This window comes from Loxodonta africana, chromosome 25 (genome assembly GCF_030014295.1).
Source record: "Loxodonta africana isolate mLoxAfr1 chromosome 25, mLoxAfr1.hap2, whole genome shotgun sequence".
In the NCBI taxonomy this organism is placed as follows: domain Eukaryota; kingdom Metazoa; phylum Chordata; class Mammalia; order Proboscidea; family Elephantidae; genus Loxodonta; species Loxodonta africana.
The window spans coordinates 57,211,891-57,283,979 of NC_087366.1; the positions used below are offsets into that span (position 1 = coordinate 57,211,891).

Consider the following 72,089-nt stretch of genomic DNA (forward strand, 5'->3'; position numbering starts at 1 on the left):
CATAATAGAAAAAAAAAAACACAAGTGCTCATGGCTTGGAAGATTTAATGTTGCTAAGATGTCAATTCTACCTAAAGTTATTTAAAGATGCAACATGAGTCCTATTAAAATTCAAATAGCCATTTTGTTTGTTTCAGAAATGGAAGAGCAGATCCTCAAATTCGTATGAATTCCCAAGGGACCCAAATTGTCAAAACAATCTTGAGAAAAAGAACCAATTAGGAAGACTCACCGTTTCATGATTCCAAAATATGTTACAAGCTACAGTAATAAAAAGTGTGGCACTTGCTTAATGACAGGCATATAGTAAATGAATTGAGAGTCAAGAAATAAGCCCATGTAATTGATTTTCAGTTAGGGTGCCTGTGGGGTGTACATTAACTTTACCCAAAGAATTTAGTCTTTGCCCTTGGTTCCTAAGAAATAACCTCTCATGCTTTGGGATTTCCTGAGTAGCTGAGGGGTTTCTGTTATCTAAGAGAGTTCAAGTTCTAACAAACTATGCTAACGAGGTGACTCAGGTCCGGGCTGGCCAGGGGAGGTAGGCTGATTCAATCAATCGTGACTACCTAATGAAGTCCTAATAAAGGCTCTGGACAGGGGAGCTCCATGGGCTTCCTCAATGGCGAAAGACATGGATGAATGCGGGAGGGTGGCACATTCCCTTCTGGAACATGGAAGCTCTATGTTGGGAACCCTCCCACACCTTGGTCTATGTCTCTCTTTGTTTGAATCTTTTTTGTTATAATAAAGCTGTAATCATAAGTATAACATTTTCTCTGAGTTCTGTGAATCGTTTCAGCAAATTATTGAACTTTAGGGAGTAGTGGGAGCCAGCATAACAGAAGTGAGGAGTGTGTGGACTGAGCTTATGGCCGGTATTCTGAGGGCGTAGAGGAAACCCCTGAATTTGTAGCCAGCAGGTCAAAAGTGAGGGGGAGATGCCCTGGGGACTCCAAGCTTACCACTGGTATCCTGAAAGATTAGTGGGAAAATCCCAAATTTGAAGTCAGCAGGTCAGAAGTGAGGGTGTCCTGGGGACTTGAGGCTGGCATCTGAGGTCTTGGGCCAATTTGCAGTCTGGAGGACTATGTCCTTTAACTACTGCAATCTGACCTAGCTTCGGGTGGTTAGGGTCAGAAGTTCTGTAAGTGCACCTGGTGTCAGAACAGAAGTGGCAGAGAAGTTGGATTTTGATATTTTCTACTCAGTGTCAAATCTATCCGATAGAGAAAGAATAACCTCTTCAACAAATGGTGCTAGGATAACTGGATCTCCACAGGCAGAATAATGAAGTTGGCCCACATCACACCGTACGGAAACATTAATTCTAAATGGATCAGTGTCATGGGTTGAATTATGTCCCCCAACAAATGTGTATATTAACTTGGTTAGGCCATGATTCCCAGTATTCTGTGGTTGTCCTTCTTTTCGTGGTTGTAATTTTATGTTAAAAAAGATTAGAGTGGGATTGGAACACCCTTACCAGGTCATGTCCCTGATCCAATGTAAAGGGAGTTTCCCTGGGGCATGGCATGCACCACCTTTTATCGCTCAAGAAATAAAAGGAAAGGGAAGCAAGCAGAGAGTCGGGTACCTCACACCACCAAGAAAGCCATGCCAGGAGCAGAGTGCATCCTTTAGACCCAGGGTCCCTGCGCAAGGAAACTCGTAGTCTGGGGGAAGATTGATGAAAAGGCCGACAGAGAGAGAAAGCCTTCCTCTGGAGCTGACACCCTGAATTTGGAATTTTAGCCTACTTTACTGCGAGAAATGAAACTTCTCTTTGTTTTAAGCCATCCACTTGTGGTATTTCTGTTATAGCAGCACTAGATAACTAAGACAATCATGTGACCAAACAGACTTATGTACACTAATGTTCATTGTAGCATTATTCACAACAGTCAAAAGGTAGAAACAACCCAAGTACCCATCAACAGATGAATGGATAAACAAAATGTGCTATATGCATATAACAAAATATTATACCGCCATGAAGAGAAATGAAGTTCTGATGCATGTCACGACATAGGTGAACCTTGAAAATTTTATGCTAAGTGAAGTAAGCCAGACACAAAAGGACAAATACAATGAGATTCCACTTACATGAAATACCGAGAATAGACTAATTCATAGAGACTAAAAACAGATTAGACGTAACCAGGGGTTAGAGGAGGAGGGAACTGGGGTGGAAAAAACGTACTGCCTCAGTAGTGAAGCAAAATTAATCCTAAACATTGCTCTGGTACCACCTAACAAAGCTTAAAAGGAAGCCTCGAAAGTATTTTCTAAGTAATTTAATTGCATCCCATGAGAAAAAGCAAGAATATTTATAGAACTACAAAAACCCCAGCAACTAAGAAGCTAGAATTTACGAAGTCTTTCATCTGATCAAAAATCACTATGCGTGCAAAGGAAGCTAGAACATATTAACCTGAATAAAGATAAAAAATAATCTATAAAAACAACTAGAAAATGACGCAGATGATGAACTCAGCAGACGAGGATACTGAAGTCGCTCTTATACTGAAGTCACTTCAAGATATTCAAGACAGAGAAAAGATTAAGCATATCAAATAGAAAACTTCAGGAAATAATTGAATTTCTAGAGATGAACATGTCTGAGATTAAAAATAAAGTAAATAAGATTAACAATAGATTAAACACAGCAATGAAAATTATCTAAAATGAAAAGCACAGTGAGAAAAAGAATAAAAAAAAAGGACTGAGAACCCAAAGGTTGTGGGACAACTTCAGAGAGTAACATATGTACATTTGAAGTCCTCAAAAACAAAAGAGGCAGAGACAAAAAAATTGGAAAAACAGTGGATAATTTTTTCCAAATTTTATGAAAACCATAAATCTATAGGCCCAAGAAATTCAATGAATTCCAAGAACGAGAAAAGTGGAGAAAATGACATCAAAGCGCATCATAATCAAATTGTTTAAAACCAGTAACAGGAAAAAAAAAAAAAAGTACTCAGAGAATAAGACACAACACATATAAAGGAAAACAAAAACAGATAAGAACAGCAGTACATAAATGAAATCTAGAAGACAGTGGAACAAGACTTTTAAAGTGCTTTTAAAGACTTTTAAAGTGGCAAAGTACAAGGTCAGCAGAAAAGAGGAGGACCCTCGACGAGATGGACTGACACAGTGGCTCCAACAGTGGGCTCAAGCATAACGATTGTGAGCATGGCACAGGAGCAGGTGGTGTTTCGTTCTGTGGTACGTGGGGTCACTACGAGTCGGAAGCGACTCGACGGCACCTGACAACAACAACAAAAGAAAAAAAAATTCCTGTCAGCCTAGAATTCTATGTAGCTTTCAAAAACAAAGGCAAAGCAAGCCTTTTCCAGGCACAGGAAAGTTGAGGCGTTTATTAGCAGCAGATCTGCAGTCTCATAAATGTTAAATCAAGTCTTTCACGCAGCAGGAAAATGACACCAGACAGAAATCTGCATCCATATTAAGGAATGTAGAGTGTTGGAAAAAGTAAATATATGGGCAAACCTAAAAGGTTTTTTTAGCTTTAAAAATCTCTTTCAATATTAAAAACCAAACCTGTTGCTGTCGAGTCGATTCTGACTCCTAACAACCCTATAGGACAGAGTAGAACTGCCCCATAGGGTTTCCAAGGAGTGCCTGGTAGATTAAAACTGCCAGCCTTTTGGTTGGCAGCCAAACTCTTAACCACTACGGCACCGGGATTATTGAGTTTAACTTCTGTTTCCAGTCATGACGGAGTAAGAGAGACAGGATTTCTCTTTCACTTGAAACAACCAGAAGAACCAAGCAAACTATTGAAACAAGGTTTTTTAAAACACTGGGCATCAGGCAGTGAAGGACAGGGATCCCTGAGAGGGAAATGAGGTAATTTCTCAAGCTTACTGCCTTGAGAAAGTCCCCAGGCCATGGTGCAGGGAGGGGGAACCCACGTGGAGCCTGGTGGACTCTGAGTTGAGAAGCAGAGCTAAACGTCTGAGCAGATCAAGTGGGCAAGAGTTCACAGGGCAGAGCACCACAGAGGAGTGAGCTGTACAGAGAGAGACTCAAGAGATACACAGGTGGTCTCTGTTGCACATGCGTCAGGGGACCGATCAATGCATACATGTGAGGAAGCTATCAGAGGCCAGGGAACAAATCACCCAAAACATCCAGAGAAAAAAAACACATTAGGTAGAGAAGAACAAAAATAAGGAAGACATAAGATTTACAGTCCAGAACAATGCAAGCAAGATATTGGAGCAACATTTTTAAAGTACTGAAAGAAAAAAAAAAAAAGGTATCAATATAGAATTCTATACTGAGTGCAAATATCTTTCAAAAACAAATGTTAAATACAGACTTTTTCCGACAGACAGAAGCTGAAAGAATTCACCACCAGCAGATCCGCACCACAAGAAATATTTAAGGAAGTCCTTTAAAGCAGAACAAAATCATGCCAGAAATATAGATCTACACCAAAAACTAATGTGCACCAGGAATGGTAATTACGTGCGTAAATATATTCACTGTTTTTCTTAGTATTTAAATCCCTTTAACGGATAATTGACTGTTGAATATGCTAGGGAATGTTGCAGAAAGACCCTTGGATACTGGCACCAAAGTGTTCATTCTACTAGGTCACATGGCATAAGGGTGTTCCCAAATTCAACTGATGGGGTTTGGGCAGAGTTCAAAGAGGGGGAGGGAAGTTGACATGAACTGTGGGTAGAGGCCTTTGTATTGATTCAATGTACTGTGTTGTGACTTCCACTGCTGACTGAATACTCGGTATTTATGTTTTTTTTTTTTTTATGCTCTACCATGATGCTTGTAAGTACCAAAGGTGATTCTTTTGGTTGGGAAGAGCCAGATGTATAGAAGTGCTAATATAGCAAGAGTGCAAAGGCAATTCAGTGGAGAAATGAGTCTTTACAACAGATGAGGATGGGGTAATCGGATAAACATACACAGAAAAAGAACCTTGATTCCATATTCTAAACATATACAAAGTTTACCTTGAAACTGATCATAGACCTAAATATAAGATCTAATACTATAAAACTTCTAGAAAAAAATACAGGAGAAAATCCTAGTCACCTTGGCTTTCTTATGATTTCTTAATTAAAACATCTCAAACACAAATTGTAAATAATAAAAAAAATGGACTTCATAAATATATAAAATTTCTTCTCTTTAAACAATACTGTGAAAAGAATAAAAAGGCAAGGAACAGACTGGGAGAAAAAGTTTTAGAAAACGTATGTCTAACAAAGGATTTGTATCTAGAATATAAACCCTTACAATGAAAGTGGAAGAAATAACCTAATTAAACAATGGGCAAAAGATTTCAACAGATACATAATCAAAGAATTTTTATAGATGACAAACAATCACATGAAAAAATGCTAACACAATTAACCATTAAGAAAATAAAAATTAAAACCACAAGAAGATACCAGTATACTTACTAGAACGGATACAATTAAAAAGATTGACTAAAATATAGAGTATTGGCAAAGATGTGGAGCAACTGGAACTCTCATACTGCTGGCAGGAATGTAAGATCATAGCATGTTAGAAAACGTTTTGGCAGTTTCTTATAAAGTTAAATATACACCTACCATATATCTCACTTTCACTTATTTATTGAAGAGAAATGACAACGCATGCTTACACAAGGACTAATGAGAATATACACAGCAGCTTTATTTATAATATCCCCATACTGGAAACGACCTATGTCTATCACAGGTGAATGGATAAACAAAATGTGGTATTATCCATACAATGGAATACTATTCGACAACAAGATAAATGATTATTAATACATGCAAGAAACAACATGGATGAATCTCAAAATAATTTTGAGTGAAATTAGTCAGACAAAAAAAATGCACATATTAAAAAGGGGGTGGTGTATATTTAGGAAACTTACAGAGTAGTTAGATCAAATGACAGTAAATGAGATTATGTATGCAAGAGAGATTATCAACCATAACCAAACCAAACCGAACTCATTGCTGTTGAGTCGATTCCGACCCACAGTGACCCTATAGGACAGAGTAGAACTGCCCCATGGGGTTTCCAAGGAGTGCCTGATGGATTCAAACTGCCCATCTTTTGGTTAGCAGCCAAGCTCTCAACCACTGTGCCACCAGGGCATGAGAGATTATCAACCAGAGACTACACAAACATAAACTCTGTTGTTGAACACATTTTTAGTGAAGTAATATAATTTCACTTTTCCATCATCTGTCAAAGCACTATCTGAAACAGAATGTGACCATCTTACAGTTAATGTTTATTGAGTGCTTATTCTGGACTGGCTCCTGACCACTTATTTGTTTTATTTCAATGCCAAGAACAACTCCATGGGATACGCGCTGTTACCATCATTTTACAGTTGAAAATGAGGCTTAGAGCAGATCAGGAATTTGGCCTAATGCTGGGAAGTCAACTTCCACTTCTCATTTCTTTGACACCTATATATGTTGATAAATCCAAATCAATTTATTATCACTTCTGGTCCCCCCGTTCCACTTCTGTTCCGACATCAGCTACACGTGCAGCACTTCTTCCTCTGACTGTGACCACTGGAGCTAAGTCAGACCTCACAAGTTCAAGGGCACAGTTCTCAAGACTGCCAATTCTGCCCAAGACCTAAGATGCAAGCTGCTCAAGCTTGGAGGTCCCCCCATGATAAGCTCACTTCTGACCTGCTAACTACAGGGTTTTCCTACTAATCCTTCAGGATGCCAGTGACAAGCTCAGGGGTTCCCAGGCCTCCCTCTGCTTCTGATCTGCTGGCTCCCACTGCTTCCTCAGGTTTGATAATTCCCTAGAATGACTCAGAACTCACGGAAGGCACTGTGCTTTTATACACTTTTTTATTATATTATTTTCATTACAGTTTTATTATAGCAAAGGGATACAAATGAAGAGATGCATACACCAAGGTCCGGGAGGGTTACCAGTGTGAAGCTGCCATGTCCCAAAAAGGGATGTGCTAAGCTCAGGCATGCGTCAAAGTCTCATCAACCAGGAAGCCCATGGACCTTCCCTGTCCGCTCTGTACTGGAGCCTTTGTATGTAGGCAAGATTGATTCAGCTCAACCTTCTGCCTCCTCCCCTGAGGTTGGGCTGATATCAAGTGGTGGTTCTTTCTGGCCTGGCCAACCCCCACCCTATAAGTACCTCAGTACCTCACTAGCATAAACCTTCAGGTGTGGTGTGGAGGCCTCATCAGAGATGTTTCAAATACTGGGAAAATTTCAAGGTTTTAGAGGTTATCTCTCAGGAGTCTAGGACAAAGATCCAATTCTTTGGGTAAATTCTTTACCTACCCCTAAAAAAAAGAGAACTTAACTGAGAATCAGAAGGTCTTGATTCTAATCTTTGCTCTTCAGGGTTTGGGAAGGTCTTTAGCTATTCTACCCCTATTATCTAAAAGCAATTGTAACTGTTGTTGTTGTTGTTAGGTGTCATTAAGTTGGTTCTGACTCATAGCGACCCTATGTATGAAAGAAGGAAACACTCGCTGGTCCAGCACCATCCTCATAATCCTTGTTATGCTTTAGCCCATTGTTCCAGTCACTGTGTCAATCTATCTGGTTGCTGATGAGTCTTCCTCCAATCCTGATGACACATTCTTTAGGGAAGCTTGGACTTCTTCCTTTAGTACCATTGGTTCCTGATCATATGTTACCTCCTAAAATGGCTGAACATCAAATAATTCTTTTTGGTATAGTGATTGTGTATTCTTTCCATCTTCTTTTGATGCTTCCTGTGTCATTTAATATTTTCCCTGTAGAATTCTTCAATATTGCAACTCAAGGCTTGAATTTTTTCTTAAGTTCTTTCAGTTTGAGAAATGCCAAGTGTGTTCTTCCCTTTTGGTTTTCTACCTCCAAGTCTTTGCACATGTCATTACAATACTTTACTTTGTCTTCTTCAGCCACCCTTTGAAGTCTTCTGTTCAGCTCTTTTACTTTATCATTTCTTCCTTTTGCTTTAGCTTTTTACTTAATATTCAAGAGCAAGTTCCGGAGTCTCTTCTGACATCCATTTTGGTCTTTTCTTTCTTTCCTGTCTTTTTAATGACCTAATGGTTTCTTCATGTATGATGTCCTTGGTGTCATTGCACAATTCGTCTGGTCTTCAGTGGAGTATTGATATTATTCTGTCTAAAATTACATAAACATGGATATCTACATAAACGAGTATTTACATGAACTCAAAAATACGTAAGCACAAATAAAGGTAATTTAAAGAAAGTGGCAGGAAAAGTAAAATAACACTATGCTTTTGCATCATCTTTATTTAAGCATATTACATTTAAAACAATTTTTTCTCTTTTGTTTATTGTGCTTTAAGTGAAAGTTTACCATTCAAGTCAGTTACCCATACAAAAACTTATACACACATTGTTATGTGACCCCAGTTGCTCTATAATGTGACAGCACACTTCTCCTCTCCACCTTGTATTCCCTATGTTCATTCAACCTGCTCCTGTCCCCCTCTGCCTTCTCATCTCATCTCCAGACAGGAGCTGACCACATAGTCTCATGTGCGTACTTGAGCATCATTTTGTCTTATAGTCCAGTCTAATATTTGTCTGAAGAGTTGGCTTTGGAAATCGTTTTAGTTTTGGGTTAACAAGAGAGTCCAGGGGCTATGTCCTCTGGGGTTCCTCCAGTCTCAGTCAGACCAATAAGTCTTGTGTTTTTACTGGAATTTGAGTTCTGCAACCCACTTTTCTCCTGCTCCTTCAGGGATTCTCTGTTGTGCTCCCTGTCAGGGCAGTCATTGGTGGTAACTGGCACCACCTAGATCTTCCAGTCTTAGGCTGATAGAATCTATTTTATGTGGCCCTTTCTGTCTCTTGGGCTCATAATTACCTAGTATCTTCGGTGTTCTTCATTCTTCTTTGCTCCAGGTGGCTTGAGACCAATTGATGCATCTTAAATGGCCGCTTGCTAGCCTTTAAGACACCAGACGCCACTCATCAAAGTGGTAAGCAGAATGTTTTCTTAATACACTTTGTTATGCCAATTGACCTAGATGTCCCCTGAAACCATGGTCCCCAGACCCCTGCCCCTACTTCTCTGTCCCTTGAAGTGTTTGGTTGTATTCAGGAAACTTCGCAGCTTTTCGTTTAGTTCAGTTGTGCTGACTTCCCCTGTATTATCTGTTGCCCTTCCCTTCACCTGAAATAATTTTTGTCTACTATCTAATTAGCTTTTTTATCTAATTAGTGAATACCCCTCTCCCTCCCTCCCCACCCTCATAACCGTCAAAGAACATTTTCTTCTGTGTTTAAACCTTTTTTTTTTTGAGTTCCAATAGTGGTCTCATATAATATTTGTCCTTTTGTGACTAATTTCACTCAGTATAATGCCTTCCTGATTCATCCATGTTATGTTTCATGGATTCATCGTTCTTTATCATTGCATAGTATTCCGTTGTGTGACGATACCATAATTTGTTTATCCATTCATCCACTGACAGGCACCTTGGTTTTTTCCATCTTTTTGCTATTGTAAACAGTGCTGCGATGAACATAGGTGTCCATATATCTATTCGTGTGAGGGCTTTTATTTCTTTAGGATATATTCAAAGGAGTGGGACTGCTGGATAGTATGGTAGTTCTAGCTTTTTAAGGAAGTGCCAAATCGATTTCCAAAGTGGCTGTACCATTTTATATTCCTACCAGCAGTATATAAGTGTTCCAGTCTCTCCACAACCTCTCCAACATTTACTGTGTTTTTTTTGATTAATGCTTGCCTTGTTGGAGTGAGATGGCATCTCACTGTAGTTTTTTTTTTTTTTTTTAATAATTTTTATTGTGCTTTAAGTGAAAGTTACAAATCAAGTCAGTCTGTCACATATAAGCTTATATACACCTTACTCCATACTCCCATTTACTCTCCCCCAATGAGTCAGTCTGCTCCCTTCTTCCAGTCTCTCCTTTCATGACTGTTTTGCCAGTTTCTAACCCTCTCTACCCTCCCATCTCCCCTCCAGACAGGAGATGCCAATACAGTCTCAAGTAGCTCGCTCTTCATCAGCATCTCTCTCCAAAATATTGTTCAGTCCCTTCCATGTCTGATGAGTAGTCTTCAGGAATGGTTCCTGTCCTGTGCCAACAGAAGGTTTGGGGACCATGACCGCCAGGATTCTTCTAGTCTCAGTCAGACCATTAAGTCTGGTCCTTTTATGAGAATTTGGGGTCTGCATCCCACTGTTCTCCTGCTCCCTCAGGGATTCTCTGTTGTGCTCCCTGTCAGGGCAGTCATCGGCTGTGGCTGGGCACCATCTAGTTCTTCTGGTCTCAGGATGATGCAAGTCTCTAGTTCATGTGGCCCTTTCTATCTCGGGCTCATAGTTATTGGGTGACCTTGGTGTTCTTCATTCTCCTTTGCTCCAGGTGGGTTGAGACCAATTGATGCATCTTAGATGGCCGCTTGTTAGCATTTAAGACACCAGATGCCAAACTTCAAAGTGGGATGCAGAATGTTTTTATAATAGAGTTTATTATGCCAATTGACTTAGAAGTCCCCTTAAGCCATAGTCCCCAAATCCCCGCCCTTGCTCTGCGGTCCTTCGAAGCATTCAGTTTATCCTAGAAACTTCTTTGCTTTTGGTCCAGTCCAGTTGAGCTGACCTTCCCTGTATTGAGTATTGTCCTTCCCTTCACCTAAAGTAGTTCTTATCTACTAACTAATCAGTAAATAACCCTCTCCCACCCTCCCTCCCTCCCCACTCTCGTAACCACAAACGAATGTGTTCTTCTCAGTTTATACTATTTCTCAAGAACTTATAATAGTGTTCTTATACAGTAGTGTCCTTTTGCATCTGACTAATTTCACTCAGCATAATGCCTCCCAGGTTCCTCCATGTTATGAAATGTTTCACAGATTTGTCACTGTTCTTTATCGATGTGTAGTATTCCATTGTGTGGATGTACCATAATTAATTTAACCATTCATCTATTGATGGACACCTTGGTTGCTTCCAGCTTTTTGCTATTGTAAACAGCTGCAATAAACATGGGTGTGCATATATCTGTTCGTGTAAAGGCTCTTATTTCTCTAGGGAATATTCCGAGGAGTGGGATTTCTGGGTTGTATGGTAGTTCTATTTCTAACTTTTTAAGAAAATGCCAGATGGATTTCCAAAGTGGTTGTACCATTTTACATTCCCACCAGCAGTGTATAAGAGTTCCAATCTCTCTGCAGCCCCTCCAACATTTATTATTTTGTGTTTTTTGGATTAATGCCAGCCTTGTTGTTTGTTGGAGTGAGATGGAATCTCATCGTACTTTTAATCTGCATTAATCTAATGGCTAATGATTGAGAGCATTTTCTCATGTGTCTTTTAGCTGCCTGAATATCTTCTTTAGTGAAGTGTGTGTTCATATCCTTTGCCCACTTTTTGATTGGGTTGTTTGTCTTTTTGTGGTTGAGTTTTAACAGAATCATATAGATTTTAGAGATCAGGTGCTGGTCAGAGATGGCATAGCTGAAAATTTTTTCCCAATCCTACTCTTTTGGTGAAGTCTTTAGATGAGCATAGGTGTTTAATTTTTAGGAGCTCCCAGTTATCTGGTTTCTCTTCATCATTTTTGGTAATGTTTTGTATTCCGTTTATGCCTTGTATTAGGGCTCCTAACGTTGTCCCTATTTTTTCTTCCATGATCTTTATCGTTTTAGTCTTTATGTTTAGGTCTTTGATCCACTTGGAGTTAGTTTTTGTGCATGGTGTGAGGTATGGGTCCTGTTTCATTTTTTTTGCAAATGGATATCCAGTTATGCCAGCACCATTTGTTAAAAAGACTATCTTTTCCCCAATTAACTGACTCTGAGCCTTTGTCAAATATCAGCTGCTCATATGTGGATGGATTTATATCTGGGTTCTCAATTCTGTTCCACTGGTCTATGTGCCTGTTGTTGTACGAATACCAGGCTGTTTTGACTACTGTGGCTGTATAATAGGTTCTAAAATCAGGTAGAGTGAGGACTCCCATTTTCTTCTTCTTTTTCAGTAATGCTTTACTTATTCAGGGCTTCTTTCCCTTCCATATGAAGTTGGTGATTTGTTTCTCCATCACTTTAAAAAATGTCATTGGAATTTGGATCGGAAGTGCATTGTATGTATAGATGGCTTTTGGTAGAATAGACATTTTTACTATGTTAAGTCTTCCTATCCATGAGCAAGGTATGTTTTTCCACTTATGTGGGTCCTTTTTAGTTTCTTGCACTAGTACTTTGTAGTTTTCTTTGTATAGGTCTTTTACATCTCTGGTAAGATTTATTCCCAAGTATTTTATCTTCTTGGGGGCTACTGTGAATGGTCTTGATTTGGTGATTTCCTCTTCGATGTTCTTATTGTTGATGTAGAGGAATCCATGTGATTTTTGTATGTTTATCCTGTAACCTGAGACTCTGCCAAACTCTTCTATTAGTTTCAGTAGTTTTCTGGAGGATTCCTTAGGGTTTTCCGTGTATAAGATCATGTCATCTGCAAATAGAGATAATTTTACTTCCTCCTTGCCTATCTGGATGCCCTTTATTTCTTTGTCTAGCCTAATTGCTCTGGCTAGGACCTCTAGGACAATGTTGAATAAGAGCGGTGATAAAGGGCATCCTTGTCTGGTTCCCGTTCTCAAGGGAAATGCTTTCAGGCTCTCTCCATTTAGAATGATGTTGGCTGTTGGCTTTGTATACATGCCCTTTATTGTGTTGAGGAATTTTCCTTCTATTCCTATTTTGCTGAGAGTTTTTATCATGAATGGGTGTTGCACTTTGTCAAATGCCTTTTGTGCATCAATTGAGAAGATCGTGTGGTTTTTGTTTTTTATTTATATGGTAGATTACATTAATGGTTTTTCTAGTGTTAAACCAAACTTGCATACCTGGTATAAATCCCACTTGGTCGTGGTGGATTATTTTTTTTGATATGTTGTTGAATTCTATTGGCTAGAATTTTGTTGAGGATTTTTGCATCTATGTTCATGAGGGATATAGGTCTGTAATTTTCTTTTTTTGTGGTGTCTTTACCTGGTTTTGGTATCAGGGATATGGTGGGTTCATAGAATGAGTTAGGTAGTATTCCGTCATTTTCTATGCTTTGAAATACCTTTAGTAGTAGTGGTGTTAACTCTTCTCTGAAAGTTTGGTAGAACTCTGCAGTGAAGCCGTCTGGGCCAGGGCTTTTTTTGGGGGGAGTTTTTTGATTACCTTTTCAATCTCTTTTTTTGTTATGGGTCTATTTAGTTGTTCTACTTCTGATTGTGTTAGTTTAGGTTCTACTTCTGATTGTGTTAGTTTAGGTAGGTAGTGTTTTTCTAGGAATTCATCCATTTCTTCTAGGTTTGCAAATTTGTTAGAGTACAATTTTTCATAATAATCTGATATGATTCTTTTAATTTCAGTTGGGTCTGATGTGATATGGTCCATCTCGTCTCTTATTCGGGTTATTTGTTTCCTTTCCTGTATTTCTTTAGTCAGTCTGGCCAATGGTATATCAATTTTGTTAATTTTCTCAAAGAACCAACTTTTGGCTTTGTTAATTCTTTCAGTTGTTTTTCTGTTCTCTAATTCATTTAGTTCAGCTCTAATTTTTATTATTTGTTTTCTTCTGGTGTCCGATGGATTCTTTTGTTGCTCACTTTCTATTTGTTCATGTTGTAGGGACAGTTCTCTGATTTTGGCTCTTTCTTCTTTTTTTATGTGTGCACTTATCGATATAAATTGACCTCTGAGCACTGCTTTTGCTGTGTCCCAGAGGTTTTGATAGGAAGTGTTTTCATTCTCGTTGCATTCTATGAATTTCTTTATTGCCTCCTTAATGTCTTCTATAACCCAGTCTTTTTTGAGCAGGGTGTTGTTTAGTTTCCAAGTATTTGACTTCTTTTCCCTGATTTTTCTGTTATTGATTTTCACTTTTATGGCCTTGTGGTCTGAGAAGATGCTTTGTAATATTTTGATGTTTTGGATTCTGCAAAGGTTTTTTTTTTTATGACCTAATATGTGATCTATTCTACAGAATGTTCCATGTGCACTAGAAAAAAAAGTATACTTTGCAGCTGTTGGGTGGAGAGTTCTGTATAAGTCAATGAGGTCAAGTTGGTTGATTGTTGTAAGTAGGTCTTCCGTGTCTCTATTGAGCTTCTTACTGGAAGTCCTATCCTTTTCCTAAAGTGGTGTGTTGAAGTCTCCTACTATAATTGTGGAGGTGTCTATCTCACTTTTCAGTTCTGTTAAAGTTTGTTTTAGGTATCTTGCAGCCCTGTCATTGGGTGCATAAATATTTAATATAGTTATATCTTCCTGGTCAATTGTCCCTTTAATCATTATGTAGTGTCCTTCTTTATCCTTTGTGGTGGGTTTAACTTTGAAGTCTATTTTGTCAGAAATTAATATTGCTACTCCTGCTCTTTTTTGATTCTTGTTTGCTTGATATATTTTTTCCATCCTTTGAGTTTTAGTTTGTTTGTGTCTCTAGGTCTAAGGTGTGTCTCTTGTAGGCAGCATATGGATGGATCATGTTTCTTTATCCAGTCTGAGACTGTCTCTTTATTGGTGCATTTAGTCCATTTACATTCAGTGTAATTATAGATAAGTATGTGTTTAGTGCTGCCATTTTGATGCCTTTTTGTGTGTGTTGTTGATAATTTCATTTTTCCACTTACTTTTTTGTGCTGAGACGTCTTTGTTTGTAAATTGTGTGTTCCTCATTTTCATAGTAGTCGAATTTATGTTTGCTGAGTCATTATGTTTTTCTTGGTTTTTATTTTGAGTTATGGAATTATTAGACCTTTTTGTGGTTACCTTAATATATACCCCTATTTTTCTAAGTAAAAACCAAACTTGTATCGTCCTATATCGCCTTGTTTTCCTCTTCATATGGCAGTTCTTTGCCTCCTGTATTTAGTCCCTCTTTTTGATTATTGTGATCTTTTACATAATGACTTCAATGATTCCCTGTTTTGAGCATTTTTTTCTTTTTAAAATTAATCTTAATTTGTTTTTGTGATTTCCTTATTTGAGTTGATATCAGGATGTTCTGTTCTGTGACCTTGTGTTGTGTTGTTATCTGATGTTATTGATTTTCTGACCAATTTCCTTTAGTATTTCTTGTAGCTTTGGTTTTTGCAAATTCTCTAAGCTTGTGTTTATCTGTAAATGTTTTAATTTCACCTTCATATTTGAGAGAGAGTTTTGCTGGATAAATGATCCTTGGCTGGCAGTTTTTTTCCTTCAGTGCTCTATATATGTCATCCCATTCCCTTCTTGACTGCATGGTTTCTGCTGAGTAGTCTGAACTTATTCTTATTGATTCTCCTTTGTAGGAGACCTTTCTTTTATCCCTGGCTGCTTTTAAAATTTTCTCTTTATCTTTGGTTTTGGCAAGTTTGATGATAATATGTCTTGGTGACTTTCTTTTTGGATCAGTCTTAAATGGGGTTCGATGAGCATCTTGGATAGACATCCTTTCGTCTTTCATGATGTCAGGGAAGTTTTCTGCCAACAGATCTTCAACTATTCTCTCTGTATTTTCCGTTATCCCTCCTTGTTCTGGAACTCCAATCACATGCAAGTTATTCTTCTTGACGGAGTACCACATGATTCTTAGGGTTTCTTCATTTTTTAAAATTCTTTTATCTGATTTTCTTCAACTATATTGGTGTCAATTGTTTTATCCTCCATCTCCCCCACTCTGCATTCCAATTCCTCCATTCTGCTCCTGTGACTTCCTATTGAGTTGTCTAATTCTGTAATTTTACTGTTAATCTTTTGGATTTCTGAATGCTGTCTCTCTATGGATTTTTGTAGCTTATTAATTTTTCCACTATGTTCTTGAATAATCTTTTTGATTTCTTCAACTGCTTTATCAGTGTCTTCCTTGGCTTTTTCTGTAGATTGCCTTATTTCATTTTGGAGGTCATCCCTGATGTCTTGAAGCATTCTGTAAATTAGTTTTTTATATTCTGCATCTGGCAATTCCAGGATTGTATCTTCATTTGGGAAAGATTTTGGTTCTTTAATTTGGGGAGTTGTAGAAGCAATCATGGTCTGCTTCTTTATGTGGTTTGATATCGACTGCTGTCTCCGAGCCATCTATAAGATATTGTAACGATCTGTTTTATATTTGCTCACCGAGTCTTATCTTGTTTTGCTTTGTTTCAATATACGTAGATGGGCTACTAGATTGTGGTGTCTTGATTGTTGTAGCCTTTGAATCACTTATGTCCTCTTAGCAGCTGGTTTGGGCTGTTCCCAGAAATATACACCTAAGAGTCCATTCACTATTCTTGAGTAGAATCTGATTTTTGGTAACCAAGTGTGTGGGGTAGACTGTCACCTATTCGCTTAGAGGAGTAGTGGTGATAGTTGTGTGCACCAGATTCTCATAGCAGCAGGGGTCACATTCCAGGGAGGCCAGGGTGCTGACAGGCTTCCCCCAAGTGCCAGTGAGGTAGGTGTGTCTCTGTTCCTAAAGTGCTTTGGTGGGTGGGCTCTGCAGCTGTACCTTAGGCACCCAATGCATGTACCTCTACAGATTGGTAGATGTCACTATCCTCAGATCCCTATGGCAGGAGTTTAGGTGGTCTGGGTGGAGCTTAAGCCCTCAGTTCCCTGTTGTGGGTCATCGAGGGGTCTGTTTAATAGGTAGAGATATCAGATCTGGGAAACTTGTCTTTCCAGTAATCTGCTAAAACAATTACAGTGAGATCACTGTCAGAATTGCCTTTGCATTATAATAGCCATCTTGTTCCCTGTAGTAGTGAAAGCCTGAGACTGTGGATCTCATATGCTTGGCTGGAGCTAGTTCTGTATTTTTAGTCCAATTTCAGGAAGTCAGGGAAGGATTTTTGGTCCCTGGGTTTTTTGTAGCTGCTTCTCTCAGGCCAGGAGAATGGGTTAGGAAAAGACAAAACAAACAAACAAACAAAAAACCAAGGAGCATTTCACTCTCTGGCCCAGGAAATTCCAATGTGAATGAAGCCGCCTGGGAAGGGGAGGAGTGATCAGGTAGATAGAAGATAGTAGCACCCAGGAATATAGACAAAGTTACTTATCTTGCTTGGTGAGGGCTGTTTTATCTGAGATTCCCGAGGGGCAGGTAGCCTGTGTGCATTGGCTGGGTTGAAATTGCCCCCGGGGGTCAGGCCCGCGTCCTGTGCGTGTGCTGTCTCAGAAGCCGTGGTCAGTTCCTCTGCTCCTGGTCCAAAGCCCAGCACCATGGTTCCCCGGCTGGGATGCCGCACTCCCGGCTCCAAAACCAGTTGCTGCCTCCCAGTGACTTCTCCTCCTGTCAGCTGCATCACTGCGCTGCCTGCGTGCACTGGCTGGGCTTCCCCCGAGGTCACTTCAGGGGGTTAGGGCTGCGTCCAGTGTTTGCGCCGTCTCAGGATGTGCTCAGCTCCCCTGTGCCCAGTCCAAAACCCGGCGCCAAGGTTTTGTGACTCAGACTCTGGCTCCAGGCTTTGAAAACAGTCGCTGCTTCCCCGTGGTTGCTCGTTCGTTCTCTCGTTAGCCCTGTTAGCGTGCAGCCTGCTTGCACTGGCTGAGTCTCTACGGAGGTTACCCCAGGGGGCTAGGGGTTAGGGCTGTGTCCTGTGCCTGCCCCGCTTCAGCAGGCCTCTATCAACAGCCCTGCCACTTGGCACCAGGGAACCGCGAGGGCTCAAGGCTGTGGAGTGGGTCGCGGGTTCTAGAAGCAGTCACTGGTTCAGGGCCCAGCTTTTTGCTCCCCTGTCACTCAGGTCAACTCTTTAGATCTGTGTTTGATGGTCAGGGTTCGTAGATTGTCATGTATGTGATTGATTCACTTGTTTTTCTGAGTCTTTGTTGCAAGAGTGATCCGAGGTAGCGTCTACCTAGTCAGCCATCTTGGCCCAGCCTCCTCTCACTGTAGTTTTGATTTGCATTTCTTTCTAATGGCTAATGATCATATTTCCTCGTGTATCTGTTAGCTGCCTGAACGTTTTCTTTGGTGAAGAAACTGTTCATATCCTTTGCTCATTTTTTCATAGGGTTATCTGTCTTTTTGTCATTGAGGTTTTGCAGTATCTTATAGATTTTAGAGATCAGATGCTGATCAGATTTGTTGTAGCCAGAAATTCTTTCCCCGTCTGTAGGTTGTCTTTCTACTCTTTTGGTGAAGTCTTTGAATGAGCAAAAGTGTTTGATTTTTAGGAGCTCCCAGTTATCTAGTTTCTCTTCTGGTGTTTGTGCATTGTTAGTAATGCTTTGTATACTGTTTATGCCATGTATTAGGGCCCCTAGTGTTCCTATTTTTTCTTCCATGGTCTTTATCATTTTAGATAAAAAAATTTTTTAAATCCATTTTTTTTTAAAGTTTAAATACTTAAAAGCTCTCCAGTTATTTACAAAAATGTATCAGAAAAATGATGCACAGTGTTTGATTAATGTTTCCCATTAGCAATATTGTACTATTCTCTGTGGTACCAAGCCTTTCAATAATTAAACACATAAGCCAGTAAACTGTTGGTAGTTCTTAATATTTAATGGTCATTTATCAAATTATAACTTGGCAGTAAAAACCACATTTCTCAAAGACATTACATACAGATTAACAAATCAATCTTGATTCATTCATTTTGCCTTTCCATGTCTCCTGGTAGCTTGTTAAGAATCCATGATGTCAGTTTTTCTAGCTCAGCTTTGCTTAGGTCATGGTGAACGCCTGGGAAACTATGAAACTGTGTGCTCACTCCTAGTGACCTTAACACTGAGTTTGTCTCTTCACCCCAAGAATAAGGAACTAACTCATCTGCAGTCCCATGACACTGGAATAATTCAGGAAGCACACCGTCAGCTTTCTGAAGAGCCTAGACCAGAGGATATAAAAACAGAAAACTTTAAGTAGATTCTTTTTGAGAAAATCATTCTGGGAACACAGGGCAGAAATATTTCAATTCTACCAAAAGGCCAATAACTAAAGGGGAAAAGGGGGGCAGGGGCTGTAATCACGTAGGTTTTTTAATATGTAATATTTGTCCTTTATCCTTTTCATTTTGACACTTCGCTTGACGATACTCTTATTCAGAGCATTTCCTCAACACTAATGGCCAGCTGGAATTAATCAATATGACTCATCTGGCCACGAATTCCCAGGAACGCTCTGTGCCTCAATTGTTATTGCTTAATTATGGATTTCGTTTTTAGTTTCAATGTGTGTATGTCTCACAGTTTCTTGTTTTGTTTTGTAAATTTGGTATTTACCTGGTAAACAGCAGATGTTTTATTCAGAAAACTGGACAGAGCAAATACTCCTGCCACGTCTTGATGATTTCTATATGCTAAATGCATTGCCATGCATCCTCCCATAGAAAATCCTCCTAAAGGAAACAAAAGTTTTAACTTACCAGAAAAAGCAGTGATAATGCAATGATAATTTAGAACACTGGCACAAATGGTTAAGCACTTGACTATCAACTGAAAGGTTGGAGGTTCGAACCCACCCAGAGGCACCTCAGAAGAAAGCCTGGCAATCCACTTCCAAAAGGTCACAGCCTCGAAAACCCTATGGAACAGTTTTACTCGGACACACATGACATTGTCATGAGTCAGAATCAACTCAACGGCAACCGATACTGCAATCTATGTCTGTCTTCCATACATATTTTTTAAATGTTTGGAGACCTTTAAAGAGATATGGTGCTAAAAACAACTTCGGTCCATTCTGGGTCTCAGAGAAAATGACTTGCTGTAAGTAAATGACCGTTCTACCCTTCTTACCACTGGTAAAGAGATTTGTGTTAAAAAGAGCTAGAACTGAACAAAGAAATGTTTGTCAAATAAAAAATGCTTATCATAATTCAAAATGTGAGCCCTAGTACAAGTGTTATTTATTTAAACTTCTAATGTCTACTTATGTTTTGTTTATACTTACAGTTCTCACACTGAAACCACAATTAATAACATGAGCTTTTTGTCTTACTTGCCAAGCTGTGAGCTCCTTGAGTTTTTAAAAAATTTATTATATCTCTACTGTCTGCCACATAATAAGTGCTTAGTGATGTTTGAATTAGGAAGGATCATCGAAAATTTGGTCGGCTATTTAAAGTATTTCTGGAACACAGTATTATTTTGCAAACTGATTTACCATGGAGTAATAAAACTCAAAAATATATATCTCTATGTCCTTTTTAAAAATAGAGTTTGGAAAAAAAGATTGTTTATTCATTTGACAAACTTTTATCGCCTTTTCTGTGCCAAGCACCATGCTAGTCACTGAAGGTATGCAGATGAACACGTGGGCCCTCCTGTTAAGGGGGAGTTTTGTAGGAAAACAGAATAAGGAGACAGGTGCACAGTGTGACATCTGAGCCGTGACCAGTGTGACTGACAAAATGGATTTTTAAGTTTACTTAATTTTAATTAGTTTAAATTGAAGCAGCCACAAGTGGCTACTGGCTACCATATTAGACAAAGGTCTACACTTTAAGATGCTCCAATGATTTAAAAAAGCTTCAGATTTGTAAACTGAGCAAAAAGAAAATTTATCTTTCATAAAATGATAATGCTGAAAATAAAACAAAGATCAAAAGATAAAATGTGAATAACAGAAATGATTAATAAGCAAAAATTTACATTAAAAATTATTTTAAAAGCAACCCTATCAAGAAAATTTTATACATTAAGTCCCCTGTCACTCATTTTTTATAGATCAGGATCACCTAATCACCTATGTGGTTTCAGGGTCCCTGATGGTGCCAGCCTAACTCAGAAAAATGGAAAGATTTTCCCACGTTTGAAATGCCATTATGAACACACATAAAAGCATCCTGCAGACACTGAACCTCAAGTTCAATTTCTATAATTCACAGTAAAATGTGCTCATTGAAATCTTATTTTAAGATTTAATCTAAGTCCCTTACCCATTTATAATCTGGCGAGGTACTCTACAATGCATCACCTGCTGTCTTTGACAATCACCTTTACCATAAGACACTACTGTGAAAAGGGACTTGGTGTATTTTTTTCTTTTCTAAAAGAAAAAACTTTAACACAAGGAACTAGTTATTTAATTCAGTCTCCTGTCTAAGCATCTGTTATGGATTGCATTGTGTCCCCCCAAAATATCTGTCAACTTTGCTAGGCCATGATTCCCAGTACTGTGTCATCCGATGTGGTTTTCCTGTGTGATGTTAATGAGGTGGGTTTAGACAAGATTAGGCTGTATCTTGAGTGAATCTCTTTTGAGAGAGAAAAGAGAGAAGTGAGCAGAGAGACAGAAGGGCCTCATACCACCAAGAAAGAAGCACCAGAAGCAGAGTGCATTATTTGGACCCAAGGTCCCTGCACTGAGAAGCTCCCAGACCAGGAGAAGATTGATGACAAAGACCCTCCTTCAAAGCCGACACAGTAGGAGCCTTTCCCTGGAGCTGACACCCTGAATTCAGACTTCTGGCTTCCTAAACTGCGAGAGAATAAATTTCTCTTTGTTACAGCCATCTACTTGTGGTATTTCTGTTATAGTAGCACTAGATAACTAAAACAGCACCTAAAATGTAATAAGAAATACACTGTTCAATAAGTAAATTACCAAATAGTAATTTCATTGTAGGTAATGATTATAATGTAATTTATAGTTGGTAAAGAAATATTAAAAATGTCAAGAGTTAACATTTCAACATACATTTAAGATTAACAAGCTAAATAAATTGTTAAAAAATAATGAATCTGGCTTTGTGAACTCTTTAAATAAAACAGAAACTATATATATATATATATATATATATATATATATATATATATATATATATATATATATAAAGCTATACTAAGAAAACTAAGAAAATGTACCTGAAAGTAAAATCCTAAGAAAAAAGCACAATTCAATTCAACAGGACTTTTAAAATCCTGGAAACCCTGGTGGCATAGTGGTTAAGTGCTACGGCTGCTAACCAAAGGGCCAGCAGTTCAAATCCGCCAGGTGCTCCTTGGGAACTCTATGGGGCAGTTCCAGTTTGTCCTGCAGGGTCGCTATGAGTCAGAGTTGACTCGACAGTACTGGGTTGGGTTTGGTTTTGGTTTTTAAAATCCTATTTTAAGATGTACTGGTTTCCTCTATCTTATCACAAACTTGGTAGCTTAAAATAATAGAAATTTATTCTCTCAGAGTTCTGGAGGCAGGAAGTACAGAATCAAGATATTGGCAGGGCCATGCTCCCTTTGAAGGCTCCAGGGAAGAGCCCTCCCCTGCGTCTCCCTAGCTTCTGGTGGCTCCCAGCCATTCTTGGGGTTCCTGAGCTTGTGGAAGCACCATTCTAATTTCTGCCTCTGTCTTCACAAGGCATCCTTCTCCACGTCTCTGCATCCTCATCTGCCTCTTATAAGGGCATTCTCATTGAATTTAGGGCCACCCTTAATCCAGTATGATCTCTTCTTCTTCTTTTTTTTTTTTTTAATAATTTTCATTGGCTTTAAGTGAAAGTTTACAAATCAAGTCAGTCTCTCACACATAAACTTACATACACCTTACTATATACTCCCATTTACTCTCCCCCTAATGAGTCAGCTTGCTCCCTCCTTCCAGTCTCTCCTTTCGTGACCATTTTGCCAGTTTCTAACCCTCTCTACCCTCCCATCTCCCCTCCAGGCAGGAGATGCCAACACACTCTCAAGTGTCCACCTGATACAAGTAGCTCACTCTTCATCAGCATCTCTCTCCAACCCATTGTCCAGTCCCTTCCATGTCTGATGAGTTGTCTTCGGGAATGGTTCCAGTCCTGGGCCAACAGAAGGTTTGGGGACCATGACCGCCGGGATTCTTCTAGTCTCAGTCAGACCATTAAGTCTGGTCTTTTTATGAGAATTTGGGGTCTGCATCCCACTGTTCTCCTGCTCCCTCAGGGGTTCTCTGTTGTGCTCCCTGTCAGGGCAGTCATCGGTTGTGGCCGGGCACCAACTAGTTCTTCTGGTCTCAGGATGATGTAAGTCTCTAGTTCATGTGGCCCCTTCTGTCTCTTGGGCTCATAATTTATGATCTCTTCTTGATTCTTCCCTTCATTAGATCTGCAAAGATCGTATTTGCAAATAACGTCACGTTCTGAGGTTCTGGGTGGACATGACTTTTGGAGAGACACTATTAAACCCACTGTAGTAATAAAAGTCATTTCCCCCATATTTCAACAATTATTCCATTTAATTTATACACTATTATAATTATTCCTCAGACCTGGTTCAAACTGGTGAACTGGTGATAAACGTTCAAAAGATTTGAGCAGAGAGAAATCATGCCTAACATACTTGTTTGTATATTTTCTCTAATACAAAATGTATGGAACAAACAAAATATTGATTTTCTTCGATGAAAGGCTGTTCCAACAGCAGTCCCAAGTCTTGAAAGTTCTGGTAATTGTTGTTGAAGAAATATAAGTTGTTTAAAATATATATATGCTCAAAGAAAGTAAAGTATCGTTTCCAAGGTTTAGCCCCCCGAAGGCTTCAGAGGAGTCTTGCTTGTATAGGGTCAGGAAGAGGCAGCCAAGTAATTCTGGTGGTAGGCTTCATCTTGGGAATTCTAACTAATCATCTTACTTTTATTTTAAATTTTATTATAAAGTTAATATATTAATATGTACCTACTATGTCAAGTGTAGAAAACAGACACAGGCAAAGTAGGAAGAGTCATCTAAACGCTTTTAAAATGCATTTAACAGTTAAACTCACTGCACATGTACAATTTTATATGTTGTTTTTTCTTTCATGTAATACTTGAAAGTCTTTCCACAATATTACAAAAAAAAATCATAATTATTTTTAATTCACTGAACTCATATTTATTGAGTGCCTTCTATGTATAAAAAAATTTTTTTCTATGTATATATAATATTTAATGGCTGTATAATATTCAGTTTTATTAACCAAAACAAAACAAAAAAACCCAAACCAAAGCCATTGCCGTTGAGTCAATTCTGACTCCTAGCGACCCTATAAGAAAGAGTAGAACTGCCCCACCGGGTTTCCAAGGAGCGGCTAGTGGATTTGAACTGCTGATCTATCCAGCTTAGAAGTCAACCTCTCAACCACTGCGCCACCAGAGTTCCACCAATTCTATTAACAGGCCATAATTCCCTTAACCATCACATTCAAGACGGACATGTAGGTCATTCCTGTGAATGACCCAAGTGCAGTTTCAGAAGCACGTGCTTCTCCCTGCTTCAAAATTCTGAGATCCTGCTCATTTTATCAAAATTCTGAAAACCTGTTCATATACTTTGTTGGGTTCTATACATCCTAGATCAAAGTTAAGCATATAGATTATATCAATATTTTCTCTTAACAACAAATTATTACCACCGCATTGGGTTTGGAGTGGCCAGAGGAAAAAAAAAGGGGATCCCATCACTGTAAAAAGTTCTTGACTAGGTCAAAGGTCCTGGATTCTAGTCCCAACTCTATTTTATATTTGCCAATAATTTCTGAATTTAGTTTCTTCATCTTTGAAATGAGAATAATAATTCTGTTTTTCTAGTACAAGGCTTGTGAGATATGGTATACGAAAGCAACTTGTATAAACACTATAAATGTAAAACACTAAAAACAATTTAAAAACTGCCAAGTGTAATATGTCTGTTAATTTTAGGAGTATTACTACCACTAAGCACAACAGTACACAAGTAAAAAATGATATACTTTTTTCCACTTCGATTTCTCCTGTTATACAGCCTACTAGAAGAAAACGAAGAGTTTGCTTGACTGGATTCCTTTCTTAAAAACAGATATTAACAGAGGGTCAATGTGCTGACGAGGAAATGTGTTTACACAGGCAGTCCCCGGGTTACGAATGAGATCCGTCCCTAAGTGTGTCTTTAAGTTGAATTTGTAGACAAGTCGGAACAGGTGGATACGGTTCTTATTCAGCCTTTCAGCCGTACTTTAGCGCAGAAAGAGGCTCGAAGCCTTTTCAGTGATTTAAAAGCTGTACGTGCAGCAGGTGAAGGTGGCTGGGATAGAGAGCTTGTCGCGAGCAGTGGGGGTTGGTGCAATCATGTCAAACTGAGGGTGAACTTACATAACATTAAAAGGCAAGTAGGACTTTCTTAACTTGGGGACAACCTGTAATATGCACACTGGACACTCACTGGTAACTTTTAATAAAACCGGAAGAAGACAGGATAACTAATGTTAGTATTTTTCTCAGAACACAGGATTTGAATCCTGGTTCTGCCAATGGCTATATTGCCAACTTTAAGAAAGTAATTTAAAAGTCACTATTTGATAGACTGTATTTCCCCTAAGTTTTTTTCCTACTTTCTTTAGAATCATATGTAATATATAAAAATAAATAAACTTCTTATGTTGATTTCTTAATGTTATTTCTCTGATATTCTTGAAGAATGAGGATTCACGAGTGTTTCCAAGGAACACACTTTCACTGAATATCTCCTACCAGATACTGGGAGAAGGAGTGAACCTTTTTCCAGTTCTTCCTACCTTAGCGAAAGTTTGTTATTTTTTTCCATTAAGAAAGCAATACATGCCCATTGCAGAAAACTTAGAAAGCATAGAATCTGTCTTCATAGCTAAACCTCCAGTTGACTCTAATATCCTTAAATATAATCTTACTCGTCCCTATATTCCCAAAATCCTATATATGTTATATTTAGCAGTTTTAGTCTTCCATCATTTTCCCTATCTATTGTATTTGCCTTCGTGGCAGTCTCCTGGACTTCAGGGTAGTCAACCCTCCACAATGTTGCAATATCATCCTTGTAAAATGTACCTCAATCATTTCATTCTCTGTGTGTAATTCAATGACCCTAGAGGCTGAAGTGCATAGCAAATTAATATTTTCTGGGATATTCTAATGTGCCCCTGCTTCCTTTCATGAATATGTTTCCCTTCTTGTTTACCAATTAAATTCTTACTCACTCTTTAAGACTCACTTTGAAGGTCACCTCTTTTAAGAGGCAGTTCCAGAAAGATTTTTCTCTCCTCACTGTTCACATTGCACTTAAACTTTTCACAAACATTTGGAGATCGAACTTAGCACCAGAAGTATCATTTTTGATCTGACCAAGCTGGGTAGGCTACAGAGATCACAGAATTGTTTCTAAAACTGAATTTAATGTAATAAAACACAACTAATCAAAATAAGGAAACCCTGGTAGCATAGTGGTTAAGTGCTATGGCTGCTAACCAAAAGGTTGAGAGTTCAAATCCACCAGGTGCTCCTTGGAAACCTTATGGGACAGTTCTACTCTGTCCTATAGGGTCACTAGGAGTCAGAATTGTCTCAACAGCAATAGGTTTGGTTTTTTTAAAACGAAAATAAAACCACAGAAAAAGAATGAAAGAATGGCTCCCATCTACAACAAATATAGGGTAGTTTTTTTTTTTTTTTTTAACAAAGCTACATAGGCTGAAAATATCTCAGAGACAACAGTCTCATTACTTCCAATTGCCTGATAACAGAAATTTCATTATATATTAAACAAAATGAATAAAGATAACAATCTTATACCCATTATCACTACTTTTCCTTTTTAATCTTACAATTTTTATACTTTTTCTCCTATAACTGTTATTTTTTTAATACCCCAATCAAACTCCAAGAGCTCAGGTGGTGCAGTGGTTAAGTGCTTGGCTGCTAATTGAAATGTTGGTGGTTTGAATCCACCAGCCACTTGCTCCATGGGAGAAAGATGTGGCAGTCTGTTTCCCTAGAGATTTACAGCCTTGGAAACCCTACGGGGCAGTTCTACCCTGTCCTATAAGGTCGCTATGAGTTAGACTAGACCAATGGCAACGGGTTAATCAACCTTACCATGGGGTGTGTGTGTGTGTGTTTAATGAAACTGTCTGGAATCTCAATGCATTTTTCCTTTGATTTCCCCTTGCACATCTTCATTAAAATGTTACGAATAACACTTAAATCTTTTTTAACAAGTTAACTTGCATTGTAATGGATGCTGTACAAAAGCATAAAAACCAGCAGAAAAATATTAAGTAGTAACTTTTGTTAAAAACTTACGAGCAGTGGAGAAGAAAGGGGGAAGCACACCACGTACACCACTGAGAAGAAATAAAAAAAGTGGCTGGTGGGGAAGAAACAAAGAGCTACCTATGAGTCTCCAAGTGGTGGCGCTGGTCCAGCGTAGCCTTTGCTTACTGATTTCTATCAAAATTTTTAAGACTCTAAGGAGTGTGCGGCAAAACTGGCATGCTAATGTAGCTGGTGGAAGTATCAATTGGCACGATATTTTTTGTGGCAGGAATTTGACCACATGTATCAAGAGCCTTAAGAATGTTCAGTTAAATGGAAGAATCATATTTTGGAATAAATTTGGATTCAAAATTCTTATTAGCTTTCTAATCTTAAGAAAATTAGTAGCCTCTCTGGTACTCAAAGATAAATAGGATGAAGTAACTGATGGATCTGGGGAAGGGAAACAGGTGGGGATGGGGCAAGAGGCAAGCGGAAAGTAGTTACAAGTCAATGCGATAACTTCTTGAATATATGCACATTAAGGGTACTAATTAGAGTATCTTCTACTCTTTTTTACTTATGAAGATTTTGTAATTTTATTTTAAAGTTATTTATCCTAATCTTGTTCTCTCTTTCTACTGCCATGACATTACTTCACATGTCATTACCTTCTATTAATAAATTCAGTAACTGGGTTCTCCATGCCTAACTTCTCCTCCCTTCACTTGACCTTTGCCAGATACATTTTCCTGAAGCACAGTTCTAATTAACTATATGACTCAAAGACATCCGTTAAAGATCTCTCCCCAGTTACCTACAGGATAAAGGATAAAAGGGGGACTAGAAAGAATATTCATTGAGAGCCTAGAATGGGCCACGTATTTTACAAGCACTATCTCCCAGTTATTTAGGTATTGTATTATTCCTCTCACCTCAGAGATGAGACAGCAAATACTCAGTGCAGGTCGTTACGGAGCGGGCCAACTAGCAAGTGATAGGCTTAGATTTGACCCCGTTATGGTCACTGTATCACCAGGCTCTTCAGTCTCTTACCGTGGCTATGAAACAAGGCACTTCCCAATCAGACAAGCAGCTTTTTACCAAAGCCATGTTTGATGTCCAGACAAAAACAACCAGCACTACTTTTTCTACTTCTAAATTACTTTTTCTATCATTCCCTATGCCTAGACCCCTACATTACAATAGTTACAATTTTAATAATTTGTGCATCTCAAATGCCACTGCCATTTTCCTAGGCACCCTTCTCTAATAACCCCCAATCCATATGGCCTCTTCTTCCTCTGAATTCTTACAGTACCTAATTACTTAATTCACCCACTCACTGATCAGGTCATGAAATTCATTATACATTTCCGGTACCATGGATTGTGATGTTTCCTGGAAAATAAAAATAAATAGAGCAACAGAAACTCTCATTCACTGCTGGTGAGAATGCAAAAGGGTGCAGCCACTTTGGAAGACAGTCTCATGGTTTCTTTCAAAGCTAAACATAAGCTTACCATACAATCCAGCAATTACACTCGTAACTGTCTACCTGAAGGAGTTGAAAACATGTCCACACAAAAATCTGCACACAAATGTTTATAGCAACTTTATCCTTTACTGTCAAAAATTTGAAGCAACCAAGCTATTTTTCGATAGGTGAATGGGTAAACAAACTGTGGTATATCTATACGATGGAATATTTTTCAGTGATTAAAAAGTAATGAGCTATGAAGCCAGGAAAAGACACAAAAGAATCTTAAATGTGCACTGCTAAGTGAAAGAAGCCAGACTGAAAAGGCTACACAGTGTATGATTCCAACAATCTGACATTCTGGAACAGGGAAAACTTAGAGACAGTGAAAAGGTCAGTGGTTGGAAAGGGGATGGGAAAAAAGGGAGAGAGACGAATAGGTGAGGCACAGGACCTTTTTAGGGCAGTGAAACTATTCTGCATGAAAATGTAATGGTGGACACATGACATTAAGGATGTGTCAAAACTCATAGAACTGTACAACACAAAGAACGGACCTTAATGTAAAGTTAATAATAATGTATCAATATTCATTCATCGGTTGTAATACACATACCACACTAATGCAAGATGTTAGTAATAAGGGAAACTGTGCGTGTGTGTGTGTGTCTGTGTGTGTGTGGCAGGTAGGGGGTATATGGGAACTCTGTATTTTCTGTGCAATTTTTATGTAAGCCTAGAACTGCTCTAAAAAATAAAGTCTATTAAAAAAGAAAAAAGAAATGTACATGATTATACCACCTTAGGGCACTCATTGCAGGTTGGATGACATTCCAATTACCATTGTTAAGTACCTCATGGGCCCTTCCAGGTTGCAATTTGTGAGACAGATCCTGTTTTCCTTACCTGTGAGTGTCTTTGAGCATCTAACATACTGCCTAACATACACAAACACAAAAAACAAACCCGTTGCCGTTGAGTCGATTCCAACTCATAGTGACCCTACAGGACAGAGAAGAGCTGCCCTATTGGGTTTCCAAGGAGAGGCTTATGGATTCAAACTGCCAACCTTTTGGTCAGCAGCCGAGCTCTTAACCACTATGCCATCAGGGCTCTGCCTAACACACGGTGGGAACTTAAAAAAATATTGCTTAATGAGTGAAGGATGGAATCTATGACACAGGCATACATTTTGAATTCTATAACCAACAGGCTTCTAGAAGACAGCTCAGTCACCCTTGCAACAACTTACCCCCTGGAGTAAGTTAGGTGCCATGTTCCTGTACTCTTCCGACGATACCCATAATGCCCTATGTCTTATCTTTATTAAAGTTAAACATTGATGCCAAACATAGACGAGTTAAACACAGATACACAGAAAAGGAAAATATAGAGTTAATTATAGATAAGGAAACCGAAGCCCAGAAAAGGTGATGTTACGAGGCTGTGAGGTCATACTGCTTTTAACTAACAAAAGTGCAAGTTGGAGGAAGACAGGATAGAATGGATTCTACTCATTACACCAAGCTGCCGACATAACTCAGTGGAAGGAAGGTCAATGCTTCAGTAGACAGAGGAAGCTTACTAATTCATCCCAATCCTGTCCGTACGGGATTTTAACTTTTTTTTTTTTAGAACTTGATAGTCAAATATGTTCTATACTTCCACACTCTACAGACCTGATCTCTCCCTTTGTATTTGAAATGTAAAGATTTTAATAGTTTATGTATTTGATAATTACAGAAAGAGAAAAGGGTATTAAGTAGAACAAAGAGTTTACATAAAGTCATGTTATGTTCCCCTTGGGAACGCGGATTGCCAAAGGCATGTTTATTCAAAGTTTTATAAATATCTTATTCCTGTGATACTAACTCTGAAGAGTTTTAATTTCAGAAATTTGATGGCATATTTTGACTACGTACTCTAATTTATTTTAATCATGGCAATGGTTATTTAAACATATATTCGTAAAACTTAAGCTAATTAAAATAAAACGTTTAAAAATTTAAATGTATAATCTCTTCAAAGAAAATAAACAAGAAAGAAAATTTAAACTATCATGGAATTCTCCAAATGTGTTATGATTCAAAAAGAAAGTCAATTAAGGTTTCTTGAACTGTCTGTAATTGCAATAGTTCTGAAATGCTCAATATGTAACATTTATCTGAAACTATGAATGGCAGAAATGATATAGGAGTACTTTGAAATAATGTCCCAGGTAAAATTCAATGCGTAGAACGAGACAGAAGTGAAATAAACTACCGACGTTTAAGTCTCTTACCTATTAATATCCTGTTATTCTTGATGCCACTTTTTACTTCACCATCAATCAAATCTGCAAGCACCTGACACATTACATCAATTGATTCCAGGTGTTCTGGGCAGTCAATAGATATTTTAAACCTGTCAAACCACACATTGGAGAGTCCTCCGCTCATAGGCGTATATGGCCTGTTTAAAAAAAAAAAGAAAACAAAATGAAAAAGGTTATGATGCTAAAAATGTATGCTTTAATTTCTGAGATTAATGTTTTTAATGAAGAATTTTAATTCCTTCCAAGTTTTATGAGTGAAAAAAATTTGCATTAAAAAAAAAAAAAAAGCTTGTTGCTGTAGAGTGCGTTCTGGGTCATGGAGACCCCATGGTTCAGAGTAGGCCTGTGCTCCACATGGTTTTCAATGGTTGATTTTTCAGAAGTAGGTCATCAAGCCTTTCTTCCGAGGTGCCTCTAAGTGAACACAAACTTTCAACCTTTTGGTTAGCAGCTGAGCACATTACCAGTTTGTACCAACAGGGATCGCATTAACTCTCTCTTGCTTTTAGTTTCCATTAATATTTACCAATGTTAGTTCATCATCTTTACTTACTCTGTGATCTTCCAGGATTCATAAATGCTCTAGAAAACTGATATAAAAAGGGAAATTATATGTAATTATGTGCCTATGTAAAGAGCCCTGGTGGCGCAGTGGCTAAAACAATCGACTGCTTACCAAAAGGTCAGTGGTGGTTTGAAGATGCTTTCATAGAGGAAAATGCTTTCATAGCATAGGGGAGATGCTTTCATAGAGATTTACAGCCTTGGAAACTGTACGGGGTTGCTATGAGTTGGAACTGACTCCAAGGCAGTAGGTTTATCAGTTTTTTTTTTTTTTTAATTTCTGCTTTAATTTCCTTAATCGTTTTTCTTTTAATGTGAAGATCAATGTTCAAGTATTGATAGCTAACTAATGGTTTTCTATCCAAAAAGAGCAATACCTAGAATGGAAAAATGATTCACCAAAAATGCTTTTTAAAAGTGTTTAAAACTAAGTATGAAAGCTGAGCTGATAATTTAAGAGTTCTCTTGACTACCCTCAGGTAGAGCACCCTTATGATAGGAGTCTTTAGTTTTGTTTTTTAAAATCAAGAATTGAACTTTTTTTTTTTTTACTTTTTTTTTACTCTTCTCAGGAATCTTGAATCAAGAGGGTTTAATGGGATGCAATGATCTTCAAAAGCTCGCACCATATAGATATTTCATATTGTTTGTACCATTGGGGTGCAGCATGCTTTATAGAGGTTTTGAAACGGGTATCTTGTTGACCCTACAAGACTGGTCTTACAATATGCTTTATATTTAAGTACGAGGTGGCAGGGTTAAAGTGTACTTTAACCTTTTATTGTATACTTATGCTCTAGTGCTCTAGGATGTCCTATCAGTCTATATATATGTTTATATATAAATGAACACATATCTATATATATGAAATTCCAAATATTCTGTTTTAATCAATTATAATGGAGTTAAGGGGTCTTGTGTTGGATTAGAGTCTATACTGCTAAAGGCAAATGAAAGTGGAATATGAGAACAAAGGTTTTGCAAAGATGAGGGGCAGGAGAGTTTACTAAAAGAAGCTGTTTATCATTTGGGAAGCCCTGTTTCCTCCTCACATGAGAGTGAAAAATAGGGCTCACGTTACACGCAGGAGTGAAGCAGAAAACGCACCCATTGCCAAAAGTACCCATCATCATTTGAAGGAAATCTACGCCAATGACAAATAACTTTTCCCTTTGATAACCACAGATGCATGACTCTTCCTAGCTCAGTGGATCTACCACTTTCCCCATCTCAGATTTAGTTTACACTCTTACCCTCCAAAGTCAGTGAAGCATAAAATCTGGAGTTACGTCAAAAAAAGGGGGACGGGGCTGAAAAACACTACTAATTGATACTTCAGTGTGCTTTCTTGTATCTCCTCTGGTGAAAAATCAAACTAACTCAGCAAACCCGAGGAGCCAGAAATATCCAATTCTCATTCTCTCCCCCACTTATCAAGAAGACCTCACAGCCTATGGGATCTGCCCTTGGGAAGCATCCAATCTTTAGGTGATGAAGGGAATGGGGGTACTACAGCACCAGTTTTCTATATTGATCATAAAAAAAAAATAGCACTCCAAAATTAACAGACATCCACCTTTGGAGCCTGGGAGTCAAAAGAGTTATACTTGGAAAGCTTCTCACAGAAGCTGAAAGAAATCTGAAAACAAGAAAGGTGCTCTTACTCCAATTTATCAAGAGCGTATATATAGGAAATTGTTTTTTATTTACTAAAATAGAACCATGTCATAAACATAACCTTGAAACATGCTTTCTAAAATTTGAATATATATGACTACTCCTCTAAGTTTTGTTTAACTCTTCCTGATCCAAAGAATGTACACAGAGAATTCCAGAGTTTCTTCTAAGATTTTTGTTTTCATTTTTTATATCCAAATCTTGATTTATGTCTGCAATTTATTTATACACGGAGTGACGTAAGAGCTCAAATTCATTCCCCTCCCTATGAATATCCAATTGTGGTTGTACTATTTAAAAAACAAAACAAAACCTGAAGTATCCTTCTGTCACAAGGATGAAATGTCACATCTGCCATATATAACTTTATCTTTCTGCATTAGTCTTTCTCAACACAGGTTCTATGAGAGGATTAAACCCTAACCCTAAAGCGTACATGTGTCAATGAACTGATTTCTTTTCAATGCATCTCTAGTGTAGAGAATGGCACTAGTTCTGTATCATCCTTGGGAAACATCAAGAAAATTGGTCACTTAAATCATTTTTTGTGTGCTGTGATGCAGGTAACTGGCTCCAGTTGAGAAAGACTTTATTCTGTTCTATAGATCTAATTATATGTTCCCATCTTAGTGTCATATTGGCCCCATTACAGTGGCTTTATGGTATATTCTGAAGTTGAGTAAGGTAAATCCCCCACCTCCCACTCATTATCCCAATCTCTTCCTTCATATTTGTCCTGACTATTTTCAGACATCTGTTCTTCTTATTCAAGAAATTTATCACTTCTTAAATTTTAAAATAATTTCAAATAATTCTCCTTAAAAACCCTTTTGGGATTTTAATTAATATTGCATTGTTGTCTAAGAATTAACATTTTTACGACATAAACTTGAGAGGAAGGTAGATTTTTGGAGGCTAAGCTCTTTCCAGATCTGCTACGTTCTCATCCTCATGGAAAACTTCTCCTGCACCAGGGTCTCAACCGGTGCAAAGAAGATCCAGTCCTGTACCAGGCCTCCTGGAGAACCTAAATTCTCCCTCTTTCCCATATGGCTTCTGACCCCAGCAGCTGCTTGGCTCAAGAGAGGCAGATAAATTGGAATCAGGAGGAAGAGAAGGCAGAAAGCATTCAAGCCTCCCACCTCCCAGAATCCCTTCTCAGGATTAACTCTCGAAAGTGTTTTGAAAATGGAAGCAGGTGCTTTCCCCACAGCATTAATGTCACTGTCAGACAAAATGAAATCCAAGACGGTATTCAACTTGTCACTAAAATCACAGTGAACTTCTGAATCGAAACTGAGTAATACAGCTCTTACTTTAAAGCTTCAATTAGACTGTAACATTTTTGAATTATGTCTACCTCCGTTTTCTTTTTATTCTGCTGTTTCTCTAAGTGTGTATTTGTCTGTCTAAGCACTTAAATACGGATGATATCATGGGCTAAAATATGAATCATTCTGGGCACTCAGCCATTAACAGAAAAAAAAGACATTCCCTTAACTTTATTTTTCTTTGACAATGCCTCAGTTAATTGGAGGTACGTGCTCCACAGGGCTAGAATCCCAGTGTAGGTATTTTACTAATATGGCAGTTGTTTATTCTCAATTCTCTAAGAAAATCAAAATTATGTTCAAAATGCATAATTGGTGAAATTTAATGAAACAAAGGATAATTTGGAACTTTTTTCTTTTATCTATATCACTTCACTTATAAAGAAATAGAATTAAGAATGCATAACTCTCCTAGAATGTTAGAATAATCTTTAAATAAAGTAAAAAAAAAAAAAGAAAGTAAGTGTTTTTTAAAACAGCAAACACCTGGCGCATACGTTTCACTCATTCACCTTTCCTCTAATAAATCACCGTATTAGCTGGCATAGAACAGATCGGACATTACCACAACAAACAGACATGCTTGGCAAAGAACATCACGTGGATCCTAAATCAACCAATCAGTCACATATTGGTGGAGTATTCAGCTGGAATGAAATGTCCATGGTAAAATAAAATAAATAAAGAATTGACATTCAGCTGTTTTGATCTGTGTTCTCTAAAAGTCATTCGTAACCTTTAGGATACACAACGTGGAATCGGTCTCCGTCTTCATCCTCATTCCATCCTACTTTCCGCACCATTCACTACGTTTCAGTCAGACTCACCTCTTTCTTTCCTCCAACAGGACACACTCATTACTGCTTCAGGGGCTTACCATTTGGTATTCCCTCTGCTTGGAATGCTCTTTATCCCATTACTGCATGGTGGGCTCCCACTGATCCCTTAGGTCTCAGGCCAACTGTTACCCCCCAGTGAGAAATTCCTTGACTCTCCCGTTTAAAGCATAACTACCTTTGACCATGTAATGCACACACATATTATCCCATTGCCCTACCTAACTGTCTTAATAACATTCATCAGTATTTGAAATTATTATATTCCATTTCCCTTTTATTTTCTGTATTTATGTGAGCTCTCTGACAGCAAGGACTTTATCTTTTCCACAACGTTATCCCCAGTGCCTAGAACAAAGCCTGACATATAGTAGATATTCAATAAATACTTGTTGAATGATGAATGTCAATAATTATTTGTGTCACCTGGGATTAATCTGTGCCAGCAGGAAATAACAAAGACTAAAATTATTTTATTTAGCACTGAATATCTTTTTAATTCTTGTAAAATCCATATTGTGATTTCTAGAAGAATTGAGGGTCAAATGTTTCTTCTGTTGCTTTAAATAAAATGTTTCTGAGAAACCACGTTTTTACATACTAAATGTGCTATTTAAAATACTTACCGAAGAAGTAAACTATTTCCCACGATAGTTATTTTTAGTAAAGATCTCTATTAGCTCACTTGTAGTACAGCCCTATTGGTACTGGGAGAGGTATTTCCTAATAACTTGCTTCAGATAGAAATCTGAAGTGATAAAGTAAAAAGCCTGTTGTTCACTGCAACTACATGAAAAAGAAAAAAAAAACAGCGTGTCCGTTTTAGACTGCATGTTTAATAAAAAACACGAACATGCACTTTATGGGAGAAAAATAGTGAATAAAAAAGTACAGACATTACACAAGTCTTACTACTTTCAGGATGTTTCGAAACACTAAGAAAAACTATATCATTATATAAATTATAAATGCCTTGTTAAAAATTGTTACTTTTTTTAAATGGAAATTCTAGTAGTAAACTCAAAACAAGAAAAGTCTAGGAGTAAACCCAAAACAAGAAAATCTCCAATTGTCTTTACAGAAAATACCATTAAATACATCATAGAAATAAAATTCTTTATTGAGTACTTCAAATATAGTGTACAAATTAACAAAATAAAAAAATGAAGCAGTATTTTCCACTTAAATGAGCGCAGTGAGCAAACTGCTGTATTTTACTTAACATGCACCTAGCATAGCTGATTAAAAATATCTATTAAATATTAAATATAGTTGAGGAAAAGGAATACCGTATAGCCAAAACAGTAATTCATAACTTAATAAAAACATACTGATATGCTATAATAGGCCATGAATGAGAAAATATAATAGGCTGTTGTTCTCCTCTTAAGGTCTTAAAAATATACATTACTGTTGAAAGCAAAGGCTGTTAACAATGGTGGAATTTTCAATGTATGTGGATGAAATACAAATGAAAACTATAACACAAAATGGGGGAGTAAGGAACCTATATGGTTGTAAGCATTCTGTCTTTTAATTAAAGCGGAAGAAAAATAATGCTAAGTAGAAAGTGAAAGGTTTGATGCGTATATTGTAATCACGAGGGGAACTAGGAGAAAAAAAGAATAAATTAAAACAGAATATTCAAAATATTCAAATAATCTCAAAGAAGGCAGAAAAGGAGGATGGGGGGGGAGAAAAAAACAATAACAACACCAACAGTGATCTAAACTCAAACATATAAATACAAAGAAAATCAAACTCACTGCTGTTGAGTCAATTCCAACTCACAGCAACCCCGCAGGACAGTGTAGTGCTGCCTCTTAGGGTTTCCAAGGCTGTAAATCTTTACGGAAGCCTACTGCCACATCTTCTTCCTACGGAGTGGCTGGTGTGTTAGAACCATTAACCTTTCAGTTAGCAGCCGTTTTCTGACACTTTGCATTATAACAACTTTGAAAAAATTCTCAGGTGGCACTTCCAACATTCTGGGCCCCACATAGGGCCACAGCTGGGCCAGGGGCACCCTCCACGGGCCACCCTGAATTATATACCAGAGGCCCTGGCAACGACAGTGCCACGCAAGGGATGGTGGTCATCGGCTGAGGGATGCCTTCGCCTGTGATGGCAGTGATGTCTCAGTCTAGCCACGGAGGGCTGGCCGCAAAGGTGGGAAGACGAAAGGTCACGGGCGAGCAACAGGAGGGTGGGAGAGGGCCCAAAGATGCTAGGGAGGTGGCAAAGGGGGGAGAGAAAAAGGGCCACGTGGGGCTGTGGGGCTGGGGTAGACAGGACAAGTGGCGTCCCTGCCCAGGGTGGTGGGTAGGGGGTGGCGGGTGGCAGTGGGCAACACCCAACCACCATGGACTTCGTGGTGGTGGGGAAAGCATGGTGGGGAAGGGGGGCCTGCTGTGCCACACGCATCACAAGATGCACCAGGGGCACCCGAAGGGCGTCGAACAAACAGGAGGACACTGGTATCAAAGACGGGGTACAGCCCCCAACTCTTGTGTAATGCCAATTTCATGTAATGGCCCTGTCTTTGGAACCTAACCATGCCAATGAGCGAGGAGGAGGAATACACCAAATAATAGAGCTTAAAGATACATGAAGAGAGAACTGATGAACTGAAGGAAGAAATATGACAATCTATAACCATAGTAGGAGAACTTAATACTTATCCTTCAGTAACGGGGCAGTTCTACCCTGTCCTGTAGGGTTGCTATGAGTCGGTATGGACTCGATGGCACTGGGGTTTTTTTTTTTTTTTGAACTGATAGAACTTAGAAAATTTGATTACTACTCTCAACCACCTTGAACTAGCTGATATTTATAGAATACTAAACACAAAAAAAGGAGTCCTGGTGGTGCAGTGGTTAAGCACTTGGCTGCTTATTGAAAGGTTGGTGGTTTAAGCCCACCATATGCTCTGCAGGAGAAAGGTATGACAGTTTGTTTCTGTAAAGATTTATAGCCTTGGAAACCGTATAGGGCAGTTCTCTGTCCTACAGGGTTGCTATGAGTTGGAATCGATGTGATGGCAAAGGGTTTGTTTTGCATTTTGTTTTTTTTGTTATACACAAAAACGCACATGAAAGAGTCACCAAGGTAGACCATACGCTAGGTTGTAAAACAAGTTCTAATATGTATCAAAAGACTGAAATACAATATTTTCTCTGACAATGATGGAATGAAATTAGAAATCAACAGCAATAAGCTATCTGGAATAACTCCGAATATTTCAAATTTAAACAACATACTTCTAAATAACTGATGGTAGAAGTTACAGTCTCTCCTTGAATCTGAGCAATCTTCTGACCAGAGAGGAAATAACACTGTGTAACTCCCAAGGCTACACTTAAAAGGCAATAGAGCTTCCTCCTGGTTCTCTTTAAGACATTTACTATTGAAACCCAGCCTCCATGCAATCAGGAAGCCCAAGACATGGCACGGTGAAGTCTCACGTAAGTGTTCCAGTCAAAAATCAAACTAAGGCCCTATCTAGTTTCTAGCATTAACTACCAGACATGTGAGTATCACTACCAGACAGATGCTTCCTGTCCCTACCAGTTGTCAGGAGTCGCCCCAGACTTCAAGTTTTCCCAGCAGAGGTCCAGACACTGTAGAGTCATTACGGTTCCCTTGCTGAATTCCTGTCCCATAGAATTTGTGACCATAATAAACTGTTGTTTGGGGTGGTTTGTTACACAGGAATAACAATATTAGCATGAGGGAATTTAGAAAATATTTTGATATGAATGAGAAACAAATTACAAAAGAGCAAATCAGTGGAATTTACCTAAAGCAGTGCTTAGAATGGAATTTATAACCTAAAATGTAAGTAGAGGGAAGGAAATGATAAAGAGTAAAAATAAATGAAATAGAAAACAGACAAATAAAAAAGTGAAATGACAATGTCAAAAGTCAGTTCTATGAAAAGACTGATCAAACCTTGGCAACAAAAAAATTAAAAAAGGGGAAGAAAACACGAATTATTAATATCCACAATGAAATAAAGGACATCAACATAAATCCTAAAAACACTGAAAGGAAATATCATGAACGACTTTATGGCAATAAATCTGAAAAATTATATAAAAGATACAAATTCTGTGAGAACACAAACATTCAAAACTGATACACACTCACAAACTGAAAATCTGAATAATCCTGATTCTGGTAAAGAAATTGAATTTACTCAAAAAAATCCAGGTCCAAACAATTTCATTAGCGAATTTTATCAATGATTGAAAAAGAAAATAATATCAACAAACTTTCCAAAAAACACAGGGAACACTTCCTAACACACTTGAAGATGCCAACATAACCTTCAGGCTGGTGTACAAAAACTTGACAGAGGCATAACCGGAAAAAAAAAAAAAAGAAAATTACAAACCAATATCCCCCAGGAACACATACTCTCAAACTCTATTTGAGAGCCTTCAAAAATATTATTAAATACAAGGGGTGTAACTAAAAAAAAAAAGCTTTTTTTTTTTTTTTTTTTAATAAATATGTAGCTGTAGTAGGGAGCCCTAGTGACGCAGTGGTTAAGAGCTCCAGCTGCGAACCAAAAGGTCTACAGTTCGAATCCACCAGCTACTCCCTGGAAACCCTATGGGGCAGCTCTACTCTGATGTATACGGTCACTATAAGTTGGAATCAACTTGATGGCAATGAGTTTTTTTGGGCTTTTTAGTACACTAATACTGATCTTTACATGGTTTAAATTGAGTGATAATCATCTCCCCCAATTTAAAGCTTCAGTGGAAACATTTGTAGTGGCAACAGGGGTACAAGGATTCACCTAAGCGGAGGTATGTAGCAGAGAGTTTACGTATTGCATTGGCTGCTACAACTCCAATGTTAACAGCCAATGTTTAATTAAAACATAAATCTGAAGAGAAAAAAAAAAAAAACTTAGAAGTTAAAATCTCAAACAAAATTGTCTCAAGCACATAACAGAAGACATTTTAAAGTTATGTCCTGCAAAAATGTTTTTAAAAATCCATTTCAAATTAGCCTGTATTTTTCAATGTAATAGTTCTAAAACGCTGATGCAGAATGGCTTCATGAGAAGTTTCTAGTTTCAAAGATTCCTGGACCACACAAAAGATTCTATTTCAGTATTCAGAGGTGGAACCAAAATTCTGGGTCCCCCCACCCCCCAAACATGCCAGTATATTTGGATATGAAGGCTTGGTAGACACTTGGAATCAACCTGTATCAGAAGTGGCACTCACTAAAATATAGACTCCTGGGCTTAATCTCAGACCCACTCAATTAAATCTGTGGGCCTATGACCCAAGAAACTGCATTTAATACATTAGCCAGGTGATTCTTACTGTGCACAGTATAGTTTGAAAACAATTGCCTTCCAGTTTAAAACTTCAATTTTCTAATAAGCTGTAAAATTTAAAGTCCTTCTAATTGGATGCTACTCCATGAAACATCCTGCCAGTATGTTAAATGTAAAACGCCAGACAAAACACATTGTATGTTCTCTAAAACCCTTCTTTTAGATTCCCCAACTTCTCACGTCTCTGCTCTGTGAATCTCCCTTAAATTGAGCTGCTACGTTCCCACTACAAGTCCCAGTGGAGGCTTCTGTGATTGCCAGATCTGTGGATCTCAACTTTGGCTGCACAGTAGAATCAGCAACGAAGCTTTAAAAAATGCCTTGGCTACACTCCAAACCAATTAAATCAAACTCTCTTGGAGTGGCAATCAGGTTGGATTGTCAGATAAAATACAGAAAACCCAATTCAATTTTAATTTCAGACAAACAACAAATACTTTTTTAGTATAAGTCATTACCAAGTCTACACTCATCTGTCAGTTTGTCATTCTGTGGTGGCTTCCAGGTGGCTGTGATGCTGGAAGCTATGGCACTGGTATTTCAAAGACCAGGAAGGTCACCCACGGTGGACAGGTTTTAGCAGAGTTTCCAGGCTAAGACAGACTAGGAAGAAGGGTCTGGTGGTCTATTTGTGAAAAATTGGCCAGTGAAAACCTTACGAACAGCAGCAAAACACTGTCTGACACAGTGCCAGAAGTTGAGGGCCTGACATTGGAAGGTACTCAAAAGAAAATTGGGGAAGAGTGCCTCTTCAAAGTAGAGTCGACCTTAATGACGTGGATGGAATAAAGCTTTTGGGACCTTCATTTATTGATGTGGCATGATTCAAAATGAGAACAGCTGCAAATATCCATTAATAATGGGAACATGAAATGTACAAAGTATGAATCTAGGAAAATTGGAAGTTGTCAAAAATGACACAGAACGCCTATCAATACCCTAGGCATTAGTGAGCTGAAATGGACTGAAATTGGTCATTTTGAATCGACAATCACGTGGTCTACTATGCCAGGAATGACAAATTGAAGAGGAATGGCATCACATTCATCGTCAAACAAAATCTCAAGATCTATTCTAAAGCACTACGCAGTCAGTAATAGGATAACACCCATACGCCTACAAGGAAGACCAGTTAATATGACTGTTACTCAAATTTACCCACGAACCACTAATGACAAAGATAAAGACTTTTACCAAGTTCTGCAGTCTGAAGTTGATCGAGCATGCAATCAAGATGCATTGATAATACTGATGATTGGAATGCAAAAGTTGGAAACAAAGATGGATCAGTAGTTGGAAAATATGGCATTGGTGACAGAAATGACACCAAAGATCATGTGACAGAATTTTACAAGACCAGTGACTTATTCATTGCAAGTACCTTTGTTCAACAGCATAGACGGCACTATACAGGTGGGCCTCAACAGATAGAATATATCAAATTGACTACATCTGTGGAACGAGACGATGAAGAGGCTCTGTATCGCCAGTCAGACAAGTTCTGGAATGACAGCAAGGACATTATATATGAAGAAAGCAAAAGGTTATTCAAAAGACAGCAAAGAAAGAAATTACCAACATGGATGTGAGAAGAGAAAACTTGCTCTTGAATGCAGAGTAGCTAAAACGAATGGAAGAAATGATGCAGTAAAATAGCTGAACAGAAGATTTCAAAGGGCAGCTTGAGAAGACAAAGTAAAGTATTATAATGAAATGTGCAAAGACCCGGAGTTAGAAACTGAGAAGGGAATAACACACTCTGCTTTTCTCAAGCTGAAAGAACTGAAGAAATATTTAAGGCTCGAGTGGCAAGACTGATGGATTCTATGGGCAAAATACTGAACAACGCAGGAAGCTTCAAAAGATGAAAGGAGTACACAGTCACTGCACCAAAAAGAATTGGTTGACATTCAACCATTTCAGGAAGCAGCATATGATTAGGAACCAACGGTCCTGAAGGAAGAAGTCCAAGCTGGACTAAAGGCATTGGTGAAAAAAAAGGCTCGAGGAATTGACAGAATACCAATTGACATGTTTCAGCAAACCGATGCAACACAAGAAGTGCTCACTCATTTGTACTAAGAAATTTGGACAGCCACCTGGCCAATCAACTGGGAGAGATCCATATTTGTGCCCATTCCTATGAAAGGTGATTTGACAGAATGTGGAAATTATTGAACAATATTATTATCACATGCAAGTAATATTTTGCTGAAGATAATTCAAAAATGACTGCAGCAGTACCTCAAGAAGGAACCACCAGAAATTCAAACCAGATTCAGAAGAGGACGTGGAACAAGAAATATCATTACTGATGTCAGATTGATCTTGGCTGAAAGCAGAAAATACCAGAAAGATGTTAACCTGTATTTTATTGACTACGCAAAGGCATCTGACTGCGTGGATTGTTACGAATTATGGATAACAATGCAAAAAATGGCAATTCCAGAACACTTAACTGTGCTCATGAGGAACCTGTACATAGACCAAAAGGTAGTTGTTTCAACAGAACAAGGTGATACTGCGTGGTTTAAAATCAGGGAAGGTGTGTGTCAGGGTTGTATCCTTTCACCATACTTATTCAATCTGTATGCTGAGCAAACAATCCAAGGAAGTGGACTGTACGGAGAAGAATGCAGCACCGGGACAGGAGGAAGACTTATCAACAACCTGCGATATGCAGATGACACAACTTTGCTGAAAGTGAAGAGGACTTGCAGCACTTACTTATGAAGATCAAAGCCTTCTGTATGGGTTACATGTCAACATAAAGAAAATAAAAATCCTCACAGCTGGACCAATAAGCAATATCATGATAAAAAGAGAAAAGACTGAAGCTGCCAAGGATTTCATTTTACTTGAATCCACAGTCAACATCTACTGAAGCAGCAGTCAAGAAATCAAACTATATATTGAACTGGGCAAACATGCTGCCAAAGACCTCTTTAAAAGTGTTGTAAAGCAAAGATGTCACCTTGAAGACTAAGGTGTGCCTGACCCAAGCCATCATATTTTCAGTCACCTCATAGGCAAGCAAAACATGGACAATGAATATGGAAGACTGAAGAAGAACCAATGCCTTTGAATTATCATGTTGGTAAAGAATACTGAACATACATACCATGGACTGCCAGAAGAATGAACAAATCTGCCTTGGAAGAGGTACATCTAGAATGTTCCTTAGAAGTAAGGATGGAGAGACTTCGTCTCATGTAGTTTGGACATGTTATCAGGAGGGACCAGTCCCTGGAGAAGGACTTCATGCTTGGTAAGGTAGAAAAGGGAAAAAAGAGGAAGACCCTCAACAAGACAGATTAACACAGTGGCTGCAACAATGGGCTCAAAACATAGTAATGATTGTGAGGATGGGGACTGGGAACTGTTTCATTCTGTTGTGCACAGGGTTGTCATGAGTCTGCACAGAGTCGACAGCACCTAAAAACCATTACCAAACATTGTATTTTTATTTGAGAAATCTGGCAACTCCACACTCAGACATTTGTAATATTTTCATCCCTGAAATGCATATAGAAGGTCACTAAGTAAAATATATTTCCCACTGTGAGATGGAGTTCAAAAAGTTTGAAAGCTACCACTCTAGACCAGGTGTTAGCAAACTTTTTCTGTAAACGGCCACAGAACAAATATTTTAGACTTTATGGATGGACAGTCTGTGGCAACTGCTCGGCTTTACCTTTGTAACACAAAAGCAGCCACACATAAAATGTAAAAAAAAGAGTGTGCCTACATTCCAGTGAAACGTTATTTATAAAAATAGATGGTAAACCATATTTTACCCCCGGGGCCATAAGCTGCTGATCCCACACCAGGCTATTGGATCGTTTTGGGTCTCCATTTTCTCATACGGCATATTCACTGGATTTCTTAGTTTCATCATCTGGAAATTTGAAAAGTCTATATAAGAATAAAAATACTGAACAAAATGGTGCTTGAGAAGGCAACTCCAAAACGTAGCTCTGGAAAATTTAAGATTACCAGTGATTAATTCCTTGGGTAATATTTCTACATTCTGCCTAAATGACATCCTAAAAAAACAAATAGGCAAACTAACAAAAATCATTGACATCAAGTTGGTTCCAGCTCATGGTGACCCTGTTAGAGTAGGACCACTCCGTAAGGTTTTCTAGGGTGTCATCTTTATGGTTGCAGACAACGGGCATTTATCGGGTGTTTACATCAGACAGGATGCAGAGGGCTTTTTGTACATTATATATTTAATTCTCACAACAAGTTTTTGAGGTAAATACAATTAGTGCTTCCATTGTACAGTTTAGGAAATTAAGACCCTTAGAGAGGTGCAATGCCTTGCTCAATATCTTACAGCAGTAAATAGAAAAATCAAGATTCAAATAAAGGTCTACTCGATTCAAAGACTGTGTTCTTATTCACTCTACTACACTAATTCCATATAGCTTCAAATATCCTACCAAACAATATCACGTCTTGGGCATTTCCTTGACCTATTGGTCAAACGAGTATAGCAGAAAAAAGATGAGTTTGGTATTACTTTACTGGTTCTTATTCCACCCATCTGGATAAAGTAGGAAGGGTTCCTGAATACAAAGTTAATGACTGCAAAGGACTTTAGAGGTCTAGTTCAATGTGTTCATTTTATGTGAAAATGCAGAATTGGCACATTTTTCATTAATGGCCTTTCCTATTTTATTTTTACTAAGAATGAGATGACATAGTTCTAAAAGTCTTCACTTTTCCTCTTTAATTGAAATATTGGTTCCTGAAAGATTCCACATTGTTCCGTACACTCCAGATTGTTGGTTCACAGTAGTTGTGGAGAGGTAACAAGTGAATTTATCATTTACACATTATTACTGGCTATATATTACATATGCTTTACTCTCATTAATACATGGCACACAAATGTAAGTGGCACCACAAAATTTGTAAATATAACATAAATGAGACTACATGTATATTTCCAAAAGCACACATCCATTAGCTAAGCTTATAAATGATCAACAAATTAGCAGTCTATACCTGTTTTGGTACTTTTCTGTATTTTTCATCTTAGCCTTATACATTTTAGAGACTGTTAAATTATAAAATGGGTGTCATTTTAAAGGTAATAGTTAATTTTATAATCAAGAAAAATATATTTTAGAATCAGTGTACAAGGAAAAAAAATGACACATTTACGTTATTCTTTCACTTAAATAAATACACTAAGTTAATAAAATGCTAATTCCACCATTCAGTGGTCATTTAGTTGGTAATGCTGAAGGCATGGGCTGTCTGATAACTGGTAGCCCTTAGAGGGTCTCTGATAATTTTTCAAGATAAATTGATGCTATTAAGCGTTCAAGGAAATGAAGGCAATGATACACTCTGGTAACAATGTAAAGCTTTCCATTTCTGGAAAATAATTTGGAAAAGTTAATGCCCTATTTCAAAGGAACTGACTTTAAGGTCTGAGGGTACTATATTCTAGGAATTTTTGCTGAAGAAAAATCAGAAACAGGATAAATAGGTATGCATACTGATAACTGTGGATAAAAATTAAAATGGTCTACAACAGAATTTTTTTTTAAAAAAAACAAGAAAAATTTAAAGAGTGTCTAAAAAAACCAAACCCACTGCCGTTGTGTCGATTCCAACTTACAGGACAGAACAGAACTGCCTCATAGAGTTTCCAAGGAGCACCTGGCGGATTTGAACTGCGGATCTTTTGGTTAGCAGCTGTAGCACCTAACCACTACACCACCAGGGTTTCCAAAGGATGTCTACAGCCATTAAAACAGTTTTCTAAGACCATTCAATGAGAAACCTTTAGCCGTCAAATCATCAAAATACAATGTTAAGTGAAAATAAAGTAGAATTTATAATTTTATGTTTGGTATAAACCCATGTTTGTAAAATTAAATAAAAAAGAAGACGGTAAAAAAGGATAGGGAAACATAATGGTGGTCATTCATTTTTTTCAATACTTGTGATGGCTGAAGCTCACATTGACAGTATTTTTATGCAAATAACGTGTGCCTTCTACATTTGTTTGCCAACAAAGTACGTGGGCAGAGGGGAGTGGTTGGCAAACAAATGTAAAAGGCGTGCATTATTTGTGTAAAAATATGGTGTTACCAAAACGTAAAAGATTTGTAAAACTTTGTTCCTCTAGGACAAGTTTTATTAACCCTGTGTATATTAAGTCACTGCTAATAATTCTAACTTTTAAGGGCTTTTGGGCTGAATTGATTGAACCACCCTGAAAAGGTGTATCTGAATGAGGCCAGGTAGTAAGTAGAATTCATAATACATAACTATCAAACATAACTTAATGGAAAACACAATAAGCAATACTTTGTGGGAAAAGAGATTAGGTCTAAAAATATGAAAACATATAGACTATGTTACATTTAAAATAAAACCCAATTAACCATAAAACTAGGGAAGTATTATTACCAGCCCTAATATGACAAGTATAATAGAATATTGTCTGAGTTTGCAAAAACACAGTGTTACACTCAGCCTAGTGGCTAACTACTTCAGCACAGTGCCTTCAAAGCTTATGTACTTGAGTAACAGATAATAATCTTAAAATATGTTAAAACTTTACAAAAATAGCGTGTACGAAAATTGCAATGAGATGTAAGATGAACCAAAATTGGGAAACACCCAGCCAACAGAATGTGGTTTATATTTGAAAATTAAAATATTTCAGATATTGTAATTTTAAATTATACATAAAGTGAAGTTTGTAATTGCTCTGAGACTCAGAGGCAATTTGCAATTAAAACTTCATGATTTGACATTACTCATAAAACAACAACAAAAAAATGATGTCACGGTAACCTGAATACGATTTTCCAACATCACAAAATGTTAAACCTGTTTTACTTTTTACACTGTTCATAAGATAAAGATCCCTTAGGACATTTAAAAAACGTTAAGTCAAAAGTTTTACAGCTATCGGTCATCCTTCATCAATGATATTTGATTTCTGAAGGAAAACCAAAAACAAACCAAACCCGTTGCCATCGAGTCAATTTCTACTCATAGCGACCCTATAGGACAGAGTAGGACTTCCCCAAAGGGTTTCCAAGGAGCGTCTGGGGGATTCGAACTGCGGGCCTTTTGGTTAGCAGCTGTAGCTCTTAACCACTATGCCACCAGGGTTTCCCTCTGAAAGAAAAAAGGGCTAGGGAAATACAGTGGGGCTGCAGAAAGTACACCTCGCTGGATATTTAACACAAAATAACATTGCTGAGTCAGTTGAGGCTTCTGGTACTTAGATTTGAAACCAACAAGCATATTTTTCCAAACTTTGTTTGTATATTAGTAGCAAATTGTAGCCAGCATTACTGTCCTTAAACACATCTGTTTTATTTCACTGTTTAATTTAATGGCTCTTATCAAGGATAGGATCTTAAGCGTAAGCCCACAATTTAAATTCTATTTGTGATAAAATAAATAAAGCAAACCAAAACAAAATTAAAATAAAATACCTCTGACTACTTGAAAAGCCATGGCATTCCCAGATAGGTAATTGCAAATTGTATTAAATTATGAGGTATTTTTGTTTTTCATTTTAGGAATCATTAGAACCAGTTAAAGTAGGGAAATAAAACTTTACAACTCCACGCTTGAAAGGCTAATTTTGAGAGTAGAAAGACCTTTGAAAGAAAGTGAACTTCTGCTTTTAATGCTTCTAACCTAGAGTAATTAAGTCTAAAAATAAAGCCTAGTACATAAAGACCTGTTTTTAGGTGCAATCTCAACTTATTTTGTCCTGACTCTAAGACACTGGTGCCATTCATACTTTTATTACTTCAGATCTTAGTCTTTCTAAAACATGGACAGGTGACCAGTAAACACTGTAACATTTTTTCCCCTAATAGAAGCAAAACACTCATCACCTAATATGCATGGGACGGAGGTGTGATCAGAGGAGTACCTGGGCGTCGCAGATGCTTCAGCGCTCGACTACTGGATAGGTTGGCAGTATGAACCCACCTAGAGGTACCTCGGAAGAAAGGCCTGGTGGCCTGCTTCTGAAAGGTCAGTCTTGACATGCCTATGAAATGCAGTTGTACTCTGAAATACACGGGCTCACCGTGAGCTGAATCGACTAGATGGTGAGAGGTTTGGTTTTGGTTTTTGGAGGTATAATCTAAAGCAAGACTTCTCAACCCTGGCACCATCAGCATTTTGGGCTGGATAATTCTTTGTTGTGGGGGGCTGCCTCGTGCACTGTTGAATGTTTAGCATCATCCTTGGCCTCTACTGTCTAGAAGCAAATAGCTGCTACCATCCCCGCTCTCCACCTGCTAGTTATGACAACTAAAAATGTTTGCAGACATTGTCATATGTCCCCTGTAACATAAACTGAAAATGATCCTGGTTAAAAACCAATGATTTAAAGCTTCTTCTCACTTCAAGAACAAAACAAAAATCTTACAAGAATAATGAGTCATGAAATACTTAAGCAACAATGATAATTTCATCTAAAAAACTGGCTCCCAACGCACTCGTTACGGAAATGCTTATTTAAGATCTGAATCGATACTGACCAAACAGTAGCCCCAGCCACGCATGACTAACATGTAGCTAGTGCTTCCGAACAACAGGATTTTGTATTTTATTTAAAGTTAATTAATTAATTAAATAGCATCCAAATCGAGACGTGCTGTATATGTAAACTACATACCAGACTTGAAAGGTTTCATATGAGTAAATATTGCAAACTATCTTATTAGTAATTTTATATCAATTACATGTTGAAAGAATATATTGGATATGTTGAGTTCAATAAAATATACTATTCAAATCACTTCACCTGTTTCTCTTCTTTCTTTTTTTAACGCGGCTCTTAGAAAATGTAACATTATATATGTGGCTTATATTATATTTTTATTGGGCAGCATGACCTAAAATGTCTATTCATCTATCCAACTAGCTATGGGCTATACACTCATATAATAACAAAAAGCTACCATGAATTCAATGAAACATTTTAATTTAACTAATTTAAAATTTTAACTAAGATTTAAAATGTATGCTTAACTAAATTAAAGCAGCACCCACAAATAATGTTTAGAGCACATGAAGATTTTTACGTTATCTGAAATATTTCTGGCCCAAAGTTTGAGAAACACAGGTCTAGAACTCATTATCACAATTGATGATGGCATGAAATTCTGAAGTCAAAAAATATTAATTCCTAGAGTCATGTTTCCAATGGTCTTCCATATGACCTAGCAGAGAAATGTATTTATCCTTCCCTTCCCTATAGGAATACCACTGTGTTCCTTCCTCCCAACTTCCCCCCCCGAAAAAGCAACAGCAAATAAGCTTTCGACATTTTCTAGGACACTCCGTTTACAGCATAACAACAACCCTCTGCTTATCAGCTCCTGTGTTATCCGCACTACCCAGCTATTACACTCTTCTAAAATTATATTAACATAGTACGTTTTTTTGAACCTTAAATCTTATATTATCAGTTTATTTTATTTCCTTCAATCCTATCAGCTGAGGCAAATAAAATCACATTAATACATATAAAAAGTCCTTGAAGTTCTGGTTCTAGTTCTTCTTCATAGTAAATTAATAGAAACGCCAAGTAGAGCATGTCGCATAAGCATACTGTGTGCTTAAAGAGACTAAAGCTAGAACAGAGGCTGAGAAATCAGATTGGGATGGACAGCTCATCACATTTTTTTGCTTCAACAAAAAAGATCTGCAAACATCAAACAGAATAAAAGCCTGCAAGGATGTTAATGTAATCATTTTAAAAAGGAGTTTGACTTCAAAACTGTATCAGTCTTATTACTGTGAATATTGTTAATAATATAAACACATCTCCAGGTTATATACTCTAAAATATTTACTCAGTGGTCAGCTCCATATCCTTATTCTGTTTGCTGATTCAGCAAGCATAACATTATTTCTCAGGGATCTTCTTAAGTGTAGAAAGAATACCATAAGACCCTTTTCATAAATCACGAACTCTGGCTTAACTAAATTACTAGAAAGATTATGTTCATTGGAACTGCTAAATCTCCTCTTGGGGAAGAATAAGGGGAAGAAGAGAATTTGGAAGATGAGTTATCTGCAGGACTGGAGGAAGAAGAACCCTGTGGGTTGTGTTTGGGACGTGGCTTAAGAGCTTCAGGAGATATTTTACACAGGGTGAATAAATTACTCACCTGCAGAATTTAACCCAATAGTGTGACTGCAAAAAAGAATACCTTCTAAAAAAAATGACCCCAATTTAAAATATTTTAAGTACAGGATTAAGCCTAAAGAACTTGAGGTAATTTCTATGACATTTTGGAAAACAAACAAAAAAGGAGAGTAGAAATTATGTAACATTTAAGCTTGAATAGCAAATTTCTAAAAAAAATAATAAGTAAAAATGTATTTTCCACATCTAGATGGCATTTCTATTTATACACATTTTATGTTGCAGAGTTATATTAAGCAGTGAGAAAAATTATTTCATACCTGAAAGGAGCTGTTGGATAAATAACTTTTATGTGTTGGAATGCTAAATCTTGAGTTAGAACTTGCTTGATCCACGTTCTCAATCCTTGTCCAGTGTCACCTGGTGAATCACAAATTCTAGAGTAAGAAAAATATTTTGATAATACAGTCCATTCAAAAGCAGAAGATAATTTTCAGGTCACTCAGAGGCTGGACCAAAAGATAAAAAAATTTTCATGTATAAAAATAACTGTACAAAAAATCAATTTATCAACATAAATTAATTGACTGGACATTAATAGATAGTAATAATTTTGGTTATTTTACTCCCGGCTTCTCCACTGATCACTTTGAAGACCTTGTTTAAGCTTACATCTTAAGACTCCCCATTTGTTTAAAAGATATAATAGGAATAAGTAAACAAAGTTAAAATTACTGAATGGATTTTTTTCTAAATAAAAAAAGTCTATACATGATCTAAAACATTGTCATTTCTTATCTTACTTTTAAAAATAATAAATTCCTAAAGTGTTTGTTAACTTCTGACATTGGAGCAACCTAAAAGAATTTCTAAAACAATTTGCTTGGTTAAAACAGTAACAATCTTTCAAAAGGAGTATTCAGTGTACTTGTATTTTTAACTTGATGAAATTAGAATTTTATTTTGATAACATGTTTACATTACCTAAAACAATGACTATCTACCCAAAGGCTGCCAGAAAACTAGCCACGGTTCACCCAAGAATTACTATTATGTATATTTGCACAAAGAATGTAAGGAAATCAAAGATTTCATCTTATGAATTAGGAAATTTTAAAGGTAACAACTTTAATTTTCTAATCAATGAATTCATTAAGACATCAATTCAAAAAATATTTACTGTATGCCTACTATGTGCCAAGTACTGGGCTCATTCCTAAGGGGTAAAGATGGAGGGAAGGGGAGGGAAAGACAGTTCCTACTCTGATAGAGTGTGTACCTTACGAAGAGAAGTGGACATTAACCAAACAATCACATAAATAAACGTACGGGCAAATGGAACCACTGCAAAGATGAGGCACGTGCTGCTGCAAGGGTTTTTATCAGCAGAGTTGCTGCAGTGCAAAGATGAGATACGTGGTGCTGCGAGAGTTTTTTATCAGCAGAGTGGGTGTAGTAAAGTAGTTGAGGGAAAACTTCACTAGAATATAAGCTCCACAAGGTAAGGTTCTTTACACCTGCTTTATCCACTGAGTTATTTGCTCACCTAGTGCCTAAACAGGTATGACACAGACGGGCATTCAATAGATAGCTGCTGAACGGACAAACAACAAAGTTTGAGCTACAGTCTAAAGGACGGTGAGCAGTGAAGCGCAGAGTACCTCAGGCAGGGGAAACAGCAAATACCTGACAGGAGGGACCAGTAAGGCATCTTCTTAGAATGGAAAAGCAGAGAACAAGAAGAGGAGCAGTGAGTGAAGACCAGGCTGGAGACATCTTAGGGGCCTGACAAATCCTGAGAGCAGAGAAGCCCTGGAGGCAGAAAGCTGGCATGATTCTACAGGGTCACACTGGATGCTGTGAGAAGACAGAGTGAACTGAAGGGGATAAAAGTAGATGAGGGCGATCAGTCAGGAGGCTGCTGTTCAGGTGACAGCTGCTTAAACTAGGCTGGCAGCAGTGGAGTAGAGAGGACAGGGAACATTTAAAGGTCAAAGGGACAGAAATTGGCAAAAAATCAGTTAATAAGGAGTCAGTCGTGAGAGAAAGGTTTACAGGATGACTACTAGGATTTCAGCCAGGGCAGCTAGGTGCTCAGAAAGGAAGCACCTGAAGCAACAGGTTTGTACCCATAGTGCGTACAAGGTGTGGTACCAGGGCTTGAGCAAACCATGGCCAGCCAAAGGCAAAATCCAACCCGAGGCCCTAAGTTAAGGCCATAACCTAAGGCCATAAGCTAGGAATGGTTTTAACATTTTAAAAAGGTTATGAAACAAAAAAGAAAGAAAAAAAGGGAAATGAAGGAAAAGGGAACTGAGAGGGAGGGGAGGGAAGAGAATACTAGGGAACAGAGAATGGCTCACAAATCCTAAAAAGATGACTATGCAGCCCTTTAAGGAGAAAGTCTGCCGACCCTGCCCTACACCGCCTGGACCCCAGCGCCCTCAGGGTCTCTGCTCCTCTCCCTGGTCGGACTCCAAGCACACTGGCTTAATGCTGGTCCTTGTGCACGCCACTTGGAACCCACCTCGAGGCCTTTGCTCTGGCTTCTCCCCTGCCTGAAGAGTCTAACCCAAACACACGTGATTCAGTCACAGAAGTTTACCTGCTGAAGTATCACCTGCACAGTAAGTGCCACCATGGTCACCGTATTTAACACTGTAACCCCCCACCCATGCTCCTCATCCTTTTTTTTTTTCCACATAGCATTCACCACTAAAGAATTTCCCCCAATAGAATGTAAGCACCACGAATGCAGGAGGTTTCACTCATCACTGTATCCCCAGAGCCTAGCACCCTCCTTGGTATATAAAACCCACTGCTGTTGAGTCCACTGGACTCATAGCGACCCCATAGGGTTTTCAAGGCTGTAAATCTCTATGGAAGCAGGCTGCCACATCTTCCTCCCATGCCTTGCATATGGTGGCTACTTAATAGGTTAAATTTCTTGAGTGAATTAATGAATGAATGTTGGATAAACATGTCTAGAGCTCAAAGGAGAGATCTAAACTGAAGACATACATTTGTGTCACCTGTATATAGGTTGAAATAGAACTTGTGAGCTTGCATGGGCAGAAAAACATAGGGTGCAAAGAGGGCCTAGAGGCCAAAGTCTGAAGAACTCTATCATTAATGGCCAGGTAGAGGCGGATGATCTGCAAAAGAAAGAAGGGGCAAACAGAGGTGAAAAGAGGGCCAGGATGGTGTTTCAAGGAGAACGATGAATGGCGCTGACAAGTCTAATGCGAAGACTGAAAAATGTCCATGACGTTTAGTGACACAGAGGTTACTGGTGCCTTTAGCAACAGCTAACTCAGACAACTTGCTGAGACTTACTGTACGCCAGGGACTACACAAGACGCTGGGCAGAACGCCATCAAGACATGCATGGCTTGGGCCTTCATGAACCTTACAGAGTAGAATACAGACATTAAATTAGATCATTACAAGTATGATGACTACCCTGGGAGGAGAACCATATGGTTCCTATGGTTCCTCTACCATAAGGAAGCATGCAACAGGGAATTAATCTAATCTGGGAGGTTAAACAAAGCCAATTAAACTATGGCATATTACTACCATCCTAAAAGAAGGCTTTTTTTTTTTTTTTTTTTTAGTGGCAGTAAAGGCTTGAATTAAGTTGGCTAGAGCTTGTATTCCATATTCTTCTACGGCTACTACATCCTAGATGAGAATCTCGACCTTTAAAATTTTCTGAAAAACAAAATCTGTCTCTAAACACACTTCTTCAACCTTGGAAAGTAAGATCAGTGCTAAAAAAACAAAAACAAAAACGATCCATTCATAAAGCCCACTTTATAAAGCCTAGCACTTTATTCCAAGACTATGGTAACAGTTATAATTTTTTTGTCCATATTCTGATTAACCAGAAGCCAATGGTCTCCTATAGCACAACCACAACCACAAAGCCCAATGTGCAATCATTAGTGCAAACCTGGGTGATAAAGTTCAACGCCAATAGAGTAGTATTTATTTCAACTGTGACTGAAATAAACTGGAATAGCATTATATTTGCACATTTGGCAGAATTCTTTAGGTAAATTCTTTCTTCAAAGTACAAGGGAATAAATATAGATACAAACACGCTACATATACACACACACACACTCATACAATGTATAACTCTGGGCTTCAAGGACATACAGTGAGAGGTTATAAATTGAAAAAAATAAGGACAGTTACTTCCAGCAAAGTGGCCCAGAGAAAGAACAAAAGTCTAGGAATTCTTCCAAAAGACACAACAAATTATTTATGAGAAAACTACAACAACCAACCGGCTGCCCCTGAGCTGGTTCTGATTCATGGCAGCCCATGTGGTTTGGAGGAGAGCTGCAGTCCACGAGGTTTTCAACGGCTGTCGCTGTCCAGAAGCAGATCGCCAGGCCTTTCTTCTGAGGCCCCTCTGGGTGGATTCAAACTGCTAACCTTGCAGTTAGTAGCCAAGAGCTTAACTGTTTTCACCACCCAGGGAGAAGGGGTGTGATATTTGGGAGTTTCTAGGTGCTTATAAATGAAAAATCTAGATACCTTGGGGAATGGAATAGTGCCACCCGTCTCCCAGTTGTAAAGCACGGCTGTCATGTTGGACAGTCCACCTTCTAAATATATTTTACCAGTCACAAAGTCCTGCCTTTTAAATATCTTTGGTTATCTTCTTCCCTATTCCCAAAATAGCAAATCCTAGTTCAGGTTTTTTTCACTTAGCCTCTCCAGAGCACTGATTTTGGAGTCAGACAAATCTGGGTTCAAATCCCGATTCCACCACTACTCACAATAACAGCCCAGTAATCTTGGACAACCTGTTCAACCCATCTGAGCCTCATTTTCAAAGTTAGCAGAATAACACCTCTCAGAATTGCCCACTGCCAGGTCTCCTTCCTGTATGTCTAGGCATCTAATGCTCCTATAACAGAAATACTATAAGTGGGTGCTTTAACAATGAGAAATTTATCCCCTCACAGTTTAGGGGGTTAGAGGTCTGAATTCAGGGTGCCAGCTCCAGGAGAAGGCTTGCTTTCTCTGTCAGCTCTGGGGGAGGGTCTTTGTCATCAATCTTCCCCTTGTCTAGCAGATTCTCAGCACAGGGACCCCAGCTCCATGGGACACACTCTGCACCTGGCACTGCTTTCTTGGTGGTGTGAGGTCCCTTTTCTCTCTGCTTGCTTCTCCCTTTTATATCTCAAAAGAGATTGACTCAAGATACAACCTAATCTTAGATTGAGTCTTGCCTTATTAACACAACTGCCTCTAATCCAGCCTCACTAACATCATAGAGGCATGATTTACAACACATAAGAAAAATCACATCAGATGATAAAATGGTGGACAGGCACACAGTACTGGGAACCATGGCCTAGCCAAATTGACACACATCTTGGGGGGACACAATGCAATCCATAACCACTGCATTTTTCCAATTTCCACGTCTACACAGCTCTCAGCCCAAAGACCACTTTCTCCATAAAATCTAAGAATGTCTTCATCTTTCAAATGTCTTACTCATGCCTGGCTTCAGGTTTTTTTTCTTTTTTCAATTCATTTGGCAGCAGATTATACACCATCTTGTGATCTCCCATCCACTGCTCACTCCAACAGCTAACTGGATTGTTTTTAACTTTCGGTAGGCCCTCTAAGGACACCAGCTGCATCTCATTCCTTCAACAAACAGTTCCCAAGAGCTTACCAGGGGTCAAGCACTAGGGATGGAAGCTTAAAACAAGGGTCCTTACTCCTGAGGAGCTCACAATCCAGTGGGGAAGACAGACATCAGTAATCACAGATGACTGAGGACAGGCAGTGGAAGAATAAACCAAAAACCAAGCCGCCTGCCGTCCAGTCGATTCCGACTTGTTGTGACCGTAAAGGTCAGAGGAGAACTGCCCCACAAGGTTTCCAAGGCTGTAACCTCTACAGAAACAGACTGCCACATCCTTCTCCCACGGAGCTGCTGGTGATCTCGAACCGCCAACCTTTCAGTCAGCAGTCCATCGCTTTACCCACTGCGATGACCTGGCCCACAGGGCTCCTGCCCTGGAAATGGCTAAGTGCTGGACTACTGGACAAAAGATTGGCGGTTCAACCCATCCAGAAGCTCCTCTGAAGACAGGCCTGGTGATGTTTCTGAAAGGTCACAGCCCCGAAAACCCTATGGAGCAGTTAGTTCTCCTCTGTGCACATGGGGTCGCAACTTGAAGGCTTTATGAGGGAGGGAGAAAGAAAGAAGGGGAAACAAGAGAGGAAAGGTAGAAGGCACTCTGGCCCTGAAGCGGGGCCTCACAAAAAGGAGATGTTTAAAAAACGTTAGTTAAGCTATCTGTGAATCTCCATTATTCATATTAGCATAACAGACTGGAGAAAGAAAGCAACGACAGATAATGCAATGCGGCTGAAAACTACTCTGAAAAGTACTAAATGATTTATTTGCTTCTGGTAGACTTACCTTACTAACTTGCCCTGTTTAAATTTAGGGGAGAGGGCTGGGGGGAGTAAGGGTTGCCCTGGGGAGCCTGGAGCGGTGGAGGGTGGCAGGGAGTGGCCGGGGACAGGGGCCGGAAGCGAGGACGGTGGGCCAGTGACGGGAAGACAGAAACGGGGAGACAAGGGGGCCGGCAGGACAGCGGGCCGCGTGGGCACAGCTGCGGGGCTAGGGGACCGCCGCGTCTCGGAGCCCTTCCCTGCGGCCCAGGGCCCGGCGCCTCGCCGCTGGGCCAGCACGGGGGGCACGGAGGGGCGGCCGTTCCCCGGGGTGCGGGAAACCAGGACGTAGAACTGCAGTCCACCTGAGCCATGCAGGAAGATCAGAGAGGCGCTGTGCCTCCCAGCCGGCGACACCACACACCGCCGCAGGCGAACGGAACCGGACGCCATCCCTGCTGCCGCCTGGAGAACCACGCTGGCCCCGCCCCCGTCGTCCTGCGGGCCCCGCCCCATGTCGCCCCGCCGCTGTCGTCCCGCGGGCCCCGCCCCTGTCGTCCCGTGGGCCCCGCCCCATGTCGCCCCGCCCCTGTCGTCCCGCGGGCCCCGCCCCTGTCGTCCCGTGGGCCCCGCCCCATGTCGCCCCGCCTCTGTCGTCCCGCGGGCCCCGCCCCTGGCGTCCCGCCCCTGTCGTCGCGCGGGCCCCGCCCCTGTCGTCCCGCAGGCCCCGCCCCCTGTCTTCCCGTGGGCCCCGCCTCCCGCCGTCCCGCGGGCCCCGCCCCTCCTCCGTCCCGCGGGCCCGCGCACGCAGCACGTAGACGCCTCGCGGGGGCGCGCCTAGGAACTCGCATGCGCGGTGGGACAGGCGCGGCTCTGGCTCTGTGTCACCTTAAATTCTTTGGGATCAAGTCTTAGTTGTCGCTGTATCGAGGCTTTGATGAATCAACAAGTGTCAGCCTCGAAATAGTTATATCTATATGCCAGACTTTTACTGTAAGGTTTTTAACTGCAATCTTGAAATTCAAGATTATCTTTTCATTTTGTGTTGTGTTGGTGTTATTATTGTGTTTCGAATTTAACAGATATATAAACCTGTTTTACCTTCCGAGTTGAGACATGTACAGGATCTTTGCAGCTTTTTATGTACAGGGTAAGATAACCCAGTAATAAGAACATTTCTTGGTGTAGTTTTAAGAAATAGCTTACAAAGCAAATCTAATTTAATTTTTATAATAATCTTGTTTGGTACAGTTACCCACATTTTCACATTGATTTAAAATCTTTAATCCAGATCCTCTGATCTCAGACTATGAAATTTTCCATGCTGTCACAGCCACCCCCTTGACCACAACTTTGCTTTGGCCACAAACATACTTTGGCCACAGCCCAGATCCTTGACAATGAGTAACTTCTCTAATTTCAGTCTATTCACCAATAACCAGAGTAACTGGATCCAAGAAGTACAGCCTTGCATCTACTATTTGAACAATTTAGTTTGGAAGTGGATTATAAATAGGAATTACTTTCTGTATCAAGGCCTAACCATGAGCAACGTTTAACGTTGAGGGTCCTTGTCCTAGCAGGTAGCTCTTTCCTTATGCAAAACTGAGAGAAACAACCCAGCAGAACTTTAAGTGCCATTAAACATCAGCCTTTGGTTCAATGTAGCCTGCATTATATTTAAGTAATTACAATTTATCTTTTATTTGTTCAAGGTGACCACCCTGTTCCCGACGCCCTGCTGGATGACTGCTTATTATCATGGATCAGTAGCCAAGAAAGGCTATATGCTTTCACACTGTTGTACCAATAACTGTCCATGGGAATGGCCTTACAGGCCACTAGTTAATCAGAATGTTAACTATATGTCCTTTCTCTAAATGTGTCATTTCTCCAAAGCCTACAGATCTGTGGCTGAGAGTACTGAGTGAAGTCATTGAGGAGTACAGGGTAGGTGGGCTATGCTCTGGCAACCAACTCTCAAAACACTCTCTGTCTCTAGGTCTGCCGTCCCCACGTGGGCTCTGGATTACTTTCACAGCCAAGTGAGAAGAGGGTGCTGCTGCCAGTGGAGCCCCTTGGAGATGTGCCAGGTAGGTTGTGAGTTCTGCTTTTAGAATGCCATTTACTGGCAGGACACCTTGCTGTACACTGTCCCGTCCTTTTGAGGCAGCAAAAAACCCAGAAAAATGATTATTTAATTAACTGTTATTATTGTTGATCATAAGAATAATAAGCATCTGAGCTTCACTGGGATTTACTACGTGCCAAGGATTGTCATAAGTAAACTCCCACAAACTATACTATTTCTCCTTACTATTATGATCTGCTTTTATTATTACTACCAATGAGACTCAGAGAGGCAAGTCATTTGGCTCAAAGTCACACTGACAGTCAGTCATTAAAAAAAAAACCCAGTGCCCACAAAAATTAGGTAAAGGCATGTTCCAGCAATTTAAAAAAAAAAAAAATTCTAAAGAGTTTGGACTTTAGCCCTTTAAACTAAAAACAAAACAAAACAAAAAACCCCAAACTTACCCATGCGTTACCAAGTAGAACTACTGCATAGGGTTTTCTTGGCTGTAATCTTGACAGAAGCAGATCACAAAGTCTTTCTTCCACAGTGCTGCCCAGTGGGTCTAAGCCACCAATCTTTAGCTTGGTAGTCAGGTGCGGACTGTGCACACCACCCATGGACCTGGTAACCTTGTAGAGCCTCTACCTATTAGAGGTCCCTGTGTTCAGGTTTTCTATGGTGCAAGTTTCTGGTTTGCTCTTCTGGCTGGATGAGCACCAGTCTAAGCAGGTAGGTAAGCAGGGGAGATATCTGAAGGTTAGGATTCTGGTTTCATCTAGACCTTGGGCCTTCCCAGATCAAGATCATTATTAGAATGTACCAGATTCTTCCAGGCCTAATCAGAGTGCTCTTTTATTTCTACTGATTTAAATGCTTAGCTATGGTTGCTATTCCTTTCATCTTTGTTTATTTATAGAACAAACAGAAGGTTTTAGGTTACTGTATTTAGAAATGCCACCTGGTAGGCAAACTATTGAACAAAAATGTTCCTTTTGTGTAACTGCATTACTTTGAAATGTAATTAAGTTTCAAGGTGGCTGTTTGCTTCTTTTATAGGGAATCTTTTGCTGTATTGAACTTGAGGAAAAAATTATCCCTGGAAGATTTTTATTTATATATGCTTTCACTCTTCATGTATCTATTATTATTATTTTGGCTACTCGTTTGCTTTCACCCAGTCTTTGGAGCACCCCCTTTTGGTAACTTCAGTGTCCATGCAAGTAAATGAAAGAAAAGAGAAGAAACACAATTTTCCTTTGAGGAGAGGCAGAGGAGTCCCAATATCTACTGGAATCTAAAGATATAAATGGCAAATTCAGAGTTTAGTTTTGCTCTTCCACTATGTGCTAGGAACTTCTTTAGGGTACATTTGTTGGCTTTTTAAAGACTGTTGAATAAAGTTTAGCCATTTAGAATAGTGTGTTTGGTATTCACATGATTATAGTTAAATAAAATTGCGTTAGTTGTTCAGACCGTACAGTTACGTATTTGTTGTTTTCATCATTTTTGAGTTTCAAATTGTATACTCTCTGAGTGGTTGTTTTTTATCTGTTGCATTATTCAAAAGGACAAGGAAACACATATGCATATATAATACATAAACATTGGAGAAAATATTTCTTCTTCAGGTAATTATAAACATTTCATAAATTAACAAGGGAAATTCCTTTACACATTCTTCTTATTCATTTAGAAAAAACAAAACAAAACAAAGCTAGAAATAATTTAGATGTCCTGAATTCTAATAAAACAGTGAAAGTAAACTCTTTAGGAAGGAGAGATTATAACCTTTAATATAACCATTGTCTCAGTTCTGGGGCCCTTAACCTTTTTTCATTTCAGTTCTTCCAAATACAGAGTGAGGAGTTCTTCTCTTCCACCTCACTGTTCCTATTGCTCATGGCCCCATCCCCTTTTCTCGGGTGATGGTTTGCTTGGGGCATTTTGAACTGGGCTGAGGCAGGAATTATAGAGTGGGGAGTAAAAACACATGAGTTACTTAAACACAGACCGAACGAAGTCTTGGAGCATGGGTTAACACTTTGCTATATCATCACTAGTTGAAATGATCCATGTCAGAGCGGTGTGCAGGCTCTGGGCAAGGATGGTGGAAGTTCCTCCCTTGAATGCAGGCTGCGCGGTAGTGTATATGTCCGGCACTTGAACAGTGTTCTTAGCAGTGTCACCTGTCTCTTCCCCAGTAAAGGAATCTTCTCCTTTTTGACCATTTCCCATTACCATTTCTCAAGTTTCAAAGCTCCTCTCTGGAAAATTTTGTATGCAGCTTCTTCTAACAAGTAACCAGTTGTCGCAGACTCAATTTCAACTCGTGGCGATCCCATGTGTTTCAGATTAGAACTGTGCTCCATAGGGTTTTCAGTGGCTGACTTTTTGGAAGTAGATCACCAGACCTTTATTCCAAGGTACTTCTAACGGTCTCGATCTTCCAACCTTTTAATTAGCAGGTGACTTTGTTAACTGTTTACACCACTCAGGGACTCCCAGCTTCTTATAAGTACTCATATTAGTCTAGGAGAATCCTTCCATCTGTCTTTGTATTTGCCTCTATGCTCAAAACCCGTTCTTTTGTAACATATCGTAATTACTCTTCAAATCTGTAGTAAGAATTATTATTGGCAGTGTCTCACCAAGTCCTGTTCCCTTGAGGGCAGGGAGCTTAATCTTCAAACCTTCCCATTAGATGAGGGGAAGTATTTGCATTCCATATACATGTTACAAATAACAGAAAGAAAAGCAAAAGAAATAAGTTTCCCCAGCAATACAGTCTTAGCATTTGTATCTTGCCACTTTCATTTAAGAGAAAATGAAAATTATATATATCAAAGAAAAGAGTATTGAAATGATGGTAAGAATTTCAAGTATCAGCTTCAGAGATAACAAAATGTGTCATTTAGTCTCTTTGGACCAGATTTCACAAGTGTGACATAAGGGGATGTGGCTTGATTAGCTCTCAAATTCCATGATTCTAGGAACTTGGAAGAGTTTCAATATGTGACATGTGCCTCTTTTATAAATATGCCTATGACACTTAATTCTGTTCATAAATTTCTTGCCCAAAACTCTTCATTGTACCACGGAAACTGTTACTTATTAGTGTCAGAAAAATCAGCAGATACAATTCTCCTACTTTCGTGGCCGATGTTAACACATTACTCAGTCGCCTTCCAATTTCCCTGGCATTTCTAAAACCCAGGAAAAAGAAAGGGTTGAAAAAGTTCCCTTTTTTTTTTTTTTTTAAAATGGTAATGACATAATATGAAGTCAACCTTTGCAATTTAAAAAAGGAAGTATAATTTATTCAAGAAATCCAAAGACGCATTGCATTAGGTCAATCTGCTGTGAAGGACCTCTTTGAAGTGTTGAAGAGCAAAGATGTCACCTTGAAGACTAAGGTGCGCCTGACCCAAGCCATGGTATTTTCAATCACATCATATGCATGTGAAAGCTGGCCAATGAATAAGGAAAACCGAAGAAGAGTTGACGCCTTTGAATTGTGGCGTTGGCGAAGAATATTGAATATACCATGGACTGCCAAAAGAACGAACAAATCTGTCTTGGAAGAAGTACAGCCAGAATGCTCCTTAGAAGCAAGGTTGGCGAGACTGCGTCTTACATACTTTGGACATGTTGTCAGGAAGGATCAGTCCCTGGAGAAGGACATCATGCTTGGCAGAGTACAGGGTCAGCGGAAAAGAGGAAGACCCTGAATGAGGTGGATTGACACAGTGGCTGCAACAATGAGCTCAAGCATAACAACAATTGTAAGGATGGCTCAGGGCTGGGCAGTGTTTCGTTCTGTTGTGCATAGGGTCGCTATGAGTTGGAACCAACTCGAAGGCACCTAACAACAACAACAATTTATTCTGAAGTGGCCTATTATCAGGATATATATATATATGTATATATATAGACAAATTTATTTTGTAAAAGTATTACAGCGTTTTTTCTTTATCATATTTTATTAATAATGTAAAGAAACTTTGTGAAATTCTCCTTAATTCATATACTAAGACAAATTAATACGATTCCTCTCTGGCCTGTCACCCGTTCACAGAATTTACTTTCTTATGAAAAGCTGGGAGAGGCCAGTCTTCGAGACCCAGTGTTGTCTGCACAGGTTAAAAATTAATACAAGTGATAAAATAAGAGGGTTTAACACAGTGATTATTGAAAATGTTAATGTGACATTCATGACATATTTTCATTCATATGCGTTTATTTCAATTCACAGGATGGTGAACGGGTTAAAAGAATGAGAAATAAATGTCTTTATTAAGGACTCTTGAAAATCTAAAAACCCACACAGGATTTTAAACTAAGTATAAGCAAAAATGTGAGCATGCCTTAGTGGAAGGAGCAATGGAATTGAGGTAGGCAGACCTTGGTGTGAAGACTTGTCCTGCTCTGGCTACCCTGTGAGCTGGTGAAGTATACTTTTCTTCAAGGCAACAACTATTTTATCTTCATATCCTCCTTAGATAACTAGAACGGTGTCTCAGAGGTTACTTGTTGAGTTAAAGTATGCTTAAAATTGAGTTAAATTTCAGAGACAAAGAGTGAACGAAGAGTGAAAATCTCTTCTTCAGGTACCTACTTGTTATTCTGACATGTCAGCAGCTGGGCAGAGCTAGAGAGATGGGCTGGCCAAGACTTGGGAAAACCTGACAAGGCCAGGGCCAAGATCTCAATATTAGGACTAGTTTCCAGCTTTGCTTGGGAAACAGAATTTCTATTGAAAAACACAAAGCCCGATGCCAAGAAGTGTTGGGTGTCTCATTTTAAGAAAATGTGATTTATATTCCAAAGTCTAAATTTATAAGATAAACTAAATATGGTGTTATTTACATTTTGGTGTTTATTTCTGTGAACTTTTTGCAGGTAAATGACATTTTTTTCATCTTTAGATTCTCAGTGTCTAGGCTGTAAAAGGGTTCTCCAGTGTTGCTTTTTAAAAATATGGGCTTTTATAATACACCTAAAACAGGTAGCCCCATCTTATGATGGGGTTCTGCTCTGATGATTCTGTCGTAAGTCAAATACCTCTTTTTTAATTTTCATTATTATTGCCTGCTATTATCTTTGAGCATCTGTGAGTGAACATCTGAGAATGACAACATCAGCAAATTACATGCTGCCATACTGTATATAGTACATATTACTAACGATAATGTGTATCCAAAAAAACTGAAAAATCAGATGGTCGTAAGTTCCGTTCATTGTAACTCAGATATGTTGTAGGGTGGGGACTACCTGTACAGTGACACCTGTGTGAGCCGGAACTCCACCAGACTGCCTTGCTTTTCAAGGTCTTCTAAGTTTTCTGCCTTTGACAGGGTGAAGTCTTAACCACTTTTCTGTCCTTCTCTATTAGTGGAAAACGTTTGCGTTTTCCTTCTCTGACAGGTTTCTGCCTTAAACGGGTTTTGGCTTTTGCAGGTTTTAATATATAAGATTTGATTTTACAAAACCAGTTTTCCAAAAACTTTTCAGGAACACACCTCTGCTCATCTTGCCCCTTTCATTTCTGGATATTCCCAACCTCATATTCTACTCTTCTCACCGTGTTGACCACAGCGAGTTCCCCTAATGTGCTTCGCTGTCTCCTGCCCTTTTGCCTTTGTCCATGTGGCTAGCTCAGGCAGGAATGGCCCTCCCCTGCCTCCTCCTTACCTGTCTACTTGTTCTTCAAAACTTAGGTCTCTCTCCTCTTCCTCTCCACAGTCCTCACTGAACCTACAATGCCCCTTATACCCGCCGCCCCTACAGCAAGCACTGCTAGTGCCAACATAGCATTCGCACATGCAACCGTTTATTCTCTGCCTTCCTCTCCCCACTCCCATGCTGTGGGTCTAACAAGCAATAATATCAACAAAAAATAAAGAACTTCCAGTTAGCACTGTGCTCAGTCCTTGGTAATCATTCTCTCAGTTAAAGGCAGGTTGTAGAGGTGGGTGTGTTTGTGTGTGTATGTGTGTGTGTGGAGAGAGAAAGAGAAATTTTCCCTTAATGTTTCCCCCATATTCCCCATTAGTTTTTCATTGAGATGGTCGTTTAGAATGCATAACACACAAAGGACACTCAAAAATATCATTAACTGGTACTGTTTCAGTAGGAAAAGCACAGGGAATAAATAAGCAATTTACTTAAAAATTTCAATTTTTAAATTAGCCGATTTAAAACATCAGCTTTTGAAACCTTCACTGACAGTCTCAACTGCTTGCTTAAAATTGCCCCACTAATGGTCTTTGAAAAACTCTATATTCTCTTCTCACTAGCATTGATGTCTGAATGGAAAAACATTAATAATATTTCGTTTGTAAAGACAAGTGGGTTGACTAATAAAAACATTGATTCACACCTCGCTTCTCAGTGAGAAATGCCACCCATGTAGTCTGCTGACACTTGCTGTTAATAATCATGTAATTTCCAGAAAGCCAGAAAGCGTCATCTTCATCGGCAGATGTGTTAATTGTTTTTCTGAATACAGGTAGCCCTGACTTATGACGGGCATTCCGTGGCCTAAGCCGGCTTTGACGTAAGGGGAATACAGTGTGAGTGATTCGGGCTTAAATGCCCTGAAGCCAGGCATTCATTCTGCCTGTGTGTGAATAAAGGTCCGTTCTGGCATCCTTTTCCCAAACCAGCCCGTTTTGGCCACGTTGAAAATCTTATTGTTAGGAATATGTAGTACATATAATGTTGCAGTGTGGAGCTTGCTGATGTTAAAAAAAAAAAAAAAAAAAGAGTCATAAGTGTGGCTCTTCGTAATTCCAATACATGGTAAATCGAGGACTACCTATAAAAAAACAAACTGTATCAATGTTCAACTTCAGCTGAAAACAGTGTAACGGCGTATTTTTAGATTATTTAAAACGTCAAAACCAGAACCCATTGTCACTGAGCCGATTCTGACTCATAGGGCCTGCCATGTCTTAACATAGACTACAAGTACCTACCTCCCCTTTCTGTAGAACGTAGACACAAAATTTAAAATGTGAATAAGTAAGTAAATGCATCAAAATATTGCAATTTTAATCTGCTTTTATTTAGTTATTCTTTAAAAAATGAAAGCATAGGTTTGCAGACGGTATACATTCTGTTCCCCACAAGTATCCTATTTATGTAAGTTTTTTTCGTTTACATCATGGAGGTGGAGTTGATAGAAAAAAAAAAAAGAAGGATTTTTCATGGTTATTGAAATTATCAAATATACTAACAATTCTCGTCCATTGCCATTCTTGTCAGTGAATGGTTGTTGAATCACATGGTTAACATCTGGAAATCGCCCATGGTAAAAGCTACCACCAATTTGTTGCTTATTCAGAGAAGACATACCAGAATGGAAGTAGAGAAGGCACATTCCATGTCTCCTTCGACACACACAGATTCAAATCTCATCATTGTCTCAAAACCACTCATTAAGCCAGCTAAAAGACATAAAAAAAAAAAAAAGACATAGCTATCATTAAATGCGTTCTCTGTTTTAAACAAACTTCCAGAAAACATAAAAATGTACTGCAAATGAAATCTCTTGATTATTTCAGTTCACACAGGACATGATTTTCATTTTGACCTGTGCCCCTGGCTGTAAACACAGGCGCACGCGTTTCTCCTACAATTTGTGCTTTGTGTGAAACACCATGTTTCTCTTATAACATCATTAGGCAGACTTATTCGTTTCAGAGTAAGGGAAGAAAAATACACAGTGTGATATAAAAAGTTCAGCCATAGTTTTTGTACTCATAGCAAACATTTCTTTACCATGTTCCACAGACCTCTAAGACATTTCCAGTAGTGTCGACCTGAGAAGGTTCTCGAAGGATTTCTTTGAAATACAGTTTGGCATGTCTGTCCCTGTGACTCTTCTTAATATGGTAGGTCTATGACATTTAAATGATTCACGTGAGATTAAAAAAAAAAGGGGGGTAGAGAGCACACATATTCCTAAAGAATAAAATATTTTTCTTTTAAATATTTTAAATAGTGACCTCCGCCATCAAGTGGAAAAAAGCTGGTCTTTATATTAAAAGATTATGCTATTTTGGCAATTATTTTGGGGTCTCGCTTAAAATGGAAACCCTGGTGGTGTAGTGGTTAAGAAGTACGGCTGCTAACCAAAAGGTTGGCAATTCGAATCCACCAGCTGCTCACTGGATACTCTGTGGGGCAGTTCTGCTCGTCCTGTAGGGTAGCTATGAGTCAGGATCCACTTGTCAGCAACTAACAACAACACAGAGCTTAAAAGGAAGCCCTTTGAAGGCTGTACTTTAGTTTGTGGCTATGACTGTCGTTTGCGGAGCCTACCATTGTTTTTAATTATTGTCTTTTGTGACCTATGGCTGCCAAAATCCTTTCCTCAAAAGATGTCCTCACATTCCAGATGACCACGGTCTGGCTGGTCTGGTGACGTCTCTTGCCTGCCTCCCAGGTGGTTTGAAGAAGCATGTTAATCCTATCCATAAGGCTGTTTGTATCTGCCTAGCTATTTGTAGTTGTCTCACTTCAATTCACTTTAAAGCCTTTTGGTTATTTTATCATCATCCATTCTTTAGTAGTGCCTCGCTCTAGGATCGTTATGAGTCAAAATAGACTCAACAGCAATGGGTTTGCTTTTTTTGGTTTAGCCCTGTGATAAACATAATTTGAATTCAAGTAGATGAAAATCTCCTTGTAAGCAATACAAAATCAATGATGACTCATGTTTCTAGATCGCTCAGATTATATAAGACTGTCCAGTACTTACCACTTGCTGAATGTGAATAGTTTGTGGCCTAAAATATTAACAGTAATGCTTCCTTTCAAAGTGAAACCAGGTATCTGTGTTAGCTTCCCTAGAGATGATATGGAAATGTGGTAAACTGCCTTCATATTGTTAATGTTGTGTGCCGTTGATTCGATTCTGACTCATAGCGACCCTACAGGACAGAGTAGAACTGCCCCATAGGGTTTCCTGTGGAGTGCCTGGTGGATTCAAACTGTTGACCTTTTGTTGAGCAGCCACATCTCTTAACCACCACACCACCAGGGCTCCTTCACATTGTTGGCCCACCTCAAAGCTCAATTGGATAACAAAAATTTACTAACAATTATCTGAGGGCTAGTAGTTGAAACTTTTCATTAAACTTCATCAAGCTAGTTACAATATTAATAGGCCTGGCAGACTGCCAGCTATGGCCCCAATACTAAAAAGAAAATTAACAAATCTGTACTCATAAAGAATTTCACTTCTATCTCAGTAGATCAGATTATATGCACAGGGTGATAAGAAAAAAGATACATTTCTAAACTGTTTGCTTGATGGTTAGAACCTATGACATATACCGAACATTTTTGTTTTTACTGTTTTTGTGAAATTTAGTACAGTAACATTAAGAGTAATAACAGCTGCTAACCAAAAGGTCAGCAGTTCAAATCCACCAGCCACTCCTTGGAAACCCCACTCTGTTCTATAGGGTCACTATGAGTCGGAAGTGACTCAATGGCAATGGGTTTTTTTAGTTTTAAGAGTAATACATAGTGACTTGGGAACAAATTTGTTACTGGAAATCATCTGCCACTTGCAGAATTTGCATTTGTTTGGGAGGAAGATAATCCGGTAATGTAGTTTATTAAATTAGGGAGCATAGAGATGGTACTGTTACTCAGTGCATGTAATTGTCGTATTCAATAGTGCCCTAGAAAATACACTCAAATACTTTTGGGAATTTGAAGAAGGTCACTTGTCAGCGACTTTTTCACATAACTCTGCATTTTTAAAACTTAACCCAAATTCCCTTGTTTCATTCTATTATTACTAATCTACACACAATTTAGACTGCCTAGATGGTATTCTCCCAAGTGTTAGTCATGCTTTTTAGTTTTCTCAATTAGTACCTACATATTTTTTTTTTGTAATTTACTACTACAGTGAGTTTTGGTCGGATGCTATGGGTATTTGATTATGCATTGGTTGAATCCATTGAAAACACTTATTTAACCAAAAATATAGAGAATATATTTCAGTGCACTGTGTTAAATATTGTTGGTGAATGAAAGATGAATTAGACTTGGGTCCTACCCTCAAGAAGTTTACGTTTAGTAGGAAGACAAGACATATGCATAACTATAACATAAGGTAAATACTAAAAACTGCTAAAAGAAAGCTATAGGTAAATTTTGTACAAGTTCCTATGAGAGAGAAGAAATTCAGGCAAGGCATATGTAGTGTAGACCATCACAGTTCTCCAAATACTAGACTACAAATTCCCAGTCATTGAAGTCAAACAACACCTAGAAGCCTTGTGGTAGGTTCCTGAGCTGCTGTTTCTTCCCCTTTCACTGAAATTGAGTCTTTCACCTTGAGGAAGGAATGTATCCCACACAATATAGCTGCCTGCTTCTCTTTACCTGCTTCCCGTTTTGGCTCCATCCAGTTGATTTCATGCCTTTGCGTAAATGGGTTTTGTCTTATGATTAAATTTGGACTCTCCTGCTGTAACTGTATAGTTTTCTCTGATTGTGCTCAACTACTAACCAGAAGGTTGGCAGTTCAAACCCACCCAGAGGCACTTTGGAAAACAGCACGGGTGTTCTGCTTCCAAAAGGTCACAGCCTGAAAACCCTATAGAACACAGTTTTACTATGCACTAATAGGGTCACCATGAGTCAGAATTGCCTGGATGACAGCTACCGATAACAATATGTGGCCTGTACATTGCAAGCTTGCAGTGGATGTTGACTGAATGTTGAATGAAGGGATAGTGGATGGATTGAGTGAAAGAGTGAATGAGAGAGTGAGTGAGTGAGTGAATGACCGTTAGCTAGGAATCAAACCAGCCCAAGAAAAACAGCTGGGTCCCGATTATATTGTGTAAATTACACGAGCACTCAGTATTATTCTTAGTAATTACTTGTTGAACATGATGTTTTTCAAAATCTCAATGTGTGTGCTCATACTTCAATATTTATATTGTCAGGGAAAGCTTGGTCTCCTTGTAAAATGCATAATCCAGTTTCGCTATTGGATAAATAGATCGTCATGCAGTGTTTCCAACAGCTTTGCTGGAAATGACCCCTTCGAGGTTCACATAGGAAGCGAAAGTGATTAGATTTTACAAATGTTATGCCGCTTCTTATTACATATAGTATTCAATAATAAAATAAATAAATAAATAAATAAAAATCCCACAAGATCATTCTGTTTGCCCCGTGGGTCTAATACCATAAAGCCTCATTCTTACAGCATCCACATTTTGGCATTTGTTTGTCAAAATGGGGTGGAGGTAAAAGTATTCTTTTTGCCAGTTTATGTGATGCCATAAAGCAGCGTTTTTCATTTTTCAACACTTATTAGCTCAGCTCCCCAGCTGCGCAGCACCACACCCTGGTGTGAAATTGAGAGGGAGAACTCTGACAAGTTTATATTGGCTTAAATTTATAGCTTTTCTTTCGGGTGGGGGAAGGGCTTTGTTTTTGTTTTTAAAGATAATGTAGTTTTATGATTTTGAATCACAAAATCTCTATACTATGGGATGAATAGCCTGTGTGGATGATAATGAGTATATCATGTTTGGCTTTCTTAGAGAAACAGTAACAATTACGAAACTATAGGAAAAGTGAAGCAGGGAGCTGAGTGATTAACTAGTTGACCTATTTAACCTAAGGGTCTTTATATACTGTAAAATATATAGCAGAGTGCCTTGTATGAAAAATATGCTCAAAGGTGTGAGTCAATAGAGAAAATTACAAGCTCGAACTCCACTTACGTAGCTAGATATTTGAAATAATTACCCCCATAACTGCTTCAAATCTTTATTTTCCGAATTCAGAAAGACAAAAGTAAATTGATTTCCCAGGTGGTTTGGTCGAGCCTGGAGAAAATGGGTTAAAACAATTACTCTAGCATGATGTAGCACATTAGACTGAAATGATTGACTACAAGCTGAAACTTCTAAGATAAACAAAATCCTTGGCTGCTTCTTCTTGCTCTCATGCACACCCTAACATGTGGCCAACAAGGGGGAGATTCATAAAGCCACTTTTTAAGATCCATCTTGAGTGAGACAGTACAAGTGAACTCAGGTAAACCTTCTTGTGTTTATGTTGTGCGAAAGGCTTGAAAATCAACACAGATCAGGTGTTTGGTCTTCCACTAAGTCATGCTTTACCTTGGAAGGTACAGAGGCAGAGGAGCCTTGACAAATCCTCAACAGTGCCTGGAAAGTACATTCAAATTCTCCCGGCTTTGGAGACAGGGAGGATTTATGCATTAAGGCTTGCATAGTGCCCAGCTGTTACTGACAGTGAGTAAGTGCCATCATCTGCTGTCAGAGTAGACTGGAAACAGCCTTGATTGGCTTGACGGTTTTGTTTGCACATGCAAAATATAAAGTAACAATTGTACACCTTCTGAAATAATCTCGCAAATCCAGAACTGTCTTCAGTTAGGTAAATTCTTTTAATTTCTAAAATCTTAGTCTTATTGCAGACTGAAAGCCAAGACACGGGGCATTTGAGCACACATTTGAATGGTAAAGGTAACATTACTTTTTTTTTTGTCAAGGGAAAAGACTATTCCTTAGAAATAAATGATCTATCTTTAAGAGAGCTCTCTAAAGTTCAAATTGCATCTTTTAGCCCTGGCTGTGTTACCCAGGTGGTGTAGTGGTTAAGAGCTATGGGTGCTAACCAAAAGGTCGGCAGTTCGAATCCCCCAGGGTTGGAAACCCATGGGGCAGTTCTCCTCTGTCCTGTAGGGTTGCTATGAGTCAGAATCGACTCGATGACAGTGGGTTTTGGTGTGGTGCAAAGGAGCCCTGGTGGCACAGTGTATAAGTGCTCATCTGCTAATTGAAAGTTTGGTGGTTCCAACCCACCAACTGCTCCTTGAGTGAAAGATG

The 72,089-nt window shown here is 38.8% G+C and overlaps 1 protein-coding gene across 1 annotated transcript; it reads right to left on the reverse strand.

Moving 5' to 3' along the window:
• Positions 1–17,760: 17,760 nt before the first annotated feature.
• Positions 17,761–57,608, reverse strand: LYPLAL1 (lysophospholipase like 1). Its single transcript, XM_010599416.2, has 5 exons — positions 57,479–57,608; positions 50,999–51,098; positions 30,720–30,889; positions 19,245–19,360; positions 17,761–18,850 (listed from the first exon to the last, which is right to left on the reverse strand). Exons 1-5 carry the CDS (start codon positions 57,564–57,566, stop codon positions 18,611–18,613), a joined length of 714 nt encoding a protein of 237 aa, XP_010597718.1. The 5' UTR covers positions 57,567–57,608; the 3' UTR covers positions 17,761–18,610.
• Positions 57,609–72,089: the final 14,481 nt, after the last annotated feature.

Excerpts from the sequence above, each read along its gene's own strand:
- LYPLAL1 (XM_010599416.2), bottom strand. The coding sequence starts at position 57,566 with ATGGCGTCCGGTTCCGTTCGCCTGCGGCGGTGTGTGGTGTCGCCGGCT. Across the intron at positions 51,099-57,478 it reads GATCTTCCTGCATGGCTCAG|GTGACACTGGACAAGGATTG; the intron begins GTGGACTGCAGT and ends GTGATTCACCAG. Across the intron at positions 19,361-30,719 it reads GAATAACAGGATATTAATAG|GAGGATTTTCTATGGGAGGA; the intron begins GTAAGAGACTTA and ends TGTTTCCTTTAG.